Raw genomic sequence first — 68,010 nt, 5'->3', positions numbered from 1 at the left:
ATATTTTCAAATCATCCAATACTTTATACAACTGTTAAAATAATCATTATAATTTTTTTATTAGAATTTAGATCCTAGATCCATTCTAGATATCAATACTTTTTTTTAGCTACATTAGATGTTCGTTTCCACATTTTTTTTCTTTAAATACTTCCTTTTGTAAACCTCTTCATGCTATTCATTGTTGTTAATAAAATTCGTCAAAAAAAATCTACAGCGGTAAGTTTACTGCTGTTAGTGACCTAATTGCTAACAAACATCTCTAGGTGGATTGCTTTTAGGATGAAATCATATGCGGTTTTCTAACTACTTCTTACGTACACATCGGATCTACTAGCTAGCATCTCCATCGAGATTTGCAATATCAAGCGTTCCGCGGTTCAGATTAAAATTCGGATAGATTCTCGCACTATATCTTACCTTCGCATATCGGATCAACGAGTAGTAAATCTTCACCAAAGCTCTACGGTCTCGAGCATTCGACTATATACATGACAACTTAAATACTTTTGGTATCTATATGCTAAATTAAATGATAAGTATTATAGACTCTTCTCTTAATTTCCTTTGAATAAATATCACATTTTAATTTGTTATATGTAATCTTTCTTTTTTTTTTTTTATGTCAAAAGGCTATTCTATTACTCAAACATGAGGTGGTTTGGATAACCAAACCGGAATAGAACAACCAATAAAAAAGCAATTCCCTATGGAAAGATCTAGCCGTTTTAGCTAAAAAAAATCAGAAGTCTGATTGCACGCCCATGGAACATGAGTGATTTTGAAGTCTGGAAAGCATATCTGTAACGTTTATATCCTCTCCAATTATGTCGCAAAGCTTGGCCAAGCCTGGGGGTCCTTTATCATTGCAATAAGTTCCTTACAGTCTGTCCCGAAGCTCTGACATGTTGAATGTTGAAGCATGTTCTCCATCGTCCATCGCAGTGCTTCTACTTCAGAATGCAAAGCTGATTCGCGTCGCGGAAATTTTTTTGTCCCCATAAGTTGAATGTTCCCTGCACTTTCCATCCATACCCATCCACATCCACTAAAGTGAGCCAATGGTGTCCAAGATCCATCTAGCAAGAAAATATTACCCAAGCGTATGGCTTGGGGTTCCTCAGGAATATTTTCTTGTACCACTGGTTGTACCGCTTCATTGGCATCAAACCAGGCTTGACATTCACTTTCTGCATGTCGAACTAGATCCAAAGGGTCTTTATCTGTTCCCCTGAAAAGTTTTTCATTCTTTGTCTTCCAGATATACCAAATTATCCAGGGATAAGGATCCCTATCTTGCTCTGGCACAATAATGTTGTTTTTCCTCCAGAATAGATAGTCTATATTTGTGTAGACACTTGATACCAGAAAAATATATGTGCTTGTTGGAGTTGATGATAGAGACCAAACTTGGAGAGCTGGTGGACATTCGAAAATGGCATGGGTTACAGTCTCTTCTATTTCTCCACATCTTGGGCAGTAGTTGCCACACCTCATATTGCGCCTTGTTAAGTTTCTCGCTACTGCCACATGACCAGTTAACAATTGCCATATAAGATGACATATCTTCGCAGGCGCTTTTAAGTTCCACGCAAAAGCTTGGAGCTTTGTGATACTTGGCTCCAAAACTTCTTTTTCGTCCGCTATCTTTAATAAATTCCGAGCCACCCAATATCCAGATTTGATCGTGTATTGGCCATTCCTTGTGTAGTTCCAGCAGAATGTATCACGACGATGAGCTGAGCTTATTGCCAAACTCCTTATGAGTGGTATGTCCTCAGGATTAACATAGTTTTCCAATGGATCAACATCCCAATCCTTCGATCCCTGATTAATGAGGTCGTTGACTCTCATATTAGGATGCATAACTGGTGCTAGGGGGACAGCTGGTCGCGCATGGATTGTTGGAATCCACGGATCCTCCCACACCTTAACTTCATAACCAGAATGTATCTTCTGTTTGATTTCCAATAGTAGCAGTTTCCTTGCAGCAGAAATGCTAGTCCACACATAGGATGGGCTGCTAGCAGTGTTTTCTCTTAATGGAGAGCTCAATCTATAATATCTTCCCTTTAAGACTCGGACCACCAACGAATCAGGAAATTGTACTAGTCTCCATAGTTGTTTTGCCAATAATGCCAGATTAAACTCATAGATCATACGGAAACTAATCCCCCCCTCCTCTCTTGGTAAGCAAACTTTTTTCCATTTCGCCCAGTATATTCCTCTTTTTGGTAGATTAAAACTCCACCAGAATTGAGCGATGGCACTGGCTAGGTTTTCACATATCTCCATAAGGAGCAGGAAAGTAGGCATAACGTATGTCGAAAGAGCGAGCAAAATGGACTTAATCAGCACTTCTTTTAGAAAAGCAAAAAGTTTGCATTTAGATCCACTTTTGTCTTTGGGGATGCCTAGGTAAGTTCTCATTCCTCCTTCATTCTGTATTCTAAGTGCATCTTTAATCTCTTGTCTACTAGTTGCATTAATCCGTTTACCAAAGAGTAAGGATGATTTATCAAAATTGATACATTGACCTGATGCTTTGCCATAATTCCTGACAACTTTCATTACTTCTTCACATTCACGGAGCTCCGTCTTACAGAAGAAAAGGCTATCATCAACAAAAAGAAGGTTGAATACTGACGGAGACGCTCGTGTGACGTGCATCCCTGTTATCTTCCCTTGATTCTCTGCATGATTAAGAAGGCTAGCGAACGCTTCCGTGCATAGAATAAAAATGAAAGGAGACAAAGGATCTTCTTGACGTAGGCCTCTACTTGGAACAATATTTCTTCTTGGCTCTCCATTCATGAAAACCTTATATTTAACCGATGTAATGCATCGCATTATTTAGGTGATCTAGATTTCTGAGAAATCCATTTTACGCATGACAGCTTCAATAAAAAGACTATTCATATAATCTTTCTTATTTGTGTGAAACCAAATATATATATATATATATATATATATATATATGGCTAACGAGAATTCATGCGGTTCTATTCAAAGTTTATAATTAATCAGTAATAAGCCCGAAGTTATGGCAGAATAAAACGGTAATAAATGCATAATAAAACGGTTTTATGTGGTTTTTTGTATATTATAAAGAAAATTAATGTTTATTTTTCTATCTGTTTCCTTTTCAAATATATACTATAAACCTTTTTTTTTAAATCTCTTGCTGCTGGTTAAACTTTGAAAAACTACGATAAGCAAGCACCACCTTTCTAATTATTAAAGATTGTAATCTAACAACGTCAAATGTGTACCCCAATATCGAAATCATGAAAGGGCTGCCAGAAGAGTTTGGAGTATGTCTGTTTCTTCATTGGAAAACACAACCGTTCTTTTTGAGAATCTACAAAACAAAATAACCAAATTAAGATAATGGTATATAATTAAATTATTTAGATTGTTTAGATTCTCTCCGTTTTATAATACAATGTTATAAAAGATGTTTTTGTTTCAAAAAAAAAATATTTTAACGTATCTACACATCTTTAATTTTATTGAAACTGTTTAATCAATTATATTTCACAATTTTTAATAATTAGTTGAATTATCTTTAATTTATAGTTTTAATAGTTTTTTATTAATAAATTTCATAATTTTTGTGATTTCATCCATCTGTTATGAAACAGAGTAGTATAAAGTCAGGTGGGCTCAGAACATAAACAACTTTATAAAATAGAAGGTAAGATGTATAGAAAAGAAAGAGAGATTCATACTTAGAGATTCTCTATTTTCGTATTGTACGAATTATACAACTGATTGATCAAGTATTATATTCAAAATTGTGTCTACAGTTTCTTTTAAGTCTAGTCGATTTTTAATATCAAAACTTTCATTAATATCACGGGATATGGTTCAAAATATCTTACAAGGGTTATTTATGAGTATAATAAAATGATAAAATAAATACGAACAATAACTGTTGACCTAAACTTTATTTTGTGTAAACGAAGGACTTTTGTTTTAGTTATGAACTAAATAAGCAGACAATATTATTAGGATAATCTTAAAATTTGATAGGATAAATAAAAAAGAGTTACTTTATAAGTTCCACTATATTATATTCCATCTACCTAATGTTGTATATATTATATACTACATGATTATTCCAATATAAATATTTATATAGTAAATATTTAATATAATAACTAAATGATATTTTACTTTTAAATTATTTTATAATTTATCTGTATAATTTATATTAATAATATTTTATTACTTTAACTAGATATCGGATTTTAGATATATAATATCTAGTCGGTTCGGTTTCCATTTGGTTATATTGATTGCATCTATTTCTCTAAATTAAACTATAATATTTTTGTTCTAAGTAGATTAAAATTTTGATTAATTTTTATTTTCATATCTTGGCTTTTCTCTTAGATGTGTAAATATATTTATTAAAATTATATATAAGTTAGTATATATTCTTTCGAGAATGAAATAAAATGTAAACTAAATTATTCAATATAAAATTAAATAAATAAATATCACAATGGTATTTTTAAGTCTCATACATGTATTAAAAATTTTCAAAATAACTAGATTGTAACAATTCATTAATATTTTATTTTTATTTATTAATATGTTTGAGTCATTCCGTAATTATATGTAAAGATAAATAAAATTTTATTATAAAAATAATATGTTGTCATTTACTTAAAATCTTTTATTTTGAATATAAGAAATTTTATTAGTCCAGTTACTCATTTTGAGTATACTGAATTACATATATTTATTTCAAATTTAAATTGAACTATAACTATTTTTATTCTAATTAAGCCAAATTAAATTAGTTTTATTAATCTTATTAGTGTAAATACCTTATATATTTTTTATTTTGTTGGAATTATAAATATATTTATAGTCAACTAAATATCAAGCAAAAAAAATTGAATAAAACTTCTCAATGATAATAATAATAAACCATTTTAGACAGTTAAAGAACAGATAGATGAGAAGAAGATATCTCTATTACTTGCAAATATGTTTTATGTTGCTTACAATTATGTCTTAAAATAAAAATTATTTATTTTCCTTATATCAAGATTACTTTTGTGAAGTTTTGTTTTTTCTATGAATTCACTTATATGTTTCATAAAATATATAAATATAAAAAAATATTTTTGTTTCTATGAAAATATCTTTTATGTTGCTTAAAATTATGTTTTAAAAGGAAAATTATTTATTTTGAAAATATCAGCACTATTTTGTGAGCTTTCCTTTTAAAAAAAATCACATTATATATATAAATATAATATTTCTTTTTCAAATTTTATAAATGTCTCCTTTAAATTATATAATTTAGTTTGAAAAAATAAAAGCGAAACTAAATTAAAAATCTAATTAACATATGTTACTCAATAATTTTTCCAGTAATACTATATAGATATAATATTTTAATTTATTAAAAGTATATCTGTAAATAATCGTCGTAAAAATTAAGTGCTACATGTACAAAATTGATTTATTATATAATATTATAGGATGTTAGTTTTATCCTTCTTTAGTTACATGTAAAGAAGAGATAATATTTCAGTAGTCTGCACTTCACATCAGTATGAAACTCATATACTTATTCCTTTTCTTTTAGAAAAAACAATTTAGACCATTTCTAGATTTATGCATGTCATCCTTCTACATTTTATTTTTAAATTGTTTAGTCTTAGTGGCTGTTTAAGCACTTTATATATGTTTCCTTCGGTCCATTTTTTTTTTTTTGAGAAAGTGTTTTCCATTTTTGTTTCTTTCCCATATAGATCTTGTTTTATGATTTTTGAGTAAGGATTTTTCTTCTTTTTTTAACGCTGATTTATTATGATATTATAATTATGAAAAGATTACATATATGATTCGACAACCGACAATACTATATACCTTAAGAGGATCTACGCCTAACTGCATCATCTGAACCGTCCTACGAAGACCTACGTCTGACCTACGTCTGACCAGATTTACTTACACCATGTTGAAGATCCCTTGTAAGCTTTTTTTTCATAGTCTGCATAATTGTTTAATAAATCGCTTTCTCCGGGAATTGAAACCTAGACCTCCTATAATGCGCAATCTGCAAGAAATTGCATAGCATGAAATTTGAACCCCAGACCTGGGTATAAAAGCCTTTAAACCTTAACCACTAAGCTACAGTGCTTTCACAAGGATTTTTTGTTATAAGGAACATTTTTTGTGGTGGGAAATTTGAGGAACATTTTTGCTTCTTGTTATAAGGATTTTTTTTTTCTTGTTATAAAGCTTTCTTTGGTATCTACTATCTAAGAATAAAAAGAACAAGTTCAAAAGTAAAGGATTGTTTTAGTGTTCGAATAGTGTAATGGGAGAAAGACAGTTCACCCACAAGTGCAGTTTTTCTATCTTAAAGTTACCATTCGCGTTTTTCTTTATTTATAAACTACGTAGCAGGAGATCTGCATGCATATCAATATTTTTTTTCTTTCTGTAAAAAAAGCAAGAAATCTGCATGCATATTTCACCACCATACCTTTGAGACAGTTTATCTGTTTTTATAAATATTTTTGTCATAAATAATTAAATTTTAAAATATATCTAAACTTCTTCTATAAATATTATGTTTTCATTTTAGTTACTCACAACTTTAATAATACAAAAACTATTGTTATCTATTTAGCTCATTCATAATATAATTTTTATATCTGTTTTAAATTTATATTTATAAAATATATGCGGTTTTAGTTATAATATGTACTAGGTTAATACCCGCGTCTTGCGCGGGATGAACATTATATATATAAAATGAACATTATATATATAAATTATTTTATATATTATATGCTTATAACATATTATGAAATAATAAATATATATTTAATAATTAAAAAGTCATTATCTACTACTTATATAATTAAATTGGTGCGAACATATAAATAAATTTTATAAATCGAAAAAATATTTTTTTATCTGATATGATATATAATTAAATTTAAATGATAGTAACATATATATGGTATATTTTAATATTAATTAAATGATGATTTTTCTCATATTTTTTTAATCATTTATATCTGTTATAGCAAAAAGTCTAAATTAGTGATAACAATTTTTTTACTGTGGGATTAATGGTTTATGTAATTTATAATATTTTAAAAAATGAAGTTGTCAATATTTTTGCAAAATTTTTTTTCAAAAAAATGTTCAAATTAAATTTCAAAATTAAGATATTTATGTATTTTTATATGGCATATAGTTTAATTTAAAATGATACATATATTTATATATCTTTTATTTTTGATAATTATTAAATGAGACTTTCAACTTATATTATTTTTTAGTTATTTGTATCATGTCATAAAAAAAATTTTAAATCATAGATCACAAAATTTGAATCTAAAACTTTTAATAGTTTTAGTAATTTATACTCGTTTTTAAAAATTCAAAATATAATATATAAATAATTTTTTAATTTTTATTATATGGTTACTATGATTGTTTAATTTATTTTAATAGCTTAAATTTAAACAAATATAATTATAATACACACTTATTTTTATCAAATCTTTATTACTCAAAATCATTAATTGTCATATATATTTTAGCCAAATTAGGTAATTCTGTAATCTTATTTAAGGAAATAATGAAGCACATTAATAATGTATTTATTGTGGTTTAATAAAAAGCTTATTATATATTTAGATGGACCAACTTATTTCTCTAAGGATTCTAAGAATCATTCTAGTAATGACACGTGGCTACAAAAAAATGTTGCGATGCTTCTCAAATAATATATAGGGGATTATATAAACATATAGTATTGTAGTTTATATATGTATACAAATAAAAGAGATATGCATTTCGTTAATTGTTAAAGTTTTTTATATTATGTGTTTTGATTTTTATTATAATTTTAATTATTAAAATATATAATTTTCTTTAATTAAATTGATTTTACCATTTAAAACTGTATTGATCTGCATTTATCTCGCTTGATCTACATAATCTGTTTGATCTGTTCTACTTGAACTGTTTTTACCATTTGAAACCTTACATGCTAATTAGCAACGGTTTTATCTATTTTTATCTCTCTATAAACTAAGACAAAATTAAGATAAAACATTTTTGTAACTAATACGAGTTTATTTATGAGGGAGAGAAAAGTGCTACTTGCCCGAGGAGAATTATACACATGATATATATTTGTAAGTCAGATGATATATATGAGGGGGGGGGGGGGGGGGGGGGGGGGGGTTATACACATGATATATATTTAATTTCGAATTACAGATTTTGTCAATAAAGGTACCCTTTGCAATATCCTGAAATATGAAGAACTCTTGTGATCTTTTAAATTTCGCATGATTAGTCGTCCATTAAACAACAATATCTAAAAGAATAGATCACATATATATTGTTAAAAAGGTAAAAATTCATATCATTTTGTATATAAATAAGTTTGAAGACATTTTGGGTGTGCGTGTTCAAATAAGATTATCTACTAAAGTATTCAAATAAAGGAGCAAAAATAAGCATCAAATTTTAGAAAAAAAGGGAGCAATGTAATGTTTAAATAAGAAACAGTCTATATAGTGAGCACAAAAACAGTTGTTGTGAGAAGAAGAATATATAAAGTTTCCAGTAATTTGATCCAGAAAAAAAGTTTCCACTAATAACAATAAGTTGAGCATAGTTGCACTAGAGAACATATGAGAAACCTCATAAAGTTTTCTTTTTTCTTTTCTTGTTTCCAGTAATAATAATAAGTTTTTTTTCTTTTTTTGTTTTAGTCGACAAAAAAAAAACCTCATAAAGGAAAAGTGTTGACCCACCTAAAAAAAGTTAAAAGAAGGATGGCAAAAAGGGTAAATTCAAAGTAATTGAATTGGTATATACTAAAGTTGTAATTATTGAAATAAACAGATAAAAAAATAAATGATTGTTTAAGAAAGCAAGAGAGGGAAGTGGTGGGTGAGGAAGGGGATCGTAGTGTCAGAAAAGAAAGAAGGAAGAAGGGGTCACGGGTTTGCCTTGAAAGCCACTTTTTCATTCTTTATTTTGTTTAATTTAGTTTAATTTATTTTATTTCAGACACTCAGACACATATTCCCTTCATCATCTCAGTAATCGAGGTTGCTAACTTCCAAAATTTTTACTTTTACATTGTCACACACATTTTCGATATTTCTTCATAAAGGAAAGTGTTACAAAATTAAGTCAATTAACAGTTATGATTTTACCGCAAGTGACAATGCGGAAATTTTCATATGAATTTTTGTAAAATAACTGTATTCGTAAAATAAAGGCCTATTTTTTTATAAAAATTTTTCATTTTTTTAAAAAATTAAAGCTAATGTTTTACGCCTCCGTTTCATATCCCACTAATCTTTTGTTATGTTTCGGTTAGGAATAAGGTTAAGCTAATATTTTTCCATCGTAATCTCTCTTCAAGAATAAAATTAATTATTAGAAGTTAGTTTTTATTAATCATATAAATTTTGTATAGAGATACAACTTAACGATAAAAGAAAAAAGGTTAAATCTAATATAAAAATATTATAACCAATTATAACCAACATTTTTTTTGTGCGTGGGCATACAAAAGTAACACACGGGTCTCCAAATATATATATATATATATTATAACCAATTATAACAGAAAATTCACCAAAAATATTGATAGAAATCCATATATCATATTCATTATTTCTTTTTCCGATTTTTTTTTAGCAACTTCTTTTTCCAATTTGAAACTTGTTTCCAAGCCCCAACTTAGGTATTCCCCTACCATTTCCCACGTTGTGTGTTTAACCTATTCTCTCTCTCTCTCTATCCTCTAAAAATCTTTGATCAAATGTCTTGTAAGTGCTCCCATATTTCAGCTTTTAAAATTTTCAAGATCATGGACGTTTTCTATTCAACATCCTTGATGTACTCCTTTAAACCTTTGAAAAGAGAATTCCATGATATATAATGGCGACTGTTAAAGTTTGTGCTGAGAATTGAGAATCTTAAATCGTTGTGTGGTTATGTTTTTCTAGCTCTGGAATCACTGGAAACAACATGTCTAATATCAAATTGATCATCCTTGACACTAAAAATTTTTTTCCAACGTCACCTGCTCTTCGTATAGTTCTTCCATCGTTGTGTTGCCGTGTTGGTCTCCTCATGCACCACCACTTGCACCACCACTTGCACCACCACTTGCACCACAATAGTCGTATTCAACATTTGCCTTTGTTTGTGCATGTTGTTTACCTTATTAGGATGAGATGAGTGAAACAACATGCACAAAGCATGTTGGCTTTCTTGTTTCTTGGCGAGAGCTAGTGAGTGTGGACAGGGGCGAAGCTAGAATAATTATTCAATGGGTGCACTAATGCTAAAATATATAACTGAGATATTAATTAGTAAGCATTGAATTGAATTAGGGGTGCACAACTTGACTTTTACCATCTAACACACCAAAACTTTAATGATTTTATACATAAAATTGTAAATAATGATATTATTATGGGTGCACTTGCCCCCACATCTCTCAACCTGCCTTCGCCCCTGAGTGTGGACTACGTATGAACTTCACTAGGGTCTTTTGGCTTTCTTGTTAGCTTGGTGGAGCTTCACCGGAGGTTGTGTTCTCGGTCAGTCTGGCGGTTCTATATGGGCCCCCGGTTAAAAGGGTGTACATGGTCTTGGGTTGGTTGGTTGGAGGCAGCAATCTTCAACTGTACTTTCCGAACGACGGCATCGCTGGTTCAGAGCCTTCCTCGTGCTGCTGGTGCGATTCTTCTTGGGTTAGTAAGCAGGTTGGAGATTGTGATTCTTTGTGTAGGTTGTGGCTTGTGGATCTTCGGAAGCTGTAGGAGCTGTGTGTTTCAAGGTTTGAGGGTGCTTTCTCCGGTAGCTCGCGGTAACTGGTTCTCACTCCGTTCATACCTGTTCCTCTGGTCCGTCATTGCTCCGGTGATGTCTCGTATAAAGTCTCAGTCTTTGTTTCTTTCCTGTTGATCATTTCTTGCTGCTTGGATTCTTTTGTTTAGCTTAATTTTCTGCAAATCTGTTTCTTGTACATCTCTGTATTTTTGTAAAAAATTGAAAATCTGGTAATAATATTTAATATTTTACCAAAGAAAAAAAAAAAAAAACATGCACAAACATCCTAATTAAGGGAAACAACATGCACCACCACTTGTTCCTGAAATAGCGATCATGGTCAACGGATGCAAAAAAAAATCCGTTGGTTCCTTCCACTCTGATACTAAAACGATATGGACCAATTTAATTTTGATCTAATAGTCACAACCACTGTTTTAACGTGAAAGAAAAGAGAAAAAAATTTACTTCAATTTTCTTTAACCATAACCTCTTTTTGAGAATAAATTTATTGTTGATAATTGGTTTGTTACTAATAAAAATAAAATATATAATATATAATTTAATGGTAAAAAGAAGCTTAAAACTGATATAAAATAGAAAACATTAAAACCAATGTAAAGGAAAATTTCTCCAGAACTCTTTGACGACGTATATCGATATCTTACACTGCAATATAGGTACGGATCCGTGGGATATTATCGCCAAACAGTTTTTGTATGGTGAACGGCCTAGTCCATCATATTCAATAATTGAAAGTTATACATTGTGAATATGAAATATGAACGAGTAATTTTATTATATTCCACTGAAGCAGTTATATATGATTAGATTTTAAAATCCGTTTTTTACATGAGTTTATAGTATTTAAAGTTACGTTTTTTTTATTTCATAATACATGAAGTTTTGATTTTTTACACACATTAATTTTTTTTTCTAAAACAAATCCTTGAAAATATAATTTTAACCTAATTAATTTAATTATAAAAAATATTAAAAATTTAATTGGTTACACTGATAAAATTAAAATTATCTAAATATGTGAAAACATCATCTATTATGATACAACAACGATCATTTATCTATACTGAAACAAACTGAAAGGAGTATATATTTGATCTAGTCACAAAACGAAAATAGCAAGTAAACCTAAAAGTAGAGAAACACTATGTGGCAATTAAGCCGGTGAATATGTTTGTCGTTAATTCAAACAAAGTTAAAATTATTCAAGTAGAATCACTCTTTTACGTATTGGTCAATAGTCTAATCAATTGACATCCATGATATTTATTTTCTGAATCAAAGATTAATCATTTGATGATCATTCAAAATCATTTACATTATACATCTATATTTTCACCTCAGGTTTTAACCAACATTTTTGGGTGTGTGGACATACAAAAGTATCACACGGGTCTCCAATTTCATTTACATTTCTTAGAGTATCAACATTCACAAAGTTTTTGAAAGGAGTTTCTATAATATATATAATATACATATGCTAAAATTTAAATCACATTTTAAATAATATTTAAGTCGATAATAACCCAAATTCTCAACATAAAAAAATCTCTCATCCGAGAGACTATTTCTCTTCTCTCTTTTTTCTTTTATCGCCTCTCTCCTAATTTTATTATTTTCATAGGAAAAACTTGGTTGAGATATCAAGGGATGATCATGTCCTAAGACATATTCATCTATAGTAAAGCATGTGCATTGAGAGATTGAGATTAAAACATGTCCACTGAAAGATATATTAGAACCTCATTTTGAGGACTTCTACAGTAAATATGTTTTTACAAAGAAAAGATGTTCTTACCATCTCAATTTGTAACCAACACTATTTGTGTGAGTGTGTGTGTCTGTGGGCATGCAAAAATAAGATCACACACGGGTCTTCCAATAACATATATAGCAGGAAAAAATATCCATACATTGTTATAAAATAAAAGTATATAAACAAAAAGAAATTACAAATTAATAGTAGTTACACATGAGGACAGATACACACACGTACGATCTATAACCTCAAAATAAATAAAAAGCAGAAAAACAAAACAGAAAATAGTACACACTCACTACTCAGTACTGGAGTACCGCCCCAGGCTCCATTTTTATCCAACCACACCGATACAAAACAAACACAACCGTCTCTCTACCTCTGTCTTCTTTTTCTCTCACCCTCTTCTCTTTCTTTTATGGCGAAGATGCTGGAGAATAGCTATGGTTACGGCACCGGAGAAAGGATACAGTTAATGGTGGAAGGTCAAGGAAAGGCGGTTCCTGCACCGTTTCTGACCAAAACGTATCAGCTTGTCGACGATCCCGCGACGGATCATGTCGTTTCTTGGGGAGACGATGACACCACTTTCATCGTTTGGCGTCCGCCGGAGTTCGCTCGTGACCTTCTCCCTAACTACTTCAAACACAACAACTTCTCTAGCTTCGTTCGTCAGCTCAACACTTACGTAAGTTCATATGTCTGGTCTCGTTAAAGAAACGATCTTGTCTTGATTTGATAGATCTGTGTCTGATTTTGTTTATAGGGTTTCAGAAAGATTGTTCCAGACAGATGGGAGTTCGCGAACGAGTTTTTCAAAAGAGGAGAAAAGCATCTACTCTGCGAGATCCACCGGAGAAAGACATCTCAGATGATTCCAAACCAACACTCTCCGTTCATCACTCACCATCCTCCGCCGCAGATTCCTTTCTCCGGCGGCGCTTCTTTCTTCCCTTTACCACCTCGTGCCGACGCCTCCGCCGCAATGGACGACCACTACTGGTGCGAATCTCCTTCCCCGAGACCACGTGTAGTCCCCACCACCGCCGACGCGCAAGTCGCCGTATTAACCGAAGACAACGAGAGGTTACGGCGGACCAACACGGTGTTAATGTCGGAGCTTGCTCATATGAAGAAACTGTACAACGACATTATCTACTTTGTTCAGAACCATGTCAAGCCTGTCGCTCCGAGTAACTCTTTCCTACAGAAACAGCAACAACCTCCTCCTCCTCCTCCTCCAATCGATTATTACAATAATGCAACTGTCCCTAATCACTCTCCTCCTACTTCTCAAAGCTCCATTACTCTTCTTGAAGATGACACTAATCCGGAGAGTATTACGAGAAAGACGAAGCTTTTTGGAGTTTCCTTGGCTTCTTCCAAGAAGAGATCACATCATTTCTCAGATCAAAGTAGCAAAACTCGACTTGTGTTGGATAAGTCAGATCTTGGATTGAATCTCATGACTGCTTCTACACGTTAAGAGTCCCCTTTTTTTTTTTTGTTAAGTTTCAGCATTATCAGCACTAATGTTGTTTATGAATGAGCATCATCATCAATCTTAAAGACTTTGTTTTCTTTGATTAATAAATCTTCTTCTAATCGATTGAGTTTTCAGTTTTGTTTTATTGTTCATGAAAAATGAGAATGACAGTGATGTCTAATGTAGATAAGGCTTTTAGGCTACTTTATGCATTTTCGAAATTTTCATGTGTATTGGACCGATCTAGTTTGTTGATTTTTTTTATTTAATGCTTTTTCAAATGTTTCTTTATTTTTTGGTGCTTGTGTTTTGTTTGTCTTCTTTCTTTTTTCCGAATCAAATAAACCACGTCATTTGATTCTAGTAAAACTTCAAATCGCTGGCTTCTATCATCGCTTTCATGGACCGAAAGTGAGGAACCAATATCCATACATTCAGACAACAATCCGGTTATGTCTACGCAGATGATTCAGTTCTGGCTAGCTTCCCTCTCCACAACCATCGTTTTGATGACTCATCACACTAAGGAGTTCAATTTTTAGGCTTCTTTATGGGTTTATACTTTCATTGGGCTTTACTGAAATCTTCTCGCCTATCGGGCAAGGTCCACTAACCAAACAGTAAAGTCTTTGTGGGGGGTCCAATAACCAAACACTAAAGAAAAGCTTTTAACTTGTATTTTTCTTATTCCCACATTAAAGCTTCAAACTTTTTTTTTGTGAATACCAAAAAGTTCAGAGTCTATCGATATACAAAATTTTGCACAATACCCACGAACGAGGACAAATGTGTGTCGGGTCAATAGTAACAAATTTTACATATGCAGATTAAAATATAGTTATGCTAATAGTATATTTAACTCCATATCGAAAATTTACGATATTTCACGTTTATTCGTTTCAGTTAGACCATCTCCAATCACACTCTATTTTTTCCTCTATAATTTACACTAAAATAGAGTAACTCTATTATAATGTAACTTTTGCTCTAATGGTGTTACTCTATAATAGAGTTACTCTATTATAGAGTGACATATAGAGGAATGTCACTTTTTCACTCTACTTATACACAAGAGGTTGTGTTACCTTTTTCGATAACCTTATGAGCTATATTATATTAATACGTACAATAGTCATATAGTGTATATCAAAAGGGGAAATTGCCAAAAATTATCAAAATTTGATTTTAAATGTAAATGTATATGGATTTGTATATGAGAGAGCGGCTAGGGCTTTGGGGACAACAATGGCGATTATCAGCTCCATCTCCTTATGACGGCGTCATCCTCATCCAGCATCCTCGACTGCTCTCTCATCACCACAAGGGAGACTGTAGATCCTAAAATCTATACTAAGATTCTAACTGGTAGCCACAAAAGGAATAGAATGAATAGAAAAAAAAAAGAATGAAAGAAAATAAAATAAAACAAAAATCTATTCCTCTCCTAATTTGTCAAGAAATAATTGTAGTCTTTTATTCCTTAAATCTTAATGAATGTTAAGGAATCATAGGTAACAAATATTTCCTGTAAATGGTGAAAATTATAAGGAATGCTAAGGAATGAGTTATTCTCAATCATTCTCTTGGTCACCATTTGGAACCTAAAAATTTGATAGTGATCGGGAGTTTAATCAGGAGAAGATAAATGATGTAGGTAACAATATCTTTAGAACACAACGATATAATCAATTTCCAGTAGGCGAAAATGGACTTTTACTGATGAATAAGATCGGATACAATGAGTAAAACAAGATCGAATGTTACAACGAGATCATCAAAAGAAATGATCTAAAGATCGATGAAATCAAGGTCGAAGTATGGGTGCAGCTCTCTCTCTAGGGCGTGTTCCTCTCCATGTTTGTTCTCCTCTCTTTATAGTAGGCCGACTTCGTGATCTCCGTAACCGCTCCGCGATCTCTGTATCTTGTTCCACGATGTTTGGGCCCTCGAAGTTTCCATCTCGAGCTCGAATACTCGCTATGGGCTTTAGCTCTTTACGGCCCATATCCTTGATCATGGCCCATTAATGTATTGACCAAAATTGGGTACAACATTTGTCCCCCAGTCTCTTTTGATTTGAACGAAAAGAAAAGAGGCGATTAGCTTTTAGCTCGGATTTCGTCGTTTGATACCCGATATGATTTTGGCTTGACTTAATGATGATTCTTGAAAACCGTTGTTTGGCGCGCTTTTTCCATTTCTTTTTTTAACACGTAACGGCAATATAAGCCGCCGCTAGGGTGAGCCCTAGGTCATCATTATCCTTTTCGAGAATGATGATAGAGCCGTTAGGATGGTTATAAATACGCGAGAGATTTCTTTTTCGTCTCAACTCCGAATCTTTTTCCTTATCCCTCTTTATTTTTGCTCCAAGATTTCTTGATCATTGAACTTGAGATGTCTTCGTCATTCAGTTTTCCTCACCCGACGACTACGATCGATGATTTTTAAGATCTCTACAAGGTGTATGAGGTCGATCGCGCCATCGTCTTCGATTTGGCTGGCGCATCTGAGACTCCCGAAACCGTTCGGGGAAGGTATCGCAGAGCCTATCTTTCTTTCTTTCAGTCTAGCGGTCTTACCTTCTCGATTCCGAAGTCTGTGCTCGAGATTCTGGCAGAGCTTGGCTTATCGTTTACTCAAATCCCTCCCAAATTTTCTTAGGCACCTTATCGCGTTCTTGGTTAGGGCTAGGGAGGAATGTCTTTCCTTCGGTCTTGGTGAGTTCCGACACCTTGTTCTGGTGAAGCGAAACAAGCAGAATCCTGGTACCTTCCTCGTGTCTCCGCGCCCGGGACGCCATGTCATTGAGGACGTCCCCTATCGCGATGAGAAATGGCGCGAGCAGTTTTTTCGTTTTTAAGGTGGATCGAGAGTCTCTGGGCAACTTCGATTTTTTTCGACTTCCCCTGAGTTGGCTGAGAATATAGGTTAGTGATTTCTTGATCTGAATGCCAATCTTTTTCTTTGGGGAATTGGTGACTCAATTTTTCGTTCCTTCTGGAAGTTTTTTGATGTCAGGCGAGATTCGTGGTTTGATCGGAGTTTTTCAGAGAGGTCATTTGAACTGGTCATCGTTTGACCGGACCCGGATCCGAGCTGCTTTTGCCATGCCAGAAGGGACTAATAGAGCCCCATCGGTTGTAGGAGGTTCTGAGGAAGAGACAAAACATTTTCGGGAAGTCGTTGCGACTCCTTCCATTCAGGCTCAGTCTTCAGATTGATTGGTTAGGCAGCTCGTGAGGAGGTCTTCGTTTCGTGCTTCTGGGTCGGCATCGAGGAGCCGAGCTTCTGATAGACCTCCTTTGATCTCGATTCGAGACTCCGGCGATGAAGGTCCTTTCGAGGAGAGGCGGTCTCCTATCTTGTTGAGCCCTGGTTTGGAAGACGAGATAGTTGCTGCGATCCCTAAGCGATGTCGATCGTCGAAGGCCGCCCTACCCCGTCCATCCCATTCTAGGCTTGTTTCCTAAGGCGATGGTTCTTTGTTCGCGGCCCAAGGCGACTTGATTTCTCTCGCTGGTCGCATGAGATCTGTGGGCTGCCGTCTCCCGTCCCTTGCTTCTTCGGATGAGAAGAAAGCTTACGCCAAGGTTGTGGTCGCGAGCTAAGGTTTATTCCTTGCTTTCTTTTCTTTTGAAATGCGCTTTGAGGTACTCACTTGTCTGCTTCGGTTGCATTTTAGGTAATGGAAGCCTTCAACGAGTACGTTGTGGTGATGGAAGATCGCGTCGAGGCTTCCCGGAATGATAGGGAGATCGAGAGGATCGGTTCCGAGATCAAGAGGCTTTCAGAGGAGCTCGTAGCTACCAAACGCGAGGGAAAAAGGGATGCTGAGAAACACGTTGAAAACCCTAGAGAGAGCTACACACATACATCGACCTTGTTTCCATTCCAATCTTAGATCCTTTCTTTACCGATCTCAATTGTATCATTCGATCTAATTCAACTCATTGTATCCGATCTTATTCATCAATAAAAGTCCATTTTTACCTACTGGAAACTGTTTACATTGTTGTGTTCTAAAGATATCGTTGCCTACATCATTTGTCTTCCCTAGATAAAACTCCCGATCACTATCAAATACTTAGTGTAAATTTTAGGTTCTACACTTATCATATATTTAGTGAATTGTTTGTTGCTATTTAGTTAGTTATTTGATTTTAGAGTTTAGAAGACTTTTTGGGAAGTCTTCTAATATATAATGCATTAAAAGACTTCTTAGGATGTCTTCCCGGGCGAATAGTAAATTTAGTGTTTAGATGACTTCTTGGGAAGTCTTCTAATGTATTTTATGCTAGAAGACTTTCCAATAATTTTTCTGAACTGAAAATATTTAATTTAATTGAAAATTTTGTCTCCTTCTATAATTTTTTACACATTATTTCACTTTTTCTCAAATGGCTGCAACGTAAATGTAATGTTTCTCATTCTAAAACTCTTCAACCTCTCTCTAATCTATTTGAACTTGAAGACACCAAAATTTATATCTATTTCTCATCATTTTTTCTCATGTCTTTCTCACTACACTATCTTGTTTTCTTTAGGTTTTTTATTTCATGGTTTTCATCTTCCACTATTTTGAAGATAAATCTATAAATTTTGGATATGTATTTTGTGTGTTTTATATGTTTGATTCGAAAAAGCTATAGATTCAACCTAATGTGATTCTTTTATTTATTATTTACGTATAAAATTTTTTATTTTTGAGGTTTTTTTCTGTTTTATCCATTTTAACGTTTGGATAGGCGGTTTTTTTCTGATCTGAGGACAATATCAGATTTTAGACTTCATTATCAGAATTTTTGGAAGATTTCTCGAAAGACCACTCGAATTAAGCGTAAAACATAAAATTTAAGCGAAATTTGACCGCAAATTAAAAGACTTCTCTAGAAATCTTCTAATTCACAATAAAATTTCAATGAAAATTTTAGTTCTCTCTTATGGTTCAGAGACTCTTGTTTTGATACTTTATATAATAATATATCTATTTTATCTCCAATCTATTAAACAATTCTTTGTTTATTGCTTAATTCATTCATTCAAGTTATTGTACTCATAAACTATTGTTTTCATTATAAATCTTTTGTTAAGATTATGGTTGTATAAATTAAATGGGAGGCTTATAATAATATAACAGTTGACATAAGTTCAATATAACAAACATAACAATAAGTTCATAACACGATAATATAAGTTTTAAAACATATCACACATAAGTTCATAACACAAGATATGGATAGGTATGACTTTGAAGCTACTTAAATCTCATGAAAGTTAAAAAAAAAATATATCTTATGATCTAAAAAAAACATTTAACCACATAACTTAATGTTCTTGAAGTTACTTAATACTTTTGAAAGTTAAAAACATATCTTGACATTACTTAATACTATTGAAAATACAAGTTTTACAAAAATTAACAGAGAAAACTTCTCCATAAGTCTCCTCTTATTACCTAGAAATATTAACAAACATGAATGTTTGTAACCTCAATTAAGTTATGAATTTCATTCATGAGCCCCAATATTTATTAATACACATGAATTAACAAAAAATCTTAAAAAGTCTTTTTCAATTTGGAGAAAATGAAATTTTAATAAACATTAACATAAAAAATATTGGCTTAATTTTGAATTGAAATATTTCCGAAAATACCAACTCTTTTCTGATAAAAATGTTAGTTTTGCAATTGACCCAAATTTTACAGATATTTGACTTTTTCTTAGAAGACTTCTAGAGAAGTTTTCCTGTTAAAGACTACTTACAGTCACATGAAGTCATTTTGCTGCTGCAAGAAGTCTGCATACATTACTTTTGCAATTAACCATGTTTGACTTTTAAGTGACCAATAAAATTTGAGAATTTTCTTTCTAATTAATATTAAATCTTTTACTATTTATTTTCTATTACAAAACTAACCTACACATCTTGCAACACTTCAGTCAATGTCAAAATTTACTTGTTTATCCGAGAACACTTTTAGAAAAGTCTACTCATTTTGTTTTGTTAACAAAGAAAAATTAAAAAAACTTCTAGAAAATTTTTCTTTGAAAATCACACAAAAGTAAACTGCAAAACTAACATATACATTGACCAAAAGACTTCTAGAGAAGTCTTCTCCTCAAAACAGATCTGAAAAAAAATCAAATATCATTCTTTGATTAGATTTTGGTGAGGTTCATGTTTAGCTCATACAATCTCATATAACTTCATAATGAAACTTACTCACTCGTTCTTGACCAAGAACCATGTACTTGAGTAACTTTAACAAGCTTATAATTATGAAATGAAAAATTGGGATTTTGAGATGAAATAAGAGAGAAAATGAAAAGGAAAGGGTTTGTGTGTGTAAGAAATGAGGATATGAAGATGTAGGTGCTGATTTTAGGTTCATTTAGAGTTTGAAATTGGTTATTTGTGGTGGTTGGTGTATTCTTCAGTGGCGGAGCCACCCCTTTGGCATATGGGTCAGTTGACCCATGTGAATTTTATATATGTGAATTTTTTTAACTTGTATTTAAGAAAAAACTCTGAAAATAATGTAAAAATTGGTTTATTGACCCTTGTAAAATATGCTACTTATAAATTTGACCCTCCTAAACAGTTTGGCTGCCTCCGCCACTGGTATTGATGACAATGTTGTAAATAAATGAGGAAGATGAAGATAAATGAGTAAAACAATTATTTTTGGAAAAAAAAGAAAAAAATATATTGACATTTTCATAAATAATTCGAAATTCTTGGATGAAAAAAAAATGAAAATATTTTTAAGAACATAGTTTACTTTTGCATTTGACATCAAGTTTTAGATCATATTTTCAAAACTCCCATACCAAAAATCAACTCTATTTTTTTAGTATAAAGTATACAAAGTACAACATAAATTTAAAATAAATTATATGACTTAATACATATAGATAGACTCAATTATGAAAACTTGCATGGCGTGACATTGTGAAAAATACTTTAGTAAAAAAACATTGTGAAAAATAGAGCATAACAGTTAATATATAGATTTTAACATTTTACATAAACCAATATAGAATGGAGTGATATGATTTTTTTTGAAGAAAAAAATATATATATATATATATATAACATAACGTTTATAGTTACCAAACGTTTATTAAGAAAAAACATTTGAATAAAACAGTACATTACAAAATATAACATAATGAAAAATAGTACTACGTATTACGTATAATCCAAATGATAAATTACAAATTTCCATGAACCATAATTTTTACATTAAGAAAACATAAATATTAGTATTCTATAACAAAGAGGGCTATATATAACATATAATACAATCTGTTATATTCTAAATAGAACAATAACTTACTTTTTATAATTACTTATTCTTTTCTTGAATTTTTCAATCCAGTTTAAAAAATTCAATTATGAAATATACACAAAATTTTGTATCCTTCTTAGTCAGATTCCATGTTTAAAACAAATATAAGGAAAATAATACCAAAAGGAAAAATAATCAAAACAATTAAAATAAAATAGGAGAATGAGAAGAAACCATATCATTAAAGGCATAGTACTATATATCTCTATAATATTATTTGAGAAATCAATTTCGACGTGTTGCACACACGTTAATTTTCACGGTGCTTGATTACGATGATACCCTTAATTAATCAAATATATCTAATTATTACTATTAAATATTTATTTTATATTATTCATTTTTTCGTTTTATTTAGGTTTCCTTTTTATTTATTTTTTCAAATAACCTATATAATAACTTTTCTTATAAATTTTAAAAATGAAAATATCTTTCATATATACTGTAATTCATAATAAGAAAAGTTCACAAAATAATCATGATTTTAAACTAGCGAAATAATCTTCCTTTTAAAAAGATAATCTTAAAATAATACATATTTTAAAATTATTAAGCATTTTATTTAAATAAATCTATTTCTCAATTTATTACAAAATAATTTAAATAACATAAACTATGATATATTTAATGAATAAAATTTAATTTCATCTTTCTTTTTTATTTAATTTCCTTTTTGTATTTTTCAAATAATATATATGATATAGAAAATATTTATAAAACTTAAAACGAAAATATTTAATATATATAGTGTGATGTCATAAAAAGGAAAGCTTAGAAAAAAACTTGATATTAAAGTAACTAATTAATCTTTCCTTTTAAAATTTATCAGTTAATATTTTTATGCAACTTTATACCTATCATCACTTTATTTTTAAAATTTTATTTTTGAAAATTAACATATACAAACTTACTAAGAAATCAAAGATATATTTACACATCTAATATTGAAAACCAAACTAATACAATGAATACAGTTAATACAATTTGGTTGAATTAGATTAGAAATAGTTATACTTGAATTTGACAGAATATATGTAACACAATATACCCATAAAATAAGTAACTAGACCAATCCATTAATTTTATACAAAGTCAAACATTAAATAAAAAATCATATATTTTATTTATAAAATATTTTGTACATATAAATTATGAAACGACTCATCATATTACTAAATAAATATGAAACTCTCAAATAATATTATAAATATATTAGCCAACTATTACAATTACGTATTTTGTATAACTTCTACATATATATATGCATAAGGTATCAAAGACTATTATTAAAATACTATTATTGTTATATTTATTTATGTGACTTTGAATCGACCAACACTTTAGTGTACTTTTACTATTTGACTCTCAAAACAACATATATTAAATTATACATAATCTTACTAAAATATATTTACAAATCTAAGACAGGAATCAAACTATATGAAATAGCAAAATTAATTAAAATTTTAATCTGTGTAACAAAAATATTTTAGTTGAATTGGAAAAGTAAATATTATCTAATATATCCAAATAATAATCAAATAGTCGAGATATTATATATCCAAAATTATACGTCTAATTGACTAACTAAATAACATAATTTATTTAAAATAAGCCATGCATTTTGATTACAATATAAATAACATTATAATTTAAAATTAAAACAAAATATTAATAAATTATAATAATATATCTACCTTATAAATATTTATACCCGTGCATGAGCACGGAAAAATCACCTAGATGTAATTGTACACAATATGACGATCAGTATTTTTGGGTTATGGAGTGAAGAATTATAATGTTTTTTAGTTATTGCGTCTGATTTTCCAATATTAATATGTTATCTTTAAGATAATAGTTTCAGTTATTATTTTATATGGTTTTTTAAATAAACTATTTCAAGCAATAATTGGGTGTGGGAATAATGTTTAAATGAAATGTAGAGGTATATATAACCTATGATTTAAATAAGGCCTTAAGTAAAAATAAAATGAAATTATTATTTTATTAAAAAACACAGACATTTGTCCTCGTTGGTGGATATTGGGCAAACATTAAATTTACTTTAGTTTTGTAAACATTAACCATGGCGCAAAAATTTGATGATAGAGGCGAAGTTATCTTTTAATGGGAAGCAAAGAGCAAACAAAACTGCCCGGTTGTTGCAATTTTAGCTAGGCCTGGCCACCTGGGCAAATAAACTTATCTGAACCGGATCCGGTCAGTGGCGGACCCAGCATCAGATTTAAGGGGATTCAATATATTACCTAAGAAAAAAATATAATTTGAAATGGTGACAAGGAGGGATGGAACGCAGATTTTTGGGGTGACATTAGGCTAAGATTAACCATTAGAGCTAACTAATCTTCTTAACAGTTTAAACTTGATAGGTTTTGGTATAACTAATACAACCAGATTAACTGTAGCAAAATTACTCTAACAGGTACACTTGGTACAACTACATATTTAAAATTTGATGCACATTTAAAACGTGGTAAACAACTAAAACATGATAAACTTATTAACATGTAGTTGTACCAGTATTTTAATTGTACAGTCGTATACATAGTTGTACCGAGTTTTGAGTTGTACAAATTTGTACATAGTTGTATTTTGGTCAAGAATTTGAAATATGTAGTTGTACCAAATAATAAATTTAATATACCTTAGTTGTACTTCTTGTATATATTTACATACCTAGAGTCACATACTATGGAATCATTAATTTTGTTGAAATATATTCGGTGTAAGTTTTTTAAAAATATAGTGAACAAACAAGTACACAAACCTTTAAATTGCAAGGTAGATCATGGAAACTTCTCTGATTTTGTAATAATTGCGAAAAATTGGTTAAACTTCAAATAATTAGGATGAACCATTCTGAGGACCTTCCAACTTGTCTAGTATGTGGTTATTTTCATATGAAAAGCCAAATAGAATTTAAAAAAAAATTAATTAAAGAAGTTGTATCAGTTGTACCAGTATTTCATGCATGGTATATAAAAAGTAATTGTAATAGTTTTACTAGTATTACAATATATAGTTATACTAGTTATACCAGTATTACAGCACAGAAACATAAATAGTATGTTATATGAAGTTTTACCAGTAGTATCTAATAGAAAAAACACATTACAAATTTTGTCAATTACAAAGTTTAAAACACACATAGATAGCATCTCTAACCCATAACTAAGTTCCACAACACATAAGCAAGTTCTAAAACACATAAGTAAGACTCATTCATCTTCCCTCGTTGCCGCTTTCTTCGTAATTGGTTTCTTCGTAGTCGCTGTCATCGTTCTCGCTATCATCTTTGTCGCTGTTGTGACCAAGCCACTCTGAAATAACTCGTTGTACCAGGTATACTTGTTTTTATGTTACACTCGATATAACAGTTATACTAGTAATACCACAGTACTAGTTGACCTATTGTATAAGTTACTAATAGTTGTACCAGTTTGACAGTTCATATGTTTCTTATGAAAAATCACGGTATTACTAGTTGTACCAGACTTATTACTTCAGCTATTCTTAAGAGTTATAGTAGTTATACTATTAGTACAACTGAAACCACTAGGTGTACCAGTAGGGAAATCGGCCAAATTCATACAACACAGGGCCGCGGTCCCGATTAGTACATACACATGAACATGTGCTAAAACATACATCAACATATAATATATTTAAATTTCATACACGAACAAAGATATTTAGGTTTATCTATACAGTGTACGTGTCTCCGTAAGCCAAATGGTAATGAATGCTTATGTGGATTTAATGGGTGCTTGCATGTCTTTAACATTATAATTAATTAATAAAAAACTAAAAACATTTTAAATCTTTAGATGGGGGCGTCAAACAAGGGTTCAGACCATATCTCACCATATCCTCAACCACTGTGTCAAACCAGATTATTATTTAATGTGTCTTATATATATGAAATATGTTTTATCTAGATATTTCCATCTTCCTACTATTTTGTCATCATCCAAACAAAACAAGAAAAACATAATCCCTACATCATCTTAAATATGTTCTTATTCCTTGTTATGAGTTTTAATTATATAGAATCAGCTCTGCAAAATATATAAATTATAAGTAATTGTGTTTATTTAACGTAATTGTTTTATTGTGTTTTAAAAAAATCAAAAAGCATTTTCTAAATTTAAAAAAAAATATGAAAAAATAAAATTTGAAAAAAAAATCGAATATTATTATAAAAAGTTTGAATTGGAAACATATAATTTAAAAAACATTTTTAATTATTTTTTCAAATTTCGAAATTTTTTCAAATTTTTGTTTTTCATATTTTATTTTTAAATTTCGAAAATGCCTTTTGATTTTTAAATTTTTTTTTTGAATTTTTTTTATTTCTTTAAAACAAAATAACAATAATTAAGTTAATTAAACAAATTTACTTAGAACTTATATATTTTGTTGAACTAATTCTAGATAACTAAGAACTCATAACAAGAAATATGAACATATTTAGATGATGTAGAGATTCTGTTTTTCTTATTTTGTTTGGATGATGACAAAATACCTACAAGGATGACGGAACTAAGACCGATAAGTCTATGTAACGTTGGATACAAGATTATTTCAAAGGTGTTGTGTCAAAGACTGAAAAGTTGCCTTCCCCGGCTAATCTCGGAAACACAATCGATTTTTGTGGCAGGAAGGTTAATATCGGATAATATTCTTATTGCGCAGGAAATGTTTCATGGTTTGCGTACTAAATAAGTCATGTCAAAATAAGTTTATGACAATTAAAACGGATATGAGTAAGGCATATGATCGGATAGAGTGGAATTTTATTGAGGCTCTCCTTCACAAAATGGGTTTTGATCCTTATTGGATCAAATTAATGCGAGGGTGTATATCTTCAGTTCAATATAGAATACTTCTCAATGGGCAGCCACGTGGTCTTATAACCCCTCAGCGGGGATTACTTCAAGGGGATCCCTTATCCCTTTACTTATTTATTATGTGTACTGAGGCATTAATTTCAATTAACTGGTATAAAGGTAGCCAGAGCATGTCCAACAATTTCTCATCTGCTTTTTGCAGATGATAATCTGTTCTTTTGGAAGGCAAACAAATAAGAGTGTCAAACTATTCTTAGGATACTAAAGGATTATGAGGCTGTCTCAGGTCAACAAATTAATTTTCAGAAGTCCTCAATTCAATTTGGACATAAGATTGATGAATCCAGCCGTCAAGAGTTGAGAGATATTTTGGAAATTCAGAACCTAGAGGGAGTGAGTTCTTATTTAGGCTTACTAGAAAGTTTAGGAGGATCTAAGGTCCAGGTGTTTAGTTTTGTACAAGATTGTCTGAATAATAGGGTGAATGGTTGGACCTTTAGATTTTTTAATAAGGGGGGAAAAGAGGTGATTATTAAATCGGTGGTCACGACACTACCGAACCATGTAATATCTGTGTATCGGTTACCGAAAGCCACGGTAAAGAAACTAATGAGTGCAGTAGCTCAGTTTTGGTGGAGTCCCTGAGGAAATACAAGAGGCATGCATTGGAAATCATGAGATAAAGTATGTGTACCCAAGGACAATGGTGGGCTATGTTTCAAGGATTTGACTGATTTTAATACGGCGATGCTGGGAAAGCAATTGTGGCGACTGATCGAGAAGCCAAATGCTCGTTTCTCTCGAGTTTTCAAAGGATGGTACTACAGGAATGTTTCACCCCTGGAACCGATCCGCTCATATTCCCCTCATATGGCTAGAGGAGTATTATCTCTGTTAGATCTCTGGTTTGTAATGAATAATTAAAAGGGTTGGAGCTGGGTCATCTATTTCAGTTTGGAATGACCCATGGATCCCATCCACTCGCCCGAGACCAGCTAACAAAAACCTTCATAACAGTTACCCGGACCTCACAGTGGATTCTCTTATTAATCAAGACTTCCGAACATGGAATTTACAGGCAATTAGGACTTTGGTGGAACCCCATGATGCAAAAATGATTGAAAGTATTCCTTTGAGTAGGAATCAGATGGAAGATAGGAATGGATGACATTTCACTAATAATGGAAAATACACGGTTCAATCAGGGTATCAAATAGAAAGGATATATCTTGACAAGGGAAAACCACCAGAATCTTATGGACCAAATGTGGATATACTTAAAGCATTCTGCTGGAAAGTGAAGTGTCCTCCGAAGTTAAAACATTTCTTATGGCAGCTGCTGACAGGTTGTATAGCAGTCAGAAAAAATCTAAGAGCGAGAGGCATACAAGGAGATACATGTTGTGCACAGTGTGGAGAACCGGAAGAATCAATAAATCATGTGTTTGCACGGCAAGTGTGGGCACAATCTAAGATCCCATCGAACCCAAACTTTTTTTCTATTAGCTCGCTTTTTGCTAATATGGACCTTTTTTTTTGGAGAGTTACCCCAAAAATGGAGGATCATCAGTTTGCATGGATATTATTGTACATTTGGAAGGCCCGTAATAATAAAGTTTTCAGTAACCTTGATGATGATCCGAGAGAAATACTTAACTTAGCAGAATTGGAATCAACACTTTGGACTGAGGCACATGTAATAAATTCTCCCAGGTTGGTACATGAGGCACGGAACATACCAAATTCAAGGACTACATGAAGATGGTGTGACACAGACGGTTCTTGGAATGATAAAGATTTATTTTCAGGGCAAGGCTGGTTCAGCACGCTACCGGGGTTTGACGGTTTGTTAGGGACCAGGAATGTAAGGGCATGTCTCTCACCTCTTCATGCGGAGATGGAGACACTCATTTGGGCGATGGAAAGCATGAAAAATCTAAGACAGTTTAGGGTTACGTTTGCTATGGATTGTTCTCAATTAGTGAAGATGGTTTCAGAACCAGAAGAATGGCCCGCCTTTGAAAGTTACCTGGAAGATATTAAGCTCTTGAGAAGAAGTTTCATCAACTCATATATTGTTCATGTTTTCCGGACGGAAAAAAAGGCGGATCGCTTGGCACGCAGTGCTCGGACACAACCGTCTTTCGTCGTACACATGGATGCAGAGTTGCCACCTTGGTTAACAGAGTCTACATCAGTCTGTAAATGTTTGCTGTAAAAAAAACATATTAGATATAAATAATGCACAATAGATATTTCAACCAATAATCTGGTTTGGCACACTGGTTGAGCATATGGTGAGATATGAGCTGGACCCAGGTTTGACACCTTCCATCTATGGATTTTAATGATATTTTTTATTAATTAATTAAAATATAAAAGCCACGTAATCATCCGTTAAATCCACATAAGCATTCGTTACCATTTGACTAACAGAGACACGATCAATGTGTGGATAAACCTAAATATTTTTGTTTTGAAATTTAAATATATTGTATGTTTTAGCACATGATCTGTGTGTATGTACTGATCGGGACCACAGTTCTCTGTTGATGAATGAATTGGCCGATTTCTCGTGTACCAGTTAAACTTGTTGTTTACATGATTTCTGCTACAAGTTGTACCAGTTATACCATCTATTATAAACAACTTTCTTTCCACAATTTCATGACTCAAAATATATTTACATTCTATTTAACTTCAAATTACTCTTATTACCTTCATGTCTCTGGTTCAAACATGATTCAACCGAATCTAATTTGTGAGATTGCTAGAAAAGTGTGATAAATAAATAAATATTTATTTAATTCTCTCAAGAATCTGTAGAAATTTTTGACAAATTTAAGCATAAATTTTTATTTAATGCAGACAAGAGAAATGGTCGGCTGAGATTGGTAGACATGCCTTTCTAAGGGTCTTCAAGGGGTCTTGTAATGTCCTTACAATGGTCTTCCAAGGGTTGAAAATATTTATTTATTTATTTATTTATTTTGTTAAAAATCCTTTGAAAATTTTGGATAGTTCTCGATATATTTAATAAAAATAATTATTTATTTAATTCTATGATAAATCTGTAATGAATTTCTAAAAGATTATTCATTAAATTATTTAAAGGACATATTTATTTATTTATTTCTGAAATCTGTCGAGATTTTTTTACAGATTCCAGACAAATATATTAGAAATATATATTTATTTGGTTTTGACGGAAATATTTAAGAAATTTCTGATAGATTCCAATGGATTTATTAAAAATGGTAATCTATTTACTGATGTTATTAAATCTGTTTGGAACTTTAGATGGAACTATATCTATTGGTAACTTTCAATAAAAGTGAGAATTCTTAGGTCCTTTTCAGTATACATTTTTTATAGCTTTTAATTTTTATTTTAGGAGTGTTAATTTTGGGTTAGAGTTTATAAATCATAGTCTTTTTTTGTAACAGAATAATTCATAGTCTTGATCTATATATATTATTTCTTGTGGTGTAGTTAATTGTGATTGAATGTTTGGTTATTGATCCAAGTTTGCCTACACTTTTACAAAACTGAATAAAGAATAATATATTAAATCCTATTGGATACTATAGCTGATTCGGTCAATTACTGGTTTCCACGCTACCACCCACAAACAAAGCTTTTGTGACTGGTAGTTGTTGTTGGCAATTTACAATAATCACACAAAACTCTATAAATCGCTTCAAACAACTCTTAACCTCTAAATTTCAAAAGCTGTTCAAGCTAACATTTATGGTTGCGGGAGGACAATTTTTTTAAAAAAACTATATAAAAATAAAAATATTCCATTATAATTTTAAATTGAAAAAATAGAAGTATATATTTGATTTATATTATAAAAGTTTAAAACAAAAATATTTATATAATTTTTTTAAATTTAAAAATATAATTTAAATATAGAAATTTTATATTTGTTATAATAATATGATTTTTAACATTTTTATAATTATATTAAAATATGAATATTGTTAATTTATTATTTAACCATTGCTGCATTTGATAGTTAACAAGTCATAATTATTTTGCAAACGCAACAATTTTTAACCATTGTACCAGACGCACAGATCGTTTAATAACGTTTAAAACTGCAACCATCCACATTCACAAACGCCCGTAACTACGTCTGCAACCGCTAGGGTTACACCAGTTAGGCCCCAGTAAAATCCACACTAGCAAGGAATCGGAGAAAGTATACAGAAAATAAATTAATTTAACATATTTTTATTTTCCCACTTCTGTAGTAAACCATATGAGTACATTAATAGCATGTGTATATGCCCGAAATGAAGTAACATATTTCAAGGAATTATCTATATGATCAATTGGATCTTGTCTACTTTTAATTAAAAGATGGGAGAGAAACTAGGTAAAAGACAATCCTGGAAAAGTGAATTAAGCTAAGGGCAATAAGACACAATTAAATTATAAGAGATATTGAGTTGTTACTTTCTTCTTTTTTTATGTTATATGTGGATTGATATTAAACACCAAAAGTATAAAGATGTTCTATACACAATCATCTCATCTAAGTTAAGTATATAAACCTGAAGACCTAGTAGCAGTCCAAAATAGAATTGTCATGATCAATCAAATGGTAGTGACTTTTGTGCTCGGCATTCTAATCATACCAGCAATTGTCATCAATGGAGAGTTTTCAGATACTCATGATGCTAAAATAGATCTACTTTTAAAGAAACTCAACAAACCTGCTGTTAAATCCATCAAGGTTGATTAATTTTAGTCCTATAGAGAAAATTACTCCTAATTACACCAATTTCATTTGCGTTTAATTCTTACACACGTACGTCTTTTAATATATGCAGAGTCCATACGGAGGTATAATAGATTGTGTCCATATGAAGAATCATCCTATTTATGATCATCCTTTATTTAAAAACCACACTATTCAGGTCTGGATTTTTTTCCGGTTTTTAAGTTTCACTTTTTCTTGTTATGAACATATATATTATGTTCAATATAAGATTTTGATAATTTTGTATATAATTTTCTAATTCCAAAAGCATTACAAATAGTTGTGATACATAAGCACCCATGTCAAACTGTCAAACCCGGATTAGTAGAACTAAGATATGGTTTAATTTTCCTCTGTTTATATATAAATATTAATGTTATGTTTTAGATGAAACCAAGTGGTGACCACGATAAATGGAACAATGATACTTTAAATATAGACGACGAGAGTATAGTTACTCAACTCTGGACAATCAATGGAAAATGTCCCCAAAATACTATTCCAATCAGAAGAACGACAAGAGAAGATATTTTACGAGCGGAATCAATAGAAAGCTACGGCAAAAAATATCCCAACAACATTCCTTTAAGAAAACCAGCCAATTCGACTAATGAAATCCATGAGGTGCATTCCTTTATATGATTCAATAACCATTTGAAGACCATTGCTTTCTCTTTAGTCGTACATGTCTACAAATTTGTATTTTATAATTCATATATGTGTATGAACATATATAGTATGCCACCCTCCGCGTAAATGGAATTTTTCGTGGAGCTGAAGCAGTTATAAATGTGTGGAAGCCTTATGTGCAAATGCCAAGAGAATTTAGCCTAGCACAAATGTGGCTTGTGGCGGGTCCTCCTTCTAACCTTAACACCATTGAATTTGGTTGGCAGGTCTTAGCTTCTTATTTCAGTTCCATATTTATAAATATATTATAGTATTCTCTTTGTAGTCTTTCACTAACCGTTATTTCTAATTAGGTCTATCCAGGACGTTATGGTGATGACAACGCTAGATTCTTTGTTTACTGGACTGTAAGTTGATAATATTATTTCATTTTGGCTATATTTTGTTGGAATATATACTTATAGATATGGTTATTGTTCTTTATGTATGTTATCTAACATGGAAATAGGCAGATGGGTACCGTTCAGGCTGCTACAATCTTGATTGTCCAGGCTTTGTTCCTGTCAATCAAGCATATGTCTTAGGAGAACCTATTGGTCATGTTTCTACCTTAGGTGGTCAGCAATATGAGATTCCGACAACTATATGGAAGGCAAATATAATACAAAATTCTTTCAGAATATAACTACAACAATTATACTTACAGATATATTTCAAAGCTGAGAACTAATTTCTTTTTTTTTTATCATAGGATCCCCGGACAGGGAACTGGTGGTTGAAACTTAATCACCATGTATTTATCGGATATTGGCCTTCCATATTGTTCAATCATCTACGAAATGGGGCAACCGAAATTACATGGGGAGGCGAAATAACAAATTATAGAGTTAATTTACAACATACAATGACAAACATGGGAAGTGGGGGTTTCGCATCGGAAGGATATGAAAGAGCTAGTTATTTTAGAAAACTTAAGATATATGATGAATGTAATACATGGAAACCAATTCATGATCATATTCCTGAATATTTCATTACCCAAGAGAGTTGTTACAATATAAGATATGCCTATGAAACTGACTGGGGGGATTATTTCTTTTATGGTGGTCCTGGTCGAAATCTGTATTGTACATGATTACATATTAACATGTTGTAGATGCAACTATGCCATTATCGAGTCATCTATGTTATTTTCCACCATCATATAGTGTTAGTGATTTGCAAGTGATTATTAAATGATCCTTTTGGTCTTAACACCGATAAAACGCAATAAAAAAATCATCAGATAGTTTAATGACTTGAATATTCAGTTGACTCTTTATATAAGTTTCTTGACTGGTTATCTCTCTAACATTAGAAACTTATAACATTTTTTTGGGTTTAACTGTTCGAGAAACTTATGACATGGCAGTAGATATATAATTGAGTGTCGTCTAAACAGTTATACATAAAGAAAGGAACGGAAAAGAAACCAAAAGAGAGTGAATTTCCAGAATAAAATATGAATCGGAAGGAGAGTACTCTGACATGGGAGAAAGGTGAACCTGGCTATGATGCTCTTCGACGAGTTAGAGATGAAAATGAAGTCCAAGGAGAGATAGAGATAGTGTGAGCGATGGAGAGTTTGACTGAGAGAAAAAAAAGAGAAAAAGAGAGAGAGAGAGCAGAGTCAGCAGACGCGGTGAGATATCAGTGGGATACACTATGCAACAACGAGACCAAGAGACTACGGTTGATTGTTTTTTTATTTTAGGGAAAATTAACACCTAAACTAATAGTTTTGTCCCTTTAGAAGAAAATCAAAATTTATCACTTTTGGACCTTCACTACACTTTTTATATATAAAAATTCATCTCAATGTTTTTATACTGCAAAAATAGGAAAATTTACTAGACATAAATTAATTGTGATATTACTAGAATGACTAATATTTTTAAAAAAGTATTAGAATATTTTTTTTGTCGAAATTGTCTTTGCTCATAGTTATAACAAAAATATATATTACCAAAGTGCCCTTACAATTTAATCGTTGGCAGAATTATTTTCAAAAAAAAATCTATCGAGTAATAAGTTTGTTTATAAAATTTGTATAAAGAATAAATCTACTGTTAAAATGGTGTTAAACTTTCTTAGAAGATTTATTTCCACGAAAGATTTAATTGTTTGATTTGAATAGAAAACCGATTTCTAAGGATATGTATGCCGAATAAGGTAGCAGATTTGTTATAAATGGTAGATTTTTGTGGTCAATTTATTTTCTTATGTTCGACTTATTTTTTATGGCAGAATTATATATTTGACTTAAATTTTTTTTGTAGACTTTTTATTTTAAGTGGTGGCATACTATTTAATTTATACTAGCTTAAGATTCGCGCAATTGCGCGGGATAAATGTTATATATATAACTAATTTTTATGTATTATTATTATTTGTATTCATTTACGTATTATGTATATAATTAAATTAGAGTAAAGACATAAATCAAAATATTACATCTTGTTTATTTACAATATTGTTTTAGTAAATAAATCAAAATAATCATTTTATTTATTTTATATGGTATGTAACTAAATTTCAATGACATGGACATAGATATATAGTATATTTCAATATAAATATTTATTATTGAGAATTCATATTCATATGATAAACACAAAATTTTTAATGTGCAATTTCTTAATGCAAATTTAAAAATTAAAATATTAAAGTTTCAACATTTTTTCAATACAAATTTAGAAATTATCATATTTAAGTATTTTTCTATGTTATATAGTTTAATTTCAAACTATATAAATATATAATATGAATATCTAGTAAATGAGACTTCATATTCATACGATTTATATTATAATTTGTATCTTGTTATTACCAAAAAACGTTAAACCACTGATCACAAAATTTTAGTGTAAGACATTTAATGTTTTTAATAATTTATAGTCATTTAAAAAATTTAAAATGTAACGTATAAGAAAGAAAAAAATTAATTTTTTATTATATGGTTACTGTTGTTGTTTAATATCTTTTAATAATATAAAATTAAACAAAAAAATGCTAAGACACAAAACTTATTATCAAATATTTATTATTCATAATCATTAATGTCATATATACATTAATTATATTAGGCAATTCCGTAGCTTTTATTTAAGAAAAGTGCGAGAATATTCTTTTGTACACTATTTATCAATTTAATAGTTAGTTTAATATAAAATATAATATAAGTTAAGATGGACCAACTTATTTCTCTAAGAATTCTGAATTTCATTCTCGTGGTGACACGTGGCTACAAAACAATGTTGTAATGTTTCTCAATTAATATATAAGGGATTGTAGCATATTTGTTGACGGAAATCTGAGAATATGTAAACCAAACTTAATTTAATGTTTAATTTCGACACGGTTTACATTAATTTCGAATTTGGTTTATTTTTAGGTTAGTCAAGATCAGAATTATGGAAACTTTTGGTAATTGTCGTCATCTCTTTCATCCATCTTTTCTTTCTTATCAAATTATCCCCTTTCATGGTGGTTTAATCACTTGTTGCAATCCTTATTGACTGGAGAAACATGGATCACATCAAAAAACGGCCAAGGAAGAAACACACATGTAGAATTTATAATTAGATGGGTGCATAATTCTAAAACATGTCCACTTAAGTGATGAGTTTCAATTTAGTTTAAGGCTATGGTCATTAGATTTAATTTAGGTTGGTGCTACATTTGGTGGTATTACATTAGATTTACACGTTGGTCATTTGTCTTTGGCGGTACATTACATTTTATTTAGTTTTCTTTCCAGAAGTACATGCAAACGAGCCCTTATATTCATGTCAGACCATACAAGTGAAAGAAACCACATACAACCCTTATACATCCATCCGGGAACAAGCAAAACACTACAATTAACGGAAGACACTTCTATTGCTTTCATCTTTCACCTAACTTGGTAGGCTGCATCATGGTGCGGAGCTTTGCTGATTCAGAACCTCACCTCAGCTCGGCTGTTGGTCTGACGCGGGTTATGACTCATAACTTATGAGGGGACGCTAGGTCCCGCACCGTTTTCTGGCGGTAGAGACATTCCCCACTTCCCTTCTGGTCCTTGTGGTTCGATCACATGAACCCAACCATCAGTAAGCCCAACTGCAAATTGATTTGGCTCAAAGGGATGTGCTGCGATTAACCCCACCATCAGTAAGCCCCACAAAGATAAACAGATAAAACCTACAACTCAAGATCTTTATCTGAACATAGAGGGAACTTAAACAGGCAATGTAGCATACCTAGGAAACAAGTACATTCATAATATCAATATCTATTAAATAAAATTCATATTAATACGATTGTATCATCATTTGTATCTTGTTATAACAAAAATATTAAGTCATTGATCACAAAATTTTCAAAAAGATTTTTAACATTTTTTGTAACATATAAGAAAAAAATCAAAATTTTTTTATTATATGGTTAATGTGATTATATAATTTCTTTTAATAATATAAAATTAAAAAATGAGAAAAGATGAATTTTTTTATCAAATCTTTACTATTATTAATAATCATTAACTACCATATATATGTTGATCATATTAGGTAACTCAATAGCTTTTATTTAAGAGAAAAAATACACGTTTTTATATTTTTGGTTAATATAATGTTTCCTAGTAATTGAATTTTAGCCCAGCATTTTTTCAATTGATTGTAACGTTGCCACGTAAGATAAATTGTCATCTTAATTAACTGACAACTCAACAGTGATCTTTTGTAATTATTACAAACTTAATGTTACAATTTTTTAAATATTTTTATATTAATATATGTGGGATATTTGAAGGCAAATTGTAAGGATTGGACTTTAAAATTTAAATCAAAAGCTATATACAGTTTTTCTTGTGGTATTGGTTAATTATGATTGAGTTCTATTTATTGATCTAATTCTTCCTAAAATTTTAAAATGTACGTAAACAAGAATATACTAAATTTTGTTGTATATATTATAGAAGAACTGATCAACTACGTAAAGTTCACAATAACAACATAACCAGAGAAAATAAATGTAAATATAAAATAAATTAATTTAAGATATTTTCATTTTTCCTACCTGTAAAAAACTATTCAATTTTTTTTTATAAATGATGCATGTTTTAGATTTTCACATATAATAATAAAGCATATTTTAAGTTATCTATATATATAAAGTTAACATTTTCACTTCTTATGACAAGTGGCAGGAGGATTTGATGACATGTGTCTCCATATATTTTTTGTTTTTACATTTTAGTTCCTTCTTCTTTTACACTATTGGAGAAAATGACTAGACTAATACAAAAAAGTGAGGTAATGACTAGACTAATACAAAAAAGTGAGGTAATGACTAGACTAATACAAATCTTTTGAAAATGACTAGAGTATTTTTTAGAACCCTAGTAAATTATTGTTTAAGCCCTTTATTATTTTTTTTAGTTGTGATTAATTTTAATTTGAAAATCCACATCAGAAGTAATGATACCACGTCACCTAACACGAAAAAAAATCAAACGACGATCATTAACTTCTCCGAGACTGTTCTCCCACTAAACCCTAACTGTTTTCGAAATCGTGTTCACTACAACTCTTCTCGACAAAGCGGCTTCTCTGAAATAATCTCCGTAATCTTCTTCTCTAGTCTCCGTAAGCGTTTTCTCTGAAATCGTGTGTCCGTAAGCTTCTTTTTCAGATTGGTTGTCTCCTCAAATCTCCGTAATCGTATTCTCTGGTATATTTCGAGGCTTTGCTCTGAGTTTTTCGAGTATTTGAGTGAGTATAATTAATGCTGTGAGTTAGATATATGTTTTGTCTGAGTTTGAGTTAGTATTCGTTACGGCTGATTTAGGATCCTTAACGACTGATTTATAGAAGGTAATTGTGACTGATTTAGTATTCTTTGTGACTGATTTATTTATGTAATGATGGCTGAGTTATGTTTTGTGGCTTGTTTATTTTATGCCTTTCTTCTGATTTATCATTGATATGTTATATATGTCTTTTTTGATCAGATGGATGTTTCCGAAGATCTAGCAAGGGATTACCCTCCAAGACTTTACCCTGAAGGGGCTTCTATTTTTGAAAACAAAAGCATTAATACGAATAGCCATTTTTCTGAGATCCCTCGATTTAGACAAGCAATTGGAATAGATGTGTGAGATAATCTGAAGACGTATCCTGTTGGATTGATTGCTAAACTGGCTGAGAGCAAATTGGTGTGGTCTGTTAAGACCGTACATTATCTACTTTGTAGACAGCTGCGAGTCTATAAGAAGGAGATTTGGTCTCTCGTTGTTGATCAACCTCTCAGGTTTAGCTTAATAGAATTTGGTGAGATCACGGGTTTAAACACAAATCCACTGCCAGAAGAAAGTTTTGAACCTGATCCAGAGAATTACAAAGCGTTGTGGGAGTTGTTGAAAGTGCCGCTTGGGTACGGACCCAAGTTTGTTGAACTTATAGAAGCTTTAACGGAGCCATTCTGGAGTGCTGATCAGCGGAAATGGTATGGGCTGTTGTTTCTTCAAGCCATTGGACTTTATGGCTTGCATCATAATTGTAGAATACCCTTTGAAAGTGCAAAAAGAATATTCGATGATGACGCCCTGATGACTTATCCTTGGGGTCGGACTGCCTATGAATTTCTTGTTGATTCTATCAAGTTGTTACATCCACAAGGAGGGTCGTACACCCTTAGCGGCTTCAAGGACGTGTTATTGGTTTGGGCGTATGAATCTGTCATAGTGTTCGGAGAGCTTTATGGCAGAAAAGTGAATCCAGACGAAATTCCGCTTTTGCGATGGGGTGGAAGTCGTACTCGTGCAAGTCTTGCTACTACAATAGCTAAGGAGATGAATGATCATGGAACGGTAAGGTTTAAATCAGACATATGAATCCTGTAATGTATGAGTTATTGGATTATTTTATGGTTGAGTTGTTAATTTTAATGACTGATTTATGTTTTTGTGTTGTAGGTGCGTGTGAGGAAAATGGTGATGAAGGAGGGTCTAGAAGAGTTGTTTCCTCAGTGGAAGGATGAAGCAGATGACCCACAACTTGATAACCTAATTAAAGATATACATGCAGATAGGTCTGTTAGAGATTTTTATGTGCAATCGAATGAGAAGAACAAAAAAACGAAGGCTGGAGTTTCGTCAGAGGCTGAGCCATCCTCAATAAGCAGAAGAAAGGTAAGAAACAGAAGGAGGTGAAAATCAATGAGGGTGAAACTGCTGTTGTAGAGGAGAATGAGAGTGCAAAGGAGAAGGGTCGTAGCGAAGCGGTTCTGCTGAACATAGTTGCTCATCTCGAGAAGTTGGACCGAAAATTTGACTCGAGATTAACAGAATACGACACCAAGTTTGGATCTTTTTCCCGAGGCCTTTTGGATACCATTGGAGATACAGTGAAAACTACAGTTGAAGAGCGTCTGAGAGTTTTGGGGGTGTCCAATAGTAGTCAACCTGAAGGTCAACACGTGATGGTCTTAGAAGACAACCAACAGCCGGAGTCTAATAGTGGTCAACCTGATGGTCAAAACGTGATGGTCTCAGAAGACAACCGACAGCCGGACTCCAATAGTGGTCAACCTGCATCTAAGACCCCTATTGATAAACAGTCCGAAGACAGCCAACCACAAAAGACCCCTGGTAAAGGCCAATCTGAGAAGAATCTGGCAGATGATATTGCTAAAGCTGATGCGAAAGGTATGGGAGCAAAGCTGAATTCGAAGGTTGTCAGGGATAAGGCTGCTGGGGTGAAAAAGAACTTGGATTCGGTGTTTGGTAATGCCGATGCAACAAATGCTGATTTGGTCTCTGATTCTCCTGGTAACGAACCACCATTCGGACGCGGTTGCAGGGGCTTAGGGAAAAGAAATAACTTAGCGGCTGATTTGGAGAGGAATGAAGCTGAGTTAAAGAAGAAGCAGAAGCAAGAAGAAGCTGAGTTGAAGAGGAAGAAGAAGCAAGAAGAGGCTGAGTTAAAGAAAAAGCAGAAGAAAGAAGAGGCTGAGTTAAAGAAGAAAAAGAAGCAAGAAGAGGCTGATTTAAAGAAGAAGAAGAAGCAAGAAGAGGCTGACTTAAAGAAGGATATTCCTGCTTCAAAACGGACTCGCAGTGGTACAATAAGAATAACCATTCCGACTAAGCAAATTGAGGCGGAAACAGACGAACTATGGCCGGAATCTGATGTGGAGGAAGATGAAAGGAAAAGGTGTGGAAAAATAAAGGAGAATCGGCTGAAAGCTGTTCAATTATCTCCAAATGGGTCTCAAATGAGTGCGGAATTTGGTCCTTCTGTACCATTTCCCCACATCGGAGACAATGTAACGATGTGCATGAGAAAATGTTTAGAACCTTCATCTGCAATATATGATCCCCTAGGACCTGTTGATCCGGTTAAAAGGGATAATCTTTTGCAACACCTAAAGCCACACGAATAAGGACTTTTGCACCATTTCGTTGATTTTAGCTAATAAAAAGATTTTGCAGAGACTGAGTTGTGTTAAATTATCAGGGAAATTCCACATGGAGAAGCTCACGAGGATATTGAGTTCTACAGAATCCTCATCACTCCAAGACCTTGGCCCATCAAAGAATATGGATGGCTGGTTCAAAATGTAAGTATGCAGCTGAGTTATATTTACTTTACGGCTAAGTTATAAGTATGGTACAGCTGAGTTATATATTATCTGTACAGCATAATGCTGCGTATATTAGAGTCCTCATTCAAAGGACCAAACAAGATCCCAGCCCATTCTGGTCCAAGCGCGTTGCCTTTATAGACTCTTGGTTCCTTGAATCATGGGTTCACGATTATAAGAAGTTCGAAGTCAAACCGGAAATGGTCAAATTCAAAGGAAGTGGTTACGAGGGGTTAGCAAACGGTTTGATCCCCACAGACATTCAGACAAAGTTGCGGTGGTTTACAGATGTAGATCACTTGTACGGAGTGCTTAATAATGGCAGCAATCATTGGGTGGGTTTTCACGCGGATCTGCATAAAGAGAAGGTTGATTGCTATGATTCAATCGTTGGAGAGCAAACACTCGAAAGTGATCTGAGAATGCTAAATTTCTTTAGGCCGCTTACTGGTATGATCCCTGCGATTCTGAATGCCCTTATTCCTGATGATATCCGAGTCCCTACCAAGAAAGAATTTGTATTCAGACGAAGAACAAAACGTATTGTTCCACAAAACAACCTGAGAGGCGACTGTGGAGTGTATTCATTGAAGTTCGTCGAGTGTCTAGCGCTTGGTGTAGCTTTTGATGGGATATCGGATGAAAATATTCAAGGTCTGAGAATGAAGATGGCAGCAGATGTCTTCAATGAAGGAAGTTGTAGTTTGGTAGGGTCGTTTGGCGATGAATGAAGATGAGTTTTGTATGACTTATGGCTACATATTTTGTACTTGACTTAAAATTATGATTTGTTTATCGTAACTCAGCCACCTTGTTTAAATTACGCAGCCGTTACGTTAGATATAGCTCAGCCAAACCTCAAACCATACCCTAAAATAGGAAAATATTTAATAAGTCAGCCGATTCGTCTTCATAAAACAGCTGTTAAGGTAGATATAGCTCAGCCGAACCTCAAACCATACCCTAAGATACGAAAATATTTAATAAGGTAGCCGATTCGTCTTCATAAAGCAGCCGTTAAGGTAGATAAAAGTCAGCCATACCTCAAACCATACCCTGAATTAAAATAATTGATATGTTTATACTTAAAAATGTTATAACATTCCCTAATAAGTGAATATATAATCAACCGAACGTCTCTTATTTATTGAATTAACGAGTTTAGAATCGATCATGATCTTGAGGTATATGTTGTCTTGCACTTACTTAAAACCTTACATGTAGATATAGAGTGTGATCATAATACAACTCTCCTAAACTATATACAACGCATTTTAAGACTAAATTTATGTTATTTGTTATATTTATCACACCGTTATTCCAAATCCTAAACATAAATCCCTAAATAAACAAACCTAATCTCTAAATACTAAACCCTAAACCCTAAATCCCAAATATTAAATCAGCCGTAATAGGCTATATAACTCGGATGCCACGTTTGTTAAATGTTGTCGTTTGGCGGAAATAAGATAAATGAATTTTGAGAAATTTCAATTCCCGCCGTTTCACGTTCTATGTTTCTCTATATATAGTTCCCTCTCTAATACCCTTTCTTACGCCTTTATCTCTCTAGAAAAAACCTAAACAATATCTCTCTATCCCCATCAAAAGCCATGCCAATTGTTCCTGGAAATTCAGAGAGGTTAGAGAACAGTGTTTTTGCGATACTAAGCTCTGCAAATCGTGAAAACCTCCCTGGTCTATACCCTGGTCCGTGTGACTTGCTTGACACAACCAGCCCTACATGGTTTAAATTTTTAACTGATCTCTCCCTGGTCATCCCGACGATTCTTGCAGAAGGATGGGTTCATGCATGGCCGACATACTGCGACATTCCTGATCATTTTAAAGAGCGCTGGTTTCTTCAACTCGCTGTAAGACCCGACATTTGTTCATATATATTAATATATACCATCGGTCTGTAATCTACCTATAGGAAACATTAACTCAGCCTTCAAATAGCATTTACCTAGCCTAAGAAACAATTAACTCAGCCTTTGAAACAATTAACTCAGCCCTTGGAAACAATTAACTAGTAGTCGAAGAGATGCTTTCCAAAGGACATGAATTATCTCGTAGTCAAAGAGATACTTTCCAAACGACTCCAATAGATCATTTTTTATCTATAAATACAAAGCGCACAATGCCACAAATTCAAACCCTCATTAAGTGATCAAGTGGCAATGGAAGGATCGAAAAGATCGATGAAACGTCCTATGGAGGATGTCTATGGAGCGTATGCTGTTGAAGGTTATAACAAATGAAAAATGGAAACGACGGAGCATTACAGGGCGCTTCTCCGCTTGGCCAAGGAACAAAGGCAATCTGAATCTGAATGGAACGACGCCTCCAGCAAAGTAAATTCTATTGCTGCGCGCATGGAATTGCTTGATGCCATTATCAAGGCCGAAGGCAAATTTGACCTCGTGGCTGAGTTGGAGACACTTACCGCTCAGCATTGTGAAGCCGAAGCAGAGTTGGGAGCTGTGAAGGTCATCGACCCTGACTGGTGTAAGCTTCATGAAAAATAGATGTTGGATGATTAATCTCATGTCATCAACTTCTCTTTTATTTTTATGTTTTTTAAGACCGGATTTTATGTACTATGTAACACACATCATGTTTTATTTTCTACCTATTCATATAACTCAGTCGTGACATAAATTAACACAAATCAGTTTTTATGCATCAATAACTCAGCCTTGGAAACAATTAACTCAGCCTTTAAATAGTATTTAATCAAATATCAGAAAATAACATTATTATGCGTGTGAGAATTTTTGGCTGCCATGATAATATCGAGACTCATTATTAGTATGTCTTTACATATAGGGATACAGCAAGCACTCATGTATTATAACTAACAATAACTCAGCAAGACGGTTCATTTATCCAGACCAGTGTAAATCGAGACCATTATTATGCGCGTGATCAAATTCAGTTGCCATGAGTTTTTTGATGTTTTCCCCGACTCTAATTGGCAAGTAAGATATAATTCAGCCAACTCAGTCGAAACATGATTCGCGACGGTTGGGATTTCACGTGAATTTTAATAAATCAAATTTAATTTTAGGCGTGTGAAAATAAGTCAAGGTTCTAACAAATATTGAGACCTTTATACAATCGAGACAATAAAATTTTCTTTAATGGAGTTTCTTGTTAGGTTGGTTTAATTCATTCCTATGTTTTAATCAAATCATTTAATAACCATGAAATTAAATTAACTAAGCTGTAAAAACAAATAATTCAGCCTTCAAATAGCATTTACCTAGCCTAAGAAACAATTAACTCAGCCTTGGAAACAATTAACTCAGCCCTTAAATAGATTTTACTTAGCCTTACAAAAATTAACTCAGCCTCGAAATAGATTTTACGTTGCCTTAGGAACCATTAACTCAGTCTTCGAATATATTTAACTTAGCCAACGAAACAATTAACTCAGCCTATAAATATCATTTAATCAAATATTAGAAAACAACAACTTAGCCATAGAATATTAGTTTCGACATACAACATACTGGAATAGCAAATAACATAAAAATATAAGTTTTGATACATTACATCTTCACCACTTCCTTGTGTCCCTTAACAGGCTTATCCGTTCAAAATCACGGAAGAACAAGCCGAGCTCTTTGATCCAGAAACAGCGGTTACACATGTTATCATCCTTAGTGACATCAATGTGCCACAAGATTTGCACATTGGCATCTGTAGAACGATGACATAAAAAAGCAAATGAACAGGATCCTATGGTCGCGAAAAGAGTCACCATGCCACAAATCCCAACCCCATTTCATAGAGCGCACTAGTTTACCGATCCTGTCAACAGATTCAAATGGAATACCATCAAAATACTTCCCTTCACCCTCAAAGATTGCTCGAGTCATTGCGTGTGTATACACAACACGCTCATATCCAGCATCTGCTGCACGCTTCATGAGAGAAAGCCCTTCTTCGTGAAGGTCCAAGGAGTAGAAAAACTGTACACCCTTTATATAAAGCGTGCTTGGATTTCCCTCATCGTAGCAAGCTTTCAACAACTCAAAAGGCATATTGAGTCCCCAGGAAACGGATAAAACATCGAGGAAATGGTAAACCCCATGCCGCTCTGCTAACACCTTCATCGACCTCGACGATGCTTTGAGGCCATAGAGATCTTGGATGGAGTTACGGGCCGCACGTTCAACCACTACCGCCTGAATTTCTTCAGGCAATTCAAGAAGAGGGAAAAATTCCATTTACTCTCTCAGGGGTGAAATTGATTTAGATAGACAGAGAAAATATGTAAAAATATAGAATATAGAGTTGAAAGTCTTATTTATTGGCAGTGTGAAACTCAGTCGTCTAACGACCTTTTTTTTTTTTGGCGGGAATTTTTAAAGAATAAACATGAAAATCAACAAATCAGCCGTAATACAAAAATATTAAAACCATAAACTAAGCGGTAATACAAAAACATGAAAATCCCTACAACACTTGCTTACATCGGACAAGTTTTCGCATTATAATATAAGAAAAATAGGATGAAATCTGCTTTAGAAGTTGCACTATCAACTTCTAAAGCAGATTTCATCCTATTTCATACTACTAATTCAAAATAACTCAGCCGTTAAAAAGGTAACTCAGCCTTAGTAAACAATAACTCAGCCCATGTTAACACTAACCCAGCCGTTACGCATATCAGAGTCGTTGAGATGCTTTCCAAAGGACATGAAAAATAACAGCCCGGCCATAAGTATTAACTATTAAAATCAACAACCCAGACGTAAGAAAAACATGAAAATCAACAAATCAGCCGTAATACAAAAACATTAAAACCATAAACTAAGCCGTAATACAAAAACATGAAAATCCCTACAACAACCCAGACGTAATAAAAACATGAAAATCAACAAATCAGCCGTAATACAAAAACATTAAAACCATAAACTAAGCCGTAATACAAAAACATGAAAATCCCTACAACACTTGCTTACATCGGACAAGTTTTCGCATTATGACCAGTCTGTCTACATTGAGAACATGTGTGCTCTTTCCTAGGACGTTTGTTTGATAGTGCAACTTCTAAAGCAGATTTCATCCTATTTTTCTTCGGTCTGCCTGGTGGTTGACGTACAGTCGGGGGCAAGCAGCGTTGGTTAGCCACGAGTTCTGGAACAGGTTGCGCTGAATCAACCGGCATGACCGATTCAGCGTATGCGCTAACCAAATAATTGCTGGTATAGTAAGGACTGCACAGGGATATACGAGAAACATTCCTGTACTCCGCCGCTGCGATTGCGTGTACATATGGTAATTTCTCGAGTTCGAAACGGCGACATGTGCACTTTCGCTCTACCAAATTAACAACATGCAAAGACTCGCCGGAAGATCCATATTTAACTTCAGTGTGATGATCATCAATCCTCTGTACCGCTAAATCTCTGGCGGCAGTTACACGACCCTATTAAAATAATATATAATTAATGTGAAACGACTGACTTAGTACATTCTTAAGAGCTGTAAAGACTGACTTATGAATTTAAAGGCTGACTAATTTTTTTAAAGGCTTACTTACATGTAGTAGTTTCTCCACACCACGAGTAAGCGTGGTTCGCTGCGATCTGGCATCCTCTCTTCGTTCAGCAAACCATCTGGTCATCATAACCCGTATCGATTCTAATATCCGAACAATGTTAAGACCTCTAGCATTCGACAATGCTCTGTTCATTAATTCCGCTATGTTCGTAGTCATCAAATTGTACCTCTCGCCCGGAAAATGAACACACGTCCACAGTCGGACATCAGCCCTTTGGAGGTAGCCGTGGAGTGCTGGATTAATCGCTTCAATCTCCTCCAAAATCTGAGTAAAGTCAGACATCCTAAAACATCTCGCCGCTTTCTTCACCAGACGAAATGCATCTTTTCCTTTGTACCGTCCCAGTATATTCTTATATAGATGGTACGTGCAAATTCCACGAGAAGCAAGCGGATACACATTTGTAATTGCTTTCCCAATCGAGTTATGCCTATCCGAGATTATCGCAAGACCCTCGTCGTCAGGAATCAAAAGTTTTAGTTGCGTAAAAAACCAATGCCAGGAATCATCATTTTCAGTGTCAACCACTGCGAAGGCTATTGGAAAAATCTGAAAGTTACCATCCTGAGCTAGTGCTGTGAGAATCGTCCCTTTGTATCTACCATTAAGAAACGTACTGTCGACAACCACAACTTTGCGCATGAAAGGAAGCCCATTTACGCTCGCACCAAACGCAAGAAACACATACATGAATTTTCCATTCTCATCGATTTGAAGACGCGCAACTGTACTCGGATTTTCCCTTATTATCATGTATAAGTAAGAAGCCAAGCGTTCAAACCCACTCTCAGGTGTTCCCTGAACAATTTCCCTTGCAAATTTCAGCGTCCGGTAAGATTTCCAATATTCCATCTGTTCACATGAAAAACGATACACATAACTCAGCCACATCATACAATTAAGTCAGTCACAACGTAAAACTAATTCAACACTATTTTAATATAACTCGGCTGCATTGTGTAAATATATCAGCCGCTACGAAACACATATTACTCAGCTGTTTCGTAAACATAACTCAGTTACACCAAAGTAATTACCTTTACACCAAACTGCTTAGTGATAGCTATTCCAACACTCGTAGGGCGAACGGCCGGACCAACGTCGCCGAGAAAGTTCTTGTACAACTCTCCTAAAATATCTGGTGTTGCATTTCAACATTGATTAGAACGCTCAGTTGTAGAACATGTATGATTCGATTCGTAAATACAAACATAGAACGCCGGGGATTCCCCTTTGGTAGAAGCACAAACCCTCCAGATACATCCATCAACCCAACACTTAACAATGAATAATGTTTGGGTTGATATGTCTACATCATAATCAAATCGATCCTTCACCGTAAGAAGTTTCAATCGTCTCTCCAAATCGGCTTTACTCTCGTATCGTTGCCCTACCGCAAGATTTAACGACGACATCTCCAACCTTAGAAGAACCTCCTCACTCTCTTTAGACCCGCTCATCGAGAAGTTCTGATATATCTTCTTGGGAGGTATCGTTGGTGACTCTTCGCCTTCTAAAGGAGACTCACCGTATGAGCTGAAGTTATCATCTTCAGATGACGCACCGTCCGAGTCATCGAACATATCAAATCGGCTATCAAATTCATCGTCTTCTTTGTTTTCTTTGCATGTTTCATCTTCTCCGCCTACGTTCTGATTTTCTCCTTCCACAATACTAGAGCAATCAATCTCATTGTCCTCTTCTTCCTTCTCTGAACTGCAACCATCGTAACTCCCACTGTAATTATCGTCTCTGGACTCAACTTTTGACGCTTCTACTTCTGAGCTAAAACTGAAGTTTGTTTTAGTCTTCTCTCTTGCTCTGTCGTCCTTGTTCTCCGTAATCTCAACACAAAGACGTAGTTGTTCGATTTTCTTTAGGGCTACAAAACCTTGCAACTGCCGAGTATTGGACACGTACACTGGTGGAGTGTCGTGCGCCATTGTTTTCAATGATTTATTCGAGAACATGTAATATATAACTCAGACACCCTAAGTCAGTCCACATGTAGTAAGTAAGTCTGCCGAAACGTGGATACTAGTTCAGTAATTAATCTTTTTCGATAACCCAGCTGTAAATAGGATGAAATACAATAAGCCAACCATATCGTTTAACAATTCAGCCGTAAAACAATATTATTCTAGTAATTAATCTTTCGCTAATAACTCAACCACAATATAGCTGAGTTTCATGTTAAACCATCCAGTTTCGGCTGATTTAAAATAACCCAGCCGTCAAACATCCCATAACCCAGCCATTCGGTGTTTATTAACTCATCTGTGGGTATATAACTGAGTCGTGTCTTTACTACGACTCAACCAAATTTTCCAGAAATTAATCCATCGATGATTAAGTCAGCCGTAACGTCAGTACGTAAGTCAGCCGTTGTCCAATAACTCAACTAGATTCATATAACTCAACCCTTACACGTGGTTTACTTATCCACTACAAGAAAACAGCGATATTCTGACGGACATTCCGACGGAAAATGAATTCCTCGGAATATCCCAAGGAATTTCCGAGGAAACACAAAATTTGGTTTCCTCGGAATTTCCTCGGAATATACTGATGGAATATTCTTATGGAATACCGAGGAAAATTGTATTCCTCGGAAAAAACCGATGAATTCCGAGGAAATATTATAGACGTTAGAGAGCCGTTGGGGGATTTTAAAAATTCCGAGGAAATTCTGACGAACTAGCCGTTGGCATCGGAATTTCGTCGGAATTTCCTCGGTCTGTCGGCAGGATTTCAACTATAAATACAAGCATCCCTCTTCCTCTTCATTCACTCCATATCTTCATCCTCCCTCTCACTCTCTTTACACACGAATTTGATTCATAAAAACCATGTCTTCTTCAAATTATTTTCGTTCTTGGATCGATCGACCTCATTTGGATCCGAACACGAGATTGCTTACGGAAGAATACCAACAACCGGAAGCAAAAACAGGTATGTTAAGATGTCCTTGCTCTAATTGTAAAAATAAAAAGGTTATTAAAGAGTGGGATGTTTGGACTCATATATATTTGAGTGGGTTTACACGAAGTTACAAAATTTGGTATCATCATGGGGAAACTGATTATGAACATGGTAGTACTAGTACTAGCGAACCTCAGCCAGCGGTTAGATTAGAATAACCAATTAGAACGGATGTAGATTATGGTGTAGGTACTGAGCAGATGGTAAATGATCATTTTAGAGGGGAAGATTTACCCAATGCAGAAGATAGGAAATTTTATGATATGTTGGATGCTGGAAAGCAACCATTGTACGAAGGTTGCAGAGATGGTCATTCAGCTTTATCATCTGCTACAAGATTGATGGACATTAAAACGGATTATAATTTGGCTGAAGACTGTGTGGATGCGATTGCTGATTATGTAAAAGGTATTCTATCCGAAGATAATGTAGCTCCTGGCTCATACTACGAGGTTCAGAAACTCTTAGCTGGTCTTGGTTTATCGTATCAGGTAATAGATGTATGCAGAGACAACTGCATGATTTATTGGAGGGCGGATGAACAGCGGGTTTCATACAAATTTTGTGAGAAGCCTCGTTATAAAGATACGAGTGGAAGAGTTCCAGTGCCATATAAAAAGATGTGGTATTTGCCTTTGAGGGAAAGGTTGCAGAGGTTGTATCTGTCTGAACGCACAGCGCAACCAATGAGATGGCATGCGGAGCACTCAACAGATGGTGAGATCAGACATTCTTCAGATGCAAAAGCGTGGAAGCATTTCCAATCAAAGTATCCCGACTTTGCGTATGAGAGAAGAAATATCTACCTTGGATTATGTACTGATGGTTTCAGCCCGTTTGGCAAGAGTGGAAGACACAAGTTCCGAGGGAAAGATGTTCCTCGGAATTTTCCGAGGGAAAGATGTTCCTTGGAATTTTCCGAGGGCCAAGTTCCTCGAAAATTCTCGATGAACATTTCGAGGAATGTTTCGTCGAAACTTCCGAGGATTGGAGCATCGGAATTCCATCGAAATATTCCGAGGAAGGCGTCCCTCAGTATATTCCGAGGAATCTTCCGACGAACTTGGTATCCTCGGAGTTTCCTCGGAATTTAGTTTCCTCGGAATTCCATCGGAAATTTCCGAGGGATTTCCGAGGAAATATGAATTTCCGAGGGATTTCCGAGGAAATATGAATTTCCGAGGGATTTCCGAGGAAATATGAATTTCCGAGGAGATATTTCCGAGGACTTTTTTCGTCGGTATGTCCTCGGAATAGCGTTATTCCGACGACATACCGACGATTTTTTCCCTCAGTATGCCGATGTTTTCTTGTAGTGATCGTCTTAAATCAGCCTTTTTTACTAAGTCAACTATTTTATTATAAGTCAACCGAAACTTATACATATACCAGCCGTAACGAAAGACATATTCTTTTACGGCTGACTTAATGAAAACACGGAAGCGTATTCCTACGTGTCGCCGGATTTTTGCTTATGTGGCGTTAAAAAGTAATGGCATTCTCGTAAATACGTTTTTTTCTCATAATGTGGATAAAGGGCACGCTTGGTTCTGGTCATAAGTCCTAAAATATATAATATCTGAGTCAACTTCCCAACTCTATAAATCGCTTTAAACAACACTAAACCTCTAAATTTCAAAAGCTGTTCCAGCTAACATTTATGGTTGCGGGAGGAAAATTTTTTAAAAAAAACTCTATAAAAATAAAAATATTCCATTATAATTTTAAATTGAAAAAATAGAAGTATATATTTGATTTATATTATAAAAGTTTAAAACAAAAATATTTATATAATTTTTAAAAATTTAAAAATATAATTTAAATATAGAAATTTTATATTTGTTATAATAATATGATTTTAAAAATTTTTATAATTATATAAAAATATGAATATTGTTAATTTATTATTTAACTATTGCTGCATTTGATAGTAACAAGTCATAATTATTCCGCAAACGCAACAATTTCTAACCATTGTACCAGTCGAACAGATCGTTTAATAACGTTTAAAACTGCAACTATCCACATTCACAAACGTCCGTAACTACGTCTGCAACCGTTAGGGTTACACCAGTTAGGCCCGAGTAAAATCCACACTAGCAAGGAATCGGAGAAAGTATACAGAAAATAAATTAATTTAACATATTTTTATTTTCCCACTTCTGTAGTAAACCATATGAGTACATTAATAGCATGTGTATATGCCCGAAATGAAGTAACATATTTCAAGGAATTATCTATATGATCAAATTGGATCTTGTCTACTTTTAATTAAAAGATGGGAGAGAAACTAGGTAAAAGACAATCCTGGAAAAGTGAATTAAGTTAAGGGCAATAAGACACAATTAAATTATAAGAGATATTGAGTTGTTACTTTCTTCTTTTTTTTTGTTATATGTGGATTGATATTAAACACCAAAAGTATAAAGATGTTCTATACACAATCATCTCATCTAAGTTAAGTATATAAACCTGAAGACCTAGTAGCAGTCCAAAATAGAATCGTCATGATCAATCAAATGGTAGTGACTTTTGTGCTCGGCATTCTAATCATACCAGCAATTGTCATCAATGGAGAGTTTTCAGATACTCATGATGCTAAAATAGATCTACTTTTAAAGAAACTCAACAAACCTGCTGTTAAATCCATCAAGGTTGATTAATTTTAGTCCTATAGAGAAAATTACTCCTAATTACACCAATTTCATTTGCGTTTAATTCTTACACACGTACGTCTTTTAATATATGCAGAGTCCATACGGAGGTATAATAGATTGTGTCCATATGAAGAATCATCCTATTTATGATCATCCTTTATTTAAAAACCACACTATTCAGGTCTGGATTTTTTTCCGGTTTTAAGTTTCACTTTTTCTTGTTATGAACATATATATTATGTTCAATATAAGATTTTGATAATTTTGTATATAATTTTCTAATTCCAAAAGCATTACAAATAGTTGTGATACATAAGCACCCATGTCAAACTGTCAAACCCGGATTAGTAGAACTAAGATATGGTTTAATTTTCCTCTGTTTATATAAAAATATTGATGTTATGTTTTAGATGAAACCAAGTGGTGACCACGATAAATGGAACAATGATACTTTAAATATAGACGACGAGAGTATAGTTACTCAACTCTGGACAATCAATGGAAAATGTCCCCAAAATACTATTCCAATCAGAAGAACGACAAGAGAAGATATTTTACGAGCGGAATCAATAGAAAACTATGGCAAAAAATATCCCAACAACATTCCTCGAAGAAAACCAGCCAATTCGACTAATGAAATCCATGAGGTGCATTCCTTTATATGATTCAATAACCATTTGAAGACCATTGCTTTCTCTTTAGTCGTACATGTCTACAAATTTGTATTTTATAATTCATATATGTGTGTGAACATATATAGTATGCCACCCTCCGCGTAAATGGAATCTTTCGTGGAGCTGAAGCAGTTATAAATGTGTGGAAGCCTTATGTGCAAATGCCAAGAGAATTTAGCCTAGCACAAATGTGGCTTGAGGCGGGTCCTCCTTCTAACCTTAACACCATTGAATTTGGTTGGCAGGTCTTAGCTTCTTATTTCAGTTCCATATTTATAAATATATTATAGTATTCTCTTTGTAGTCTTTCACTAACCGTTATTTCTAATTAGGTCTATCCAGGACGTTATGGTGATGACAACGCTAGATTCTTTGTTTACTGGACTGTAAGTTGATAATATTATTTCACTTTGGCTATATTTTGTTGGAATATATACTTATAGATATGGTTATTGTTCTTTATGTATGTTTTCTAACATGGAAATAGGCAGATGGGTACCGTTCAGGCTGCTACAATCTTGATTGTCCAGGCTTTGTTCCTGTCAATCAAGCATATGTCTTAGGAGAACCTATTGGTCATGTTTCTACCTTAGGTGGTCAGCAATATGAGATTCCGACAACTATATGGAAGGCAAATATAATACAAAATTCTTTCAGAATATAACTACAACAATTATACTTACAGATATATTTCAAAGCTGAGAACTAATTTTTTTTTTTTTTAATCATAGGATCCCCGGACAGGGAACTGGTGGTTGAAACTTAATCACCATGTATTTATCGGATATTGGCCTTCCATATTGTTCAATCATCTACGAAATGGGGCAACCGATATTACATGGGGAGGCGAAATAACAAATTATAGAGTTAATTTACAACATACAATGACAAACATGGGAAGTGGGGGTTTCGCATCGGAAGGATATGAAAGAGCTAGTTATTTTAGAAAACTTAAGATATATGATGAATGTAATACATGGAAACCAATTCATGATCGTGTTCCTGAATATTTCATTACCCAAGAGAGTTGTTACAATATAAGATATGCCTATGAAACTGACTGGGGGGATTATTTCTTTTATGGTGGTCCTGGTCGAAATCTGTATTGTACATGATTACATATTAACATGTTGTAGATGCAACTATGCCATTATCAGTCATCTATGTTATTTTCCACCATCATATAGTGTTAGTGATTTGCAAGTGATTATTAAATGATCCTTTTGGTCTTAACACCGATAAAACGCAATAAAAAATCATCAGATAGTTTAATGACTTGAATATTTAGTTGACTCTTTATATAAGTTTCTTGACTGGTTATCTCTCTAACATTAGAAACTTATAACATTTTTTGGGTTTAACTGTTCGAGAAACTTATAACATGGCAGTAGATATATAATTGAGTGTCGTCTAAACAGTTATATATAAAGAAAGGAACGGAAAAGAAACCAAAAGAGAGTGAATTTCCAGAATAAAATATGAATCGGAAGGAGAGTACTCTGACATGGGAGAAAGGTGAACCTGGCTATGATGCTCTTCGACGAGTTAGAGATGAAAATGAAGTCCAAGGAGAGATAGAGATAGTGTGAGCGATGGAGAGTTTGACTGAGAGAAAAAAAAAAAGAGAAAAAGAGAGAGAGAGCAGACGCGGTGAGATATCAGTGGGATACACTATGCAACAACGAGACCAAGAGACTACGGTTGATTGTTTTTTATTTTAGGGAAAATTAATATCTAAACTAATAGTTTTGTCCCTTTAGAAGAAAATCAAAATTTGTCACTTTTGGACCTTCACTACACTTTTTATATATAAAAATTCATCTCAATGTTTTTATACTGCAAAAATAGAGAAATTTACTAAAATGACACAAATTAATTGTGATATTACTAGAATGACTAATATTTTTAAAAAATTATTAGAATATTTTTTTTGTCGAAATTGTCTTTGCTCATAGTTATAACAAAAATATATATTACCAAAGTGCCCTTACATTTTAATCGTTGGCAGAATTATTTTCAAAAAAAAAAATCTATCGAGTAATAAGTTTGTTTATAAATTTTTTATAAAGAATAAATCTACTGTTAAAGTGGTGTTAGACTTTCTTAGAAGATTTATTTCCACGGAAGATTTAATTGTTCGATTTGAATAGAAAACCGATTTCTAAGGATATGTATGCCGAATAAGGTAGCAGATTTGTTATAAATGGTAGATTTTTGTTGTCAACTTATTTTCTTATGTTCGACTTATTTTTTATGGCAGAATTATATATTTGACTTAAAAAAATTTTGTAGACTTTTTATTTTAAGTGGTGGCATACTTTTTAATTTATATTTTGGCATATTTGGTGACGGAAATCTGAGAATATGTAAACCAAACTTAATTTAATGTTTAATTTCAACACGGTTTACATTAATTTCGAATTTGGTTTATTTTTAGGTTAGTCAAGATCAGAATTATGGAAACTTTTGGTAATTGTCGTCATCTCTTTCATCCATCTTTTCTTCCTTATCGAATTATCCCCTTTCATGGTGGTTTAATCACTTGTTGCAATCCTTATTGATTGGAGAAACATGGATCACATCAAAAAACGGCCAAGGAAGAAACACACATGTAGAATTTATAATTAGATGGGTGCATAATTCTAAAACATGTCCACTTAATTGATGAGTTTCAATTTAGTTTAAGGCTATGGTCATTAGATTTCATTTAGGTTGGTGCTACATTTGGTGGTATTACATTAGATTTACACGTTGGTCATTTGTCTTTGGCGGTACATTACATTTTATTTAGTTTTCTTTCCAGAAGTACATGCAAACGAGCCCTTATATTCATGTCAGACCATACAAGTGAAAGAAACCACATACAACCCTTATACATCCATCCGGGAACAAGCAAAACACTACAATTAACGGAAGACACTTCTATTGCTTTCATCTTTCACCTAGTATGAATGAGTAAATACATAATAACTTGGTAGGCTGCATCATGGTGCGGAGCTTTGCTGATTCAGAACCTCACCTCAGCTCGGCTGTTGGTCTGACGCGGGTTATGACTCATAACTTATGAGGAGACGCTAGGTCCCGCACCGTTTTCTGGCGGTAGACATTCCCCACTTCCCTTCTGGTCCTTGTGGTTCGATCACATGAACCCAACCATCAGTAAGCCCAACTGCAAATTGATTTGGCTCAAAGGGATGTGCTGCGATGAACCCCCCATCAGTAAGCCCCACAAAGATAAACAGATAAAACCAATCACTCAAGATCTTTATCTGAATATAGAGGGAACTTAAAAAGGCAATGTAGCATACCTAGGAAACAAGTACATTCATAATATCAATATCTATTAAATAAAATTCATACTAATACGATTATATCTTCATTTGTATCTTGTTATAACAAAAATATTAAGTCATTGATCACAAAATTTTCAAAAAGATTTTTAACATTTTTTTTGTAATTAAAAGTTGTTTTAAGAAATTCAAAATATAACATATAAGAAAAAATCAAAATTTTTTATTATATGGTTAATGTGATTATTTAATTTCTTTTAATAATATAAAATTAAAAAAATGAAAAAGGATGAATTTTTTTATCAAATCTTTATTATTAATAATCATTAACTACCATATATATGTTGATCATATTAGGTAACTCCATAGCGTTTATTTAAGAGAGAAAATACACGCTTTTTTATATTTTTGGTTAATATAATGTTTCCTAGTAATTGGATTTTAGACCAAAATTTTTTCAATTGATTGTAAAGCTGCCACATAAGATAAATTGTCATCTTAATTAACTGACAACTCAGCAATGACCTTTTGTAATTATTACAAACTTAATGTTACAATTTTTTACATATTTCTCGATTAATATATGTGGGATATTTGAAGACAAATTTTAAGGATTGGAGTTTAAAATTTAAATCAAAAGCTATATACAGTTTTTCTTGTGGCATTGGTTAATTATGACTGAGTTCTATTTATTGATTTAATTCTGCCTAAAATTTTAAAATGTACGTAAATAAGAATATACTAAATTTGTTGTATATATTATAGAAGAACTGATCAACTGCGTAAAGTCCACAATAGCAACATAACCAGAGAAAATAAATGTAAATATAAAATACATTAATTTAAGATATTTTCATTTTTCCTACCTGTAAAAACTATTCAATTCTTTTTTATAAATGATGCATGTTTTAGATGTTCACATATAATAATAAAGCATATTTTAAGTTATCAATATATATAAAGTTAATTTTTTTTACTTCTTATGACAAGTGGCAGGAGGGTTTGATGACATGTGTCCCCATATATTTTTTGTTTTTATATTGTAGTTCCTTCTTTTTCTACTCTATTGCAATTTGACATAATATTTTCTAATTGTGCACTATAATCTTTTTAACACTAATCATTAATATATGAAGTTTTATAATTTATTTTATTGGTCAGTAAAATTGAAGATGAATAAAGAAAAAAATTAAATTATATAAATATATTTTAAATATTTTATTTATTCAGAACTAAAAAATAACATAAACTTTTACTATTTTATTATTTTTTACTATTTTCTATTATTTTATTACAAATTATAAAATTATTTGAATATTAAAAATTATAAAATAACTAAACAAAAAAACTAGAATACAACACATATTTAAACCTAAATCTCCGCATCACAAAGAAAAAACAAAATATTATAGTAGCATTAACTCAATAAAAGTCTGGAACACAAATGAACGCGATCAAACACCAATCCAGAAAACCAAAAAAAAACAAATCAGAGGAAGAATAATCAACGATAGACCAAAGTCACCACGAAGCAGGAAAACACCTGCCTAAAGCACAACCACCAGCTAAGAGGTAAGAAAGACTTCAAAAACAAAACAACCACATACAAAGCGTCCATGCCAATAAAGAACTACAAAACTCTGAATAGAAGAGACCAAAGCTCCAACATACTAACTCCACACATCTATACGAAAGTATTACATTCAAGGTCACTTTTGCACATTTTATTACATGCTGAGACACTTTCAACTACTCACACACATTTTCACTCTTCCAATGCAACTTTACCTTTTCCCAACCCACAAAAACCCGACACTGCCCTTTTTTATTATGAAAACTCAACCAATTAAGTTTAAATATTTTCTTTGTATTTTCACTTAAGAATAATTAAACTTAAACAGAAAAAAATTACTTCTTCTTTCTATTTTCTTCGCCGTTAATCTCTCTGAACAAAACGAAATCTTTTAAATCACGCTCTCCTCCACTTCAATCATCAAAGAACATAGCCTTTCCTTTGAATCCATCCCACATCTTCATTGCAGCTAAGAAATCACTCATCTTGGAATCTCGAACTTATCACCGAACTCCTCCACTGCTCTTGCACCTTCCGACGTTGCCGTTCTCGATCCATATAACCAGTCTCTTCTTCATCACATTGATTTTGGTTGACTAATCTCTCCGTTTTTGTTGGTGATCTGAGTTTCAAGGCCACCGAGTTAACTCGGTTTAGTCGGTTGACTCTGTTTAACGAGTCATCTGAACGAGTCAACCATTTACTATTATTTCTGGGTAAATCGTTTTATTGTCTTTCTACATGTTTTATCCTTTCTTTTTATTGAACTTGAATTGAGTGTATTTTGTGGTCAACTATTACGAAGATTCCCTAATAGATGTGGGCATTATGATGCTTTAGAGCCTCTGTGTGGATATTTTTGCTTCAGATCTTGCATCATTAGACAAAAAGACATGTGCTTTCATCTATGGCGTTTCCTACGCCGTTTTCCATCGTCTCCACAACCATTCTCTGCCGTCTCTGTCACCGCACCACCGTCTCCACCAACATTCTCTACCATCTCTGCCATAATTCTAACGTGCATACTCTGGTTTGTACACTGATGATTATATGGTCGTATGTACATATCAATTTTTTTTTTTGAAAACTTGGTGTCGTTTTTTCATGTCATTATGAGTCTCCCTTGTTTGAATCAAAATTGATTTTTTATCCACTAAAAAGATTCCGATCTAGCATCTTTGAAGGTTCGTTTTTTATATGTCATTATGAGTCTCCCTTGTTTGAACAAACTAACCACTAGTTTTTCATTAATCATTAATGTGTCCCACATCCTCAACTGATGTTCATTTTGGTTGATTATTCCTTTTAGATTGGTCTATTCATAAAATCAGAAGTCTTTGCAACAAAACGTATGTGTACACCAAAAATTATATAATTTATACATGTGTACACCGACAAAACATTGTACACAATAAAGCTTGTACACATGTACAAACATATAACAACATCAATGTAAGCAACACGAAATCATTATGGTATCAAGTTTGTTTACTTAAAACCAGTAAACTTTATACTACTTGTACACATTCAGACAAATTATTCTTTTTAGATTGGTCTATTCATAAAATTAGAAGTTTTTGCAACAAAAACGTATGTGTACACCATATATAATTTGTACATGTGTACACCGATAAAACATTGTACACAATAAAAATTGTACACATGTACAAACATATAACAACATCAATGTAAGCAACACGAAATCGTTATGGTATCAAGTTTGTTTACTTAAAACCAGTAAAATTTATACTACTTGTACACATTCAGACAAATTATTCCTTTTAGATTGGTCTATTCATAAAATTAGAAGTTTTTGCAACAAAAACGTATGTGCACACCATATATAATTTGTACATGTGTATACCGACAAAACATTGTACACAATAAAGCTTGTACACATGTACAAACATATAACAACATCAATGTAAGCAACATATATAATCGTTTAAAATACAATTAGAAAAATGAAATGTTTGCGTAGACTAGCGGTAAAAGGGCTTTTCTTCCAACTCTCAGGCTCTAGGTTCTATTACCGGTATTGCTCATTTGTGCTAAATTTTTTTGAAGAGTGGCAATTTTGTAATTATGTCATCATCTTCATATTAGGGTTTCCCATGATTTCTGCAACTATATATCGGAGCCGCCATAGATTTTCTTCATGCATTTTTTTTATTTTTTTGGCGTTCTACCTCCAAACCTTACACATATTGCACACATTTCGATTAAAGCCAACACATGAGAAAAAAAAACAAAATTTCTCATAATTCTTGAGTTTTAACCTGTTACAATCAAAAATTCCCTAGGTTCTATTAGTGATATTCCGATTAACACCGTCTTCCTCGTCGCACCTGCTACTACTTCAGATTTATTCTTTCGACAGAACAATTAGCTGATGCTCTGTAGTGGGTGAAATTTGATAAAGAAAATATAAAAAGTCAAATATGTTTGTGTGGTTCACATTAAAAAAGGAAAAAGAAGCATTTTAATTTTTAAAGTGATTAAAATCTGAAAGCATGTGGGTTTGACCGAGAGTGTTAATCACTCCATCTATACCAAAGAAAGCATGAGAAGAAGAAAAACAACCTAAAGAAGGAAGAATAGAAGCCAACCACAGAGAAACCAAAGCTCAAGTTTGAGACAAAAAATAATTTTCCAAACCCACAAAAACATACACGAAGGAAAATATTATCCAAACCTGGAGTGACAAACATGGCGAAATGGAAAGCCACCAAAGACGCAACCAGTGATGAAAATTGTAATGAGATAAGAGAACAAAAAGAGATAAAGAGACTACACAAAATCAGCAAACTGTGGAACACAAATGAACGCGATCAAAGACAACTCCAAAAAACCAAAAAAGCGGATCAGAGGAAGAATAATCACCGGAAGACCAAAGTTACCACGAAGCAGGAAAACACATGCCTAAAGCACAACCACTAGTTAAGAGATAAGAAGCACCTCACAAACAAAACAACCACACACAAGGCGCCAAGCCAATGAAGAACCACAAAGCTCTGAATAGAAGAGACGAAAGCTCCAAGAGATTAACTCCACGCACATATACCAAGGGAAGTATAAGAAGAAGAAATACAACCTAAAGGAGGAAGAATGGAAGCTAACCACAGAGAAACCAAAGCTCAAGGTTGAGACAAGAAATCTTCCAAGCCCACAAAACATACACAAATGAAAATACTATTCAAACCTGGAGTGGCAAACATGGCGAAATGGAGAGCCACCAGAGACGCAACCAGCAATGAAAAGTGCAACAAGATGAAGAACAAAAAGAGAAAAAGAGACTGGACAAAATCAGCAAACTGTGGAGCCAGCCTCGAATTATGAAGAGAACATAAAAATCAGATCACCAAAAACGAGATTTTGAAAACCAAGACGAGCAGAGACTTTCAACGGCAAGCCAACTACGAGGAAGACAACATAAAATACAACTAAAGTCTGACCCAACCCAAGGAGATGTAGTTCCTAAAATTAGCCAAATATAAGGAAGAAGAGGATTAATATTGACCAAAACAGCGTACAACATCATGAGAAACAACCGCACAACTAGGAACTTATAAACCTTATCTACAACAAATATCAGATAATCTCACAAGAGAAAAAATGAGGAAAAACAAGAGAAACGAAGCTGAGTCTTTTTCCGGTGATGGTAAGAAACACCCACACCGAAAATATAAACAAAATACATAGATGGTGACGCCTCAAATCAAAATATGCAGAGGCGGAAAAAATCTTAGGAGAATAATGTTCGACGTTGTTAAAAAAAGAACAATGTTCAATATATAAAAATATGAAATACAATTTTGACGTTGAAACCGTTAATGTTAAAATTAAAAAAAATGTTTAAATGCAAATTTATTAAAATTTAATATGATTTACACCAGAAGCTCAATTCACCACTAACAATTACTATTATACACACAACAACACATTATTGAAAAGACAAATACATAATATATTAACCTATAACTTAATACTAGATAACACAATAAGATACTAAATCATGCTGTTCACAAATAAATATTGACCATATAATCACATCATTCAAAAATATCATACTTAACGACAATAAAATAATATTTCGTGCGATGCGCATACACTCCCTAATTATCTATATTTTTGTGATTACTTATTTTCACAAATTTAAGTCGATAAGAATTCAATAAATGCAACTAAATTTTGAAATATATAATTAATCATTATTAATTAATAAAAATTCATGAAAAACAGAAAAAAAATATCTTTTAAATTTATTTTTTCTATAAAAACATGCATCTTTATGAAACTAAAAGAGTATATGATTACATTAATTGCATGTATATATGTCCGTACTCTATTTCAATCCATAATAATACGCATTAACAAAATCTTGTCTACTTTAAATTAGAAGATTTGGTGAGAAATTAGATAAAAGACAATCATGGAAAAGTTATTTAAGTAAATGGCAAGAAGAAACAACTACAAGTATAATTATTTTGATTTGTTTTTCCTTAGCATTAGCTTCTTTTTTTTCTTAGTCGTTTTATTATTTAAATAAGAGGTAGTCTCTTAGTAAACAAAGAAGAATAGAATAACCAATAAAATAATTTCATACGAAATGATCCAGCTGTTCTAGCTAAAGAATATGCAATTGCATTCCGAATTCGAAATAGGTGAAAAATCGTGAAGGATCAAAAACTTCTTTATTGTGCAGCTATCTCCTTCAGCTTTGTAAAGAATTTTGGTCATGCATTAGGTTCCTTAACCATTGTAACCAAATCTTTATAGTATATTCTGAATTATTACTAAATATTATTATACATAATACCAAATTTGAAAATAATATATCTTTTTTTTATGCTTCAAGATTTTAATTTTGCTCATCTATTTAAAAGCTAATATCAATGTACAGTAATTATGAAAATTATTTATTTATCTAGATTCTTATAAAATTTTGATATTATTAAAAAGAATTGTATGCTAATATTTGGGAAAAGATATTGTACGATTTATTAAATTGCAATTTTAGAATTAAAAGTATTTAATAGTTGAATTAATCAATTAAATAATTAAGTTATTCAGTCGCATATTAGAGTGCATAAATAATATAACAATTCAAATTTAATAATATTTTTTTTAGGGGCTGTTTATTTCTCCACCCACATAAGCCATCTGGATAGAGATGAGAGTTTTGTTCGTTCAGATATTAAAAGTACACGTCATTCAGATGATTAAACCTAGTATCATTTTGTCACTCACGAAAAATGACAAAACCGCAAAAACCCATTTTCCCGCCAAAACCACAAAAATTATTTTCCCGCAAAAACAAAAAAAAAATCATATTCTTCTCGCCAAAACAAAAAAATCTTGTTTTCCCGCAAAAACCAAAAAATTTTGTTTTCCAACAAAAACCAAAAATCTTGTTTCCTGTCAAAACTAAAAAAATCATGTTTTCATATCAAAAGCGAAAATCAGATTTTTCCCACAAGACCCGAAAAAAACATTTTTCCGCCAAACCTGAATATTCACATTTTTCCACCAAACCCGAAAAATCTCGCTTTCCCGATAATACAAAAAAAATCATGTTTTCCCGCGAGAGCTGGAAATTTTTTTTTCCGCTAACACAAGAAAAACATGTTTTTCGCTAAAACTTGTAAATGTTGTTTTTCGGCAAAAAATAAACAAAAATCTGACTTCCCGGCTAAAAACAAAAACACGCAGTTTCCCGCCAAAATTAAAAACTCGCGTTTTCCCGCAAAGAATGAAAAAATCTCAATTTCCCGCAAAAAAAAACCAAAAAAAACTTTCACGTCAAAACTGGAAATTTTCATTCCCGCAAAACCCCTAAAATCTTATTTTTTCGCCAAAATCAAAACATCACGTTTTCCCAATGATATAATCTCGCGTTCCCGCTGAAAACGCTTTCCCGTCAAAACTCGAAATCTCTATTCTTGAAAAAATCATAAAAATCTTGTTTTCTCGCAAAAACCGAAAATCATATTTTCCCGCCAAAACAAAAAAAAAATAGCATTTTCCCCAAAACCAAAAAAAAAATCGTGTTTTCCCGACAAAAACCAAAAAATCTCATTTTCTCGCAAAACCGAAAAATCTCATTGTCCCACCAAAACCAGAAAATCCCATTTTCTCGTCAAAACCGTAAAATCTTGTTTTCCCGCAAAAACAAAAAAAAAAACTTTTTCCTGCCAACATCAAAAATTGTGTGTTTCCGCCTAAACTAAAAAAAAACATTTTTCCGCCAAAATCACAAAAATTCATTTTCCAGCAAAACCGAAAAGTTTAATTTTAAAATAATTTCAGTGTAAATATATTTTATACTAAATAATAAAAGTCAATATATTTAAAATTATTATCAAACATATCAAAACATGGATATATAAGTAATTTCTTATGGATGAAAATGAAAATAAAGAAACGAACATAAATTTATCACAGATGAGACATCTGGATGGACAAACAAACAGTCACATAAAATCTGAATTGATCATCTGGATGGATCATACAAATGGATCGGGTGGATGGAGATGACAGAGGTGAAACAAACAGCCCCTTAATAGTAATGATTATATATAGAGAGAAAGTACATTATGTCCTCAAAAGGAACAGAGTAAAAAAAAATAAAACTAGACACTGAAAAGCACATTGTGCTACTAGGACACATTTTGGGTGTTGAAGACTTCTTTGACCCTTCCAAAATAAAACTAGACATGGACATTTCAATAAAAGACCATAATTTTCTGCTCAGTGGGTTTGAATTTTGAAAATACCAGATTCTGATTGGTGGACTCTTGAAGAAGTTGAGTATGTTTAATAAAAGGACTTCGGGCCCGTAAAAAATTATATTTTGTTAATAGTGTTTTTCTCTCTCCTAAACCTAATCTCATCTTCCGATAGCAAAAAGAACGGAGAAAATAACTGACAACGGAGAATTAAGTGGTGGATTCATGCGAAATCGATAATGACGGCGAAGAGAAAGCCATCAGGAAAAGAGATAGCCGATAGTGAGTTTTGTTTTTCCAATTTTGGTCAGTTTTAGTGTTTGTACGAAAGTGTGGCTTGAACTTGATAAGTGTGTGGGCATGTTGCATAGGTTGCGCCAAGATAGGAGGAATCAGTGAATGAAAGGTTACCGACGCGTCTGTTTCCGACCGAGTGATTCCCGAGTAAGAGGAATAACTGTTATTTGTCGCTGGAGTACCTATTTCTGGTGAGTGATGTGCTAGAAGGGATCGACGAGATGGAGAGGCTGTTGGGTTCTTGCTTTGGATAGCTTTTTTAAGTTATCGGTGAGGAGGTGTAATTTCTCAGCGGAGGTGCTAGATGATGAGCATGATCATTAGGTAACTAGCTGAACACCTGTACACACGCTTAAGGTTGTACATATAACATGTGATGTACATGTGTACATTAGAAACGTAGGTGTACATATGTACAACTAATGATCTAGTTATATGTTTTTATGGTTTTTAGTGGCGGTGTTATGGTTGCAGGCTTGCAGTCAGCTTTGTTGGTCTGGTGTATGATAGAGTATGGGGAGGGCAAGGAGGATGGCTAGGTTCATGGTCTTATCTTGAGGATATAGATGGTTGTTTTTTCATGGACAAGAGTCATAAATCTTCATTTCTTTGAATCACAAAATTATATGCATGTTGATTTTACTTAATTAATCTTTTTGTTTTCATTTTCACAACACTCGTTTATATAACTTTATGTCTTTTAATAATGGATCTTATTATTTTCTTTTTATTTAATTACTAATTAATATTCATTGCAACGAAAGATAAATGAATGATGTATATCTGGAAATCGTATAAAGTTGTTGTATACATGGATATCATATAAAATTGATGTACACAACACACATGTACAACATAGACATCATAAAAAGTGGTGTACACATGGATATCATATAAAGTTGATGTACACATAAACATCATATTAAGTTACATGTTCTGGAAATCTTACAAAATATCAGATGAACCCATAATGATCGATGGTTGGGATTTTTGGAATTATCTGGACAAAAAAGCATCTGATGAAGATGATGATGTGTTTAAAAGATATGATGAATCTGGATCATCTATCTTATTAAAACAGAAACTTGGGCTTAGCTTTTATTTTGTAAGTTTTTCAAACTAAATACATCTTTCTACATTATATTTAAACCCACACTAAATCAATAATATTCTTTTCTTCATACTACTATGTTTCCAAACAATATATTTTTATACTACTATTCATGTTTCCAATCAACACTATAGTTAATCATGAGTCCAAACAATATAAAATATAAGATTTCATCTTTTTAATAATTTCTTGCAATTTTCTTTCAAATTATTTAGATAAATTAAATAATTTGAAAATTCAAATAATTTATGAAACAACGAAAAGAAATAGAACTTATTTTTACAGGTTTACATACTATAAAAATTTTCAATCAATAATAAATCAATAAAATTAACAGATTATTTTATTTATCTTTCCTAAATAATGGTTATATCATTTATTTAAGTAACATAATAATTCAGTAACAGCCATTACATAAAAAAATATATAAACATTATACATTGTACAGTAAATATAACAACAAAGGCAATTATGAAAAATTTTCAAAATATATGTTATCTAAAGAAAAATGCTTAACACTAATTGTTAACAGCAAATTTAAACCGATTATAATATAAACCAAATTATTAACAAAATAAATTACACAAAACAATTATAATAAAATTAATTAAGCTATATAAAAATGAGTAATATGATCAAGAGATATATATAGTTTTTACTTATTTTATATCTATAATTTTCTCTATAAAGTTTTTGTAGAAACGTCATAATTTCATAAAATTGCAAAACAATGAACTTTAAAATTTGGATTAAGAAGTGACAAACTATGAAACTATAAAAATTTAAAAATCAAATTTGATTACATATAAGTCATCCATTGGTTCAATCGGTTAGTCTCGGGTTTTAGTGATTTTTAAAATATGTATATTTTTAAAACTGTAAATCGAATTATCGGATCACCGGAATAACCGGTTTTACTGCGGGTTTGAGTCAAATTTAAAAGCACTGATTTAAATGCAAAAATATTTTAAATGCACAAAATTATTACAAATTAACAAAATATTTGTTAAGTTATTAAAAAAATTTCATCATAAAATATTTCACGTTTTGCATAAAATATTATGCGCTTGCAAAGCACGGATCAAGATTTAATATATACATTATATGTTAACATAATAATGTCTTCATACTACATAAAATGATAGCTTTCATATACATATATGATAAGCTAACATAAGAGAATACATATTTTAATGTAAGCATCAAATCTAAGGATCATATTTATGCCCGCACAGTCGTGCATGCGATCCACCTATACTACATATAAACATTCATAATGATATATTACATATTCATAAATGATAGATTAACATATGTATGTCTTCATATTAACAAAAATGATAGCTTTCATATACATAAATAATAATTTAATAAAAGATAATACAACTGATAATCATAAATTATAGAGAAATGTAAACATCAAATCTAAGGATCATATTTAAGCCTGCATAAGCGTGCGGGCGCCGTCCACCTAGTTCATAATAAAGCTACAACCATAGATCTAATGGTCACAAAATGAAACATATATGTCTTGTCAAAATGTAGTAGAATTAATCTTGTCCTTCTGATAGGAGATAAGATGTGTGGCTGAGGTTAATTCCTGCTTATTCTCTAGTTAGGTCAATAAGCTTTAAAGTTATGGTTAGTATATTTTAGTTGATTCAATAGGTTGTTGAAAGAAAATATATGTGTAGCAATAAGTGACCTATTATGATATAAAAGATAAAAACTGACCATGATTTTAATTATTTCCAGATTGTATTATTGTACACCTTTTCAAGTTAACAATCTCTATAATATTATTTGAGAAGTTAGTTTCTTATGTGTCGCTCTCACGTTAACTCTTTCGATGTTTGATTACAATGATACCCTTAATGAGTTAAAATATTACATTTAAAATACTATTGTTTATTTATTTATTTTAGTTTCCTTTTTAAAATTTTCCAAAAAATTTATACATATAACAAAAAGGAATTTTTTTATGATGTTAAAAAATTGAATTGAAAAACAAAAACATATGTATATATAATATGATTTCATAAAAAGTAAAGTTCAACAAAAAGTAATATTACATTTACAAAATATTTTTAAATAACATAAAATATACTTTTGAAGTCATAAAATACTTTCTTTATATCTATATTTTCTTAGATGAAAAATATAAATTTGTATATAATGTGATTTCATTAAACAATATTTACACAGATAATCTTTATATTAGAAAAAGAAATATTAATTTTAAACAATACAAAAAAAATTAAAGTCATATAAATATTTTTATATATCTATCTACTTTCTTATATGATTACATAAAATAATTAAGTAACATAAACTGATATATGTTTAATTGACTAAAAATAGTTTATTATTAGTATTATTGAAATGTTTTATTTATTTTTCATATATGTAGTTGACTATAATATCTTTCAATTTCAACAAAAAAATCGATAAATTATATTTTACTTAAATAATATTATTTTCAAACACAATCACAAATTTGTTTACTGCTTATTTTTAAGAGATATTAAAAACTAAAAATAAAATTTAAAAATAAAAATCGGTTGATCACATAGTTACAAAATAGTTTAATGAGGTAGATATATTATATTTTATCATTATTAAAGTTATTTGTTTTTTAATACTAAAATTGATTTTAAATTTTATGTTTTTATGTTTGTGAAACTTAATAGAACCATAATTA

At 32.2% G+C, this 68,010-nt stretch overlaps 5 protein-coding genes across 6 annotated transcripts; 4 read left to right on the top strand and 1 right to left on the bottom strand.

The window, feature by feature from the left end:
• The first annotated feature begins 10,560 nt into the window (after positions 1 to 10,560).
• Positions 10,561 to 14,258, top strand: LOC103844740 (heat stress transcription factor B-4). 2 transcript variants are annotated; one of them, XM_009121549.3, is made up of 2 exons: positions 10,561 to 13,322; positions 13,401 to 14,258. In XM_009121549.3, exons 1-2 carry the CDS (start codon positions 13,053 to 13,055, stop codon positions 14,118 to 14,120), a joined length of 990 nt encoding a protein of 329 aa, XP_009119797.1. In that variant the 5' UTR covers positions 10,561 to 13,052; the 3' UTR covers positions 14,121 to 14,258. The 2 variants fall into 2 exon arrangements, with proteins under 2 accessions (XP_009119797.1, XP_033138149.1); XM_033282258.1 differs by having other exon boundaries at positions 13,086 to 13,322; positions 13,409 to 14,258.
• Positions 14,259 to 24,507: 10,249 nt separating this feature from the next.
• LOC103844741 lies at positions 24,508 to 32,933 on the top strand. The gene is made up of 7 exons (XM_009121550.2): positions 24,508 to 31,095; positions 31,193 to 31,279; positions 31,510 to 31,746; positions 31,860 to 32,018; positions 32,106 to 32,159; positions 32,261 to 32,404; positions 32,504 to 32,933. Exons 1-7 carry the CDS (start codon positions 30,949 to 30,951, stop codon positions 32,885 to 32,887), a joined length of 1,212 nt encoding a protein of 403 aa, XP_009119798.2. The 5' UTR covers positions 24,508 to 30,948; the 3' UTR covers positions 32,888 to 32,933.
• A 4,853-nt stretch (positions 32,934 to 37,786) lies between these two features.
• Positions 37,787 to 41,150, top strand: LOC103838554. The gene is made up of 6 exons (XM_033282345.1): positions 37,787 to 37,929; positions 38,029 to 38,644; positions 38,750 to 38,869; positions 38,959 to 39,707; positions 40,293 to 40,395; positions 40,476 to 41,150. The coding sequence occupies exons 1-6, from the start codon at positions 37,787 to 37,789 to the stop codon at positions 41,148 to 41,150; spliced, it is 2,406 nt and encodes an 801-aa protein (XP_033138236.1).
• A 4,241-nt stretch (positions 41,151 to 45,391) lies between these two features.
• Positions 45,392 to 47,940, bottom strand: LOC117129023. The gene is made up of 4 exons (XM_033282342.1): positions 47,205 to 47,940; positions 47,035 to 47,135; positions 45,977 to 46,849; positions 45,392 to 45,862 (listed from the first exon to the last, which is right to left on the bottom strand). Exons 1-4 carry the CDS (start codon positions 47,938 to 47,940, stop codon positions 45,392 to 45,394), a joined length of 2,181 nt encoding a protein of 726 aa, XP_033138233.1.
• A 1,774-nt stretch (positions 47,941 to 49,714) lies between these two features.
• LOC103849412 lies at positions 49,715 to 53,933 on the top strand. Its single transcript, XM_033281758.1, has 7 exons — positions 49,715 to 51,633; positions 51,731 to 51,817; positions 52,047 to 52,283; positions 52,397 to 52,555; positions 52,643 to 52,696; positions 52,798 to 52,941; positions 53,042 to 53,933. Exons 1-7 carry the CDS (start codon positions 51,487 to 51,489, stop codon positions 53,423 to 53,425), a joined length of 1,212 nt encoding a protein of 403 aa, XP_033137649.1. The 5' UTR covers positions 49,715 to 51,486; the 3' UTR covers positions 53,426 to 53,933.
• Positions 53,934 to 68,010: the final 14,077 nt, after the last annotated feature.

This window comes from Brassica rapa, chromosome A10, assembly GCF_000309985.2.
Source record: "Brassica rapa cultivar Chiifu-401-42 chromosome A10, CAAS_Brap_v3.01, whole genome shotgun sequence".
In the NCBI taxonomy this organism is placed as follows: domain Eukaryota; kingdom Viridiplantae; phylum Streptophyta; class Magnoliopsida; order Brassicales; family Brassicaceae; genus Brassica; species Brassica rapa.
Note: the sequence above shows the minus strand (reverse complement) of the source record. Positions and strands in the feature narration are given on the sequence as shown.

Coding starts and splice junctions, on each gene's coding strand:
- LOC103844740 (XM_009121549.3), top strand. CDS start 13,053: ATGGCGAAGATGCTGGAGAATAGCTATGGTTACGGCACCGGAGAAAGG. Junction 13,323..13,400: donor TTCGTCAGCTCAACACTTAC/GTAAGTTCATAT, acceptor TTTTGTTTATAG/GGTTTCAGAAAGATTGTTCC.
- LOC103838554 (XM_033282345.1), top strand. CDS start 37,787: ATGGATGTTTCCGAAGATCTAGCAAGGGATTACCCTCCAAGACTTTAC. Junction 38,645..38,749: donor AGATGAATGATCATGGAACG/GTAAGGTTTAAA, acceptor TTTGTGTTGTAG/GTGCGTGTGAGGAAAATGGT. Junction 39,708..40,292: donor GAGTTAAAGAAGAAGCAGAA/GCAAGAAGAAGC, acceptor TTAAATTATCAG/GGAAATTCCACATGGAGAAG.
- LOC103844741 (XM_009121550.2), top strand. CDS start 30,949: ATGATCAATCAAATGGTAGTGACTTTTGTGCTCGGCATTCTAATCATA. Junction 31,280..31,509: donor TTAAAAACCACACTATTCAG/GTCTGGATTTTT, acceptor GTTATGTTTTAG/ATGAAACCAAGTGGTGACCA. Junction 31,747..31,859: donor CGACTAATGAAATCCATGAG/GTGCATTCCTTT, acceptor GAACATATATAG/TATGCCACCCTCCGCGTAAA.
- LOC103849412 (XM_033281758.1), top strand. CDS start 51,487: ATGATCAATCAAATGGTAGTGACTTTTGTGCTCGGCATTCTAATCATA. Junction 52,284..52,396: donor CGACTAATGAAATCCATGAG/GTGCATTCCTTT, acceptor GAACATATATAG/TATGCCACCCTCCGCGTAAA. Junction 52,942..53,041: donor TTCCGACAACTATATGGAAG/GCAAATATAATA, acceptor TTTTAATCATAG/GATCCCCGGACAGGGAACTG.
- LOC117129023 (XM_033282342.1), bottom strand. CDS start 47,940: ATGGCGCACGACACTCCACCAGTGTACGTGTCCAATACTCGGCAGTTG. Junction 47,136..47,204: donor ATCCCCGGCGTTCTATGTTT/GTATTTACGAAT, acceptor ATGCAACACCAG/ATATTTTAGGAGAGTTGTAC. Junction 45,863..45,976: donor GTGTGGAGAAACTACTACAT/GTAAGTAAGCCT, acceptor TTATTTTAATAG/GGTCGTGTAACTGCCGCCAG.